Source organism: Semicossyphus pulcher, unplaced genomic scaffold (assembly GCF_022749685.1).
Source record: "Semicossyphus pulcher isolate SPU_LCO1_2020_fin unplaced genomic scaffold, fSemPul1.0.p SCAF_9, whole genome shotgun sequence".
NCBI lineage: Eukaryota > Metazoa > Chordata > Actinopteri > Labriformes > Labridae > Semicossyphus > Semicossyphus pulcher.
In genome coordinates this window covers 9,963,659-10,014,310 of record NW_027211770.1, presented here as the reverse complement: position 1 = coordinate 10,014,310, position 50,652 = coordinate 9,963,659, and the positions used below count along the sequence as shown (strand labels likewise).

Sequence of the window (50,652 nt, the reverse complement as noted above, 5' to 3'; positions counted from 1 at the left end):
TAAAGAAATACATTATCCGAGATGGATAACCAGAGACGGCATACATGAGTGGAATAACATTTTGTATTAGACTGTATATAGGAAGTTGACGTCTCTTGGTTTCAAACGTAAAGTCAATGTGGAATTGCCTTAAATCTGCATTATTTCAGAGAGCCAGCAGGGGGCGACTCCACTGGTCGCAAAAACACGTCCACTTGTGCAAATCTACCACTTGTAGCTACTAGACTACACTGATGAGTTTAAGTTTTCTTCAGCACAGCATCAGTAAATTACTGTCCCATTTGGAGTAAAATAGAAAGTAAAACAGGGTATGCTACGGGGAGTGGCTACCTTTGATTGACAAGTCCCTACCAATGACTGTATAGATGGACAATGTGTCTCCATCTGCTCTCATTGTACCAAGTTGATGCTAAAATAGCCCCGATGACAGGCGCTGCCTTCTTGTGATGGTGACGTCATTTAGACCAGAGTTGTGCAGTCGAGATCGGCAGGTGGAGCCACCGTAACCACTTCTGCTAACCAAAACACACACTTAACTTACTGAAAGAATAATGAGTGTAGTGATTGTTTTAGTTATGTCTCCTCTCACCGTTCCTCCTCTACTCTGCTAATCAGGAACAGATCGGCTGCAGGAGCCGGATTTGTCAACAGAGCTGTCAATCATCCTTTTTACAGCATCAAATAACTAATTAAAAATAAACTTGTTAGAAAAATGAACACTTGGACGTAAATCAGCATGATAAGAACTAACTATAATGACAGAAACCATCTTTGAGAAAAATGTATTTGACGTGTATTTTGATTTTATAGTTTGACTCATGTCCCATCAGTTAACATGGAGGAGGCCGGCTTTATGACCTATACTGCAGCCACTCAGAAGGAGGCAACAGGGAGGTTTTGGCTGTGGTCCCTACTATGGCGAGGAGTCAATCAGGATAGAGATGTAATGATGCGTATCCTCCTTGTCGACCAAATATGGTTAATTTTGGGTAAAAAAAACAAACAAGATGGCGATGGCCAAAAGCGGCAACTTCTGGCTCTAAAGCGGCAGTCCACAAACCAATGGGTGATGCCAGGGTGGCTCAGTACACATTTTTTATGCAGTCTATCGTTTGCCACAATTCAAAATACTACACATCCCTACTAAGACTGACTGATGATCATTTCAGTTATTTCATGTTTGATCTGAGAAGGTTTTAGCTAACGTACACATACAAATGAAAAACACATGTTCACTCAATACCCTCCAAATCAAGGGCCATCCCTCCAGATAGCAAGGTCTACCAACAATTCATGTTGTGTTGTTTAGTAGGCTATCTCTAAAATGGAAAAATGACATTAAAAATGCATGTGCATGAAGTCCATATGAGAAATTAACTGAACTGCGTTTCCTAATATTTGTATCTTAATGTCATGTGAATAAGCTCCTTAAGTTAATGCAAGTATACACTTTTAAGTTTATAACTATTAGCAAAGGTTAAACCAGTTACAGTATTCACTGTCCTGAAAACAGGAGGACATGAAGTCATATGAGACCACAGGGAGCACACAGGCGCTCATTCACTTCATGCTTCTTATTAATTATTTTAACTCATTTTATCTCATTTTATCACTACAAGTTAAAAGTTTGTTTTTTTTAATAGTTTTTTTTTCTTAAAGCCATTAAAACTTGCAATGATACATGTGTCACTTTAGTTTTATAAGCGTGACGCTAATATGGACTGCAAAGGTCTTTGGACAGACAAAACAGGTCAACAGACCAAAGTACATTAAAAAGTTTGGCACGATAAACTGTGATGCTGAAATTAAAGAAAATAGGCTCAACTGAACTATACACATTTAATTAGCCTACAGTTAGGTTATAATCATTAAATGAAACAAGAATTAGGCTAGCAGCTATTTTTCAGAGTTAGCATAAAACGAAATCATCTTGAAGTCGCCTTCCAGGAAAGAGACTCACCTGTCTTTCCTTGCGGCAGGTGGAGCCCGGCCTTCTTCTCCTATACTGATAAATATCACCTTTTTCAGTCCTCTTTGAAAAATAAAAACAACTAAAGAATTAAAGCCTCGGAGAAAGGCGAAAATACAGTTCAAAGCCACCACAGATAAATCCCAGTTTTCGGTAAATCCTTGTTCTGCTCTCTTCACAGGTTACTGACCCCACAGAAAGAAGAAAAAAACACGTAACAAAGTTTTCAGCGACAGTTACCATCAACCGAAACCACCAGCGCCAGCTTTTAATAAAAAAGGGGGAAACATTTGGAGGTTTGGACCAAATAAGACAAAGTTAGTCAAAGTTTATCCGCAGTTTGAGTCTGTCCGTGTGGTCGTCCTGTGAGCGGTCAGCTGCGCAGACGAGAGGGGCACGAGTGACGTCAGCTTACGTCTCTGAGTGGACAAACGGGGCACGAGAGCCCTCACAGAGCCTGCAGACCTGCTACAGGTGAACACACTGTCCCACAAGTGCAAATAACCATAAAATACCCAAGTTCATGGGGGTTTAACACAAACTGATATAAAGACAGCAGCTATTGTTTTAGTATAGGGGTCTATGTGATGTCTCATATTTGCTTAAACTGACCCTGCAAGCATCCAGTGTCCCCCAACCAGCACTTAGACACACTTATTTATGTCTAGTTCCTTTTGCTGGCATGAAACCACAGTCATCACCCCAGCTCCTTGATGTCAGAGGAAATAAAAGGGAAGTTGGAGAATCTGACCTACAAGACTTGTTCTCAAAGAAGGAAGCACGCACGTCACAGACTTAACAAAAAGAAGAGGAAAGTAGACTCAGATCACCTAGTCGCATAAAGGACTTGAGAAGGAGAGGAGGTGACAGAGGGAGGAAAGTCAGGAGACTTCAATAAATCAAGCTACAGCTACAGCAGGAGGAGAAGATGGTTGGAGGAGCTGCGAGGAGCTGCTGGCTGCTGCTCACACTCTTTATGAAAGGTAAGAGAGCACCAGCATTCATGGCGTCATCAACACTTTGCAAAGTGAAAGATGGGGTATGGATGGATCTCTGGATCATGTTTCTGATACTGAAAATAAGTATATAAATTTAATGTAATGTAAATCTACACAGTAAGTTATTTGAATTATTAGAATCAGGTTTATTGTAGGTTTCTACATAGAAGGGGAAATAGAATAAAATAAGATAAAATAAAATAAAATAGAATTTAAAACAATATTAAATAAAGTACAATGAGTTTAATAAAGAGCTGTAAACTTGCGCTGGAATGTTCAAGATGGTGGCAGAGTGCAAAAACATACAAATATAAATATATACGTATAAATGCATGTGTAATAATATCTGCTGTACATAAAACCTGTAAAAACAACTAATTGTTGAGGAAATGTTGCACAACTTGAATCTAACTATAATCTGATTATAATACATTGCTGCATTTGAACACGTATCCTTTGGCCTCCAGGTGTTCTTGCAGGTGATTGGTCGGTTGATCTCCCCTCCGGCCCTATCTACGCTGCGATTGGTTCCTCCGTGGTTCTCCCTTGTTCCTATGACTACCCCCGAAGTTCTAATGAAACCAACCTGTCTGCTCAGGTAATTCAACAAAGAAGGCATTGTTTGCCTTCTTAGTACTTCCTGTGTTGTGTCTTTAACCAGAAAACTTCCTCTGGCAGGGCTAAAAACCGGGTTGAATGAAAGTTATTTATTTAAAGTAACTATTTAAAGTAAGTATTTTAAACATATAGAGTCAAGTACTCAGCGTTTTATGTCTTTATCTCTGTGTTAGGATAAAGGAGAAGTTTTGTCTGAGATGTGGTGTCTGGAGGACAGCCGCTGCATAACACAGAGGTATAATTGAAGACACTCAGATCTAATAACACAGAATTAAGACAAACAAAATACCTAAGTAACAGTCTGTCCGTGTGCTTCTCAGATATGTCTACCACAGCGACGGTATCTTCCCTGATCCGTCCTACCAGAACAGGGTGGAGTACCTGGGACGACCAGGAACAAAGAACTGTTCTCTGAGGATTTCTGACCTGAGGCTGTCGGACAGCGGAGCGTACGTGTTTTACCTCATCACAAAACACCCTACACAGAAGATGCCGGAGCAGAGCGGTGTGCAGCTGCTGGTGTCAGGTGGGTATCTACATTATCAGCATGATCAGAAAAATCCTCATCCTCTTGTGCAAAACATTATCATCTTCATAATCGATCGGTAATTCAGAGTTTATGCACAAAATTGCCAATCATCACAAAACTCTGAAGAGGAATCTGTCGGTCTGAAGTCAGTTTGCTGCATGATGGTGGACAACATCTCTTTGTGTGTCCTTCCTCTGTGTTGTGTCTGTCTCTGTGTCTCGTTCACCATCACACCGTCTTACCACCAATCTAAACTTACAATATTTGTACTCTGCTGACTTGCGTGCAAAGCTTAATAGGTGATTGACTTTGAGAACCACTTCCTTCAGCCAACTGTCTGTGTGACACTTTGTGCTATTTATGAGAAGCAGAACTGAAGCTGTATAAACTCAGCATGACGTAAAAGTCAGTTCATATATGTTCATTTTTCTAAGTAAGTCCGACACTGATGTTCACAGAAAAATCAGTCACAGTTAAAAGTGTAGAGACAAACTCTAACTTAAATAAGTGGGATTTGGGATGATTTAAGGTATTTGAGTCTGTTGAGAATCATCTCATATTGGTTGGTGTTGGGTAGTGTTGTCATTACACCACAAACAATTCTTAAGTAGTTGTTGAGAAACGTCTGTGTGAAGCCAAACTCCTGTTGTTTTCTTGTTTTCTGTCTGTTGTCAGGCTGTGTCATCCTCTGTCATTCACTCTGTTAAGTCCTGCTAACTTTGATTAACAAAACAACTAAAAAACCTTTGAACAGAAATGACGTGACATCTGCACAGGAAAATTACAACATTTTCAACCCTGAAGAAAACAATTTTAAAACACCAAAATTCTGCATAAAATAGTCCCAGAGTAACACGTGGCCAAACTTAAACCAAGGACTTAGATGTTCTTGGTCCACGGTCTGGCTGTTCACAATCACCTTGTGATAGAAATACAGCCTGAGACACTTGTACAAGTAAAGTAAGTTCTAGTTCTCATCCTTTTTTCTGTCCACTACAGAACTTACCCTGTCAAAGTCTTCAGAAGGCAGATGGGTGGAAATCGGATTGCCCATCATAGTGACCATCGGTGTTCTGCTGGTTGCTGCTGTCATAGCCATAGTGGCCTTTCTCATTTGGAGGTGAGTACTTTGCATCTTACACAGGGGATTAGTATTATTATACGTTTTCATATCCTTTGAACAATCAGTATTTTAGCATCAAAGGGGTAGTAGGGGAGGTAGGTCAGGAAACAGGAAATTGAATACCTGTATGTATAATAGCACTCAGGGCAGGCATGTAGAAAATGGCTATGAAGGAAGCATTTGTCCAACACAAACCAACAAGATGTGGTTCTAAAGGCACCAGGTGCATAATTCACAGCGGTATGCATTCACAGGTTATTGCTTGAACTAGTAAGGGCTTGTAAGAATTAGTTCCATTCTGTGCATGTGAACAACACTGTTTTTCAGTCACATTATACAGATCCTTAATCAAGTCTGACTGACACTGCTACATTCACACTAAGTACGGTGGCCCATAGCAAACAAACAGGACGACATAATCGGTGTCACATGCAGGGTTACAAATTCTTTATCACAATTAAATCAAGGTAACATTGAATGTATAACTTCATAATGTAACGTCACTGTATCTGATAATCTGCCCTTTCAGGAGATGCAAATCATCAGGGAGCAACTCGTACGTCCTCACAGAGACAACTGCTATAGCACGTTAAGGACTCAGCAAGACCAGGACCTATTTCTTCTGTACTGTACAAACACCTCACAACAACAAAACATTATCTTTCCCTCAGACACTCGTGTGTGTTTACATTCAGACCTACTGTCGTGGACCAAACAGTCAAGGCAAAAAGGAACACAGGTTTAAAGCTCAAAAATCAGGGTTTTTATTCAAAAAGGGGTTTAACAAAAGCAAAATTGCTTAAATAAGCAAATTAAAAGAGGTCAACAGAACAAAACTCTACTGAATAATAACTAACTAGATGTGAACTCAACCAACAGACCTAATGAAATGAGAACTGAGGGGGACATTTATACAAGCTGACCAAACCAAGACTAAACGTGCAGGGGAGGACAACATACAACATAACTAAACCTGAATACAATGAAACCCTACCCCCCCATGCTGTCAGCGCACGTGGTATGGTCCTCCTCCATAAAGCCAGACTCCACCTACGGACACATCTTTTGGCCACACCAGGAAGGAGACCCAGCAGCCAGGTAACTCAAAGAAAGGAAAAATGAATTAGTATAAGTTAATCAAACCCACGACAAAGCTCTGTAAATTTAGTGTTTACTTAACACTCTGTTAGATCTCATCATCAAAGTCCTTCTTCTCTGTGACTTGGTGGGTTGACCTGGCGTTATAACAAAGACGTTGAGTGCTAAGTTGGAGTTGTTGTTGTTAAACGCACCACAGAGTGCATCAAGTCCTGTATGAGCACTGTTCCTGAAAACACTGAAGCAGCTGCTACTGATAGCCTGTTTGTGATGGTGATGACGAGCATGGAGATGATGATGGAAAATACAGTCATGATGATCCAATTAAAGGCCGTGAGCAGTGGGGACTGTGGGGTTTAGGGTAAACTGTTCAGTGTGATAAGACTCACACAGATACAGACCAGAGCCCGAGGAGACGCACAGGAGGAGGAACAACCAGCAGGACAGTGACTCTGACACCCGGACGTCCATTTAAAACATCAGCTCTTTATCTCTTCAGTCTATTTTTAGAGTCTGTCTGATGTAGCATATTCAGCTTGGTGCACATATGGTCTATTTTTAAATGCCATTTAAGTAAACAATATTGTTCTTTACACACCAGCTGTTTTGTTCAGTTGCATTAACTGTAAATGTTTAATGCTTAGTTAAAGCTCCTGTGAGGAGTTTTTATCTAGTTATGAAACAGACTGAAATTATTCTTTATGAGCTACAAAAGCAAACCACACCATCAGCAAAGACTCATTATTTTATTTTATTTTAACGCCTGAAACCGCTGGTGGGGGGTAGGTGTCAGACGAAGTGATTAACTGCACGCTGCCTTTGTTTACATTTTCCAGGGCATAAGTTTTAAGTGATTGATACAAAGGACTATTAAAGAAAGCAGGATGAGACTTTTCGTTAAAAACCAACACACTGATGTGCTCTTAAGCACCTCACACTGGCAATGATCAGGAATTAAAGAACTCATCCCAATTTAACCAGATGTAAGGCTCACTCCCTTTGTCATGGTTCTCTTGATTTTCCAAGCTTTAATTTGGAGAATGTTTGACTTGATCTGAGCTTTGAATTTGTTTCTTTTTCTTTGGATTTTCACTTATTTTTGAAGTTGTATCTGTAGTCATCGATCTTTTCTTTGTTTGTTCAGCCATAGTAGATAACTGTTTCCTCAAAATGCTTACAGAAAAGGGAAGTGCAGCCGCTTAGCTCCGCCTACCCTCTCTGGCAGACTAACCACTGCTGGGTGATGGAAAACGCGTCACTAACTGGGCGTCGCTTTTGATTTTTGTACAAAAAAGACACCCAGCCTGTGATAATACTATATACTGCAAATGCAAAAGCTTTCATCAGTGGGCCATAGGCTCAATCACCATTGTGTTAACTCATTCGGAGATAGATAGTGACTTAAAAACATTTATTTCAATTAAAAACATTGTTACTTTAAGCATGTACAGGACAAAATCAGCAAAGAGATGAGAGGTACAGCTTTGTCCACAGGGGGTGCCAAAACCACACAAACCGAAAGGTCCTCACAGGAGCTTTAATGTTTAAACAACAAATAGAGATGATTAGTTCTACTTTGCACTGTATGTTAACTGAGATGTGTTTTTAGTGAGTGTAACTTAGCACCTTGAAGAGTAACATTAACATTTAGATCTATTATGAAAAATATGTCACATCTTGGATTTAATGAAAAGCTTGTTTTTCATTTTAATTTCAAGAAGCTGAAGAAGAAATTTGCCTCAAAGACAAGACAAGAAGGTTTACTGCACATTCATACTTCTTAATAACACATTTGTTTAATCCTCTGATTATCTTTACAGTTATTACAGCAGCCAGCATTTTATTAAAGTTTGAAATACTTGAGACGTAATTTATTTACAGTACAAAATAAAAATGTCTGAAATGCATCCATCCAATCAAAGCTATGATGTTGTATTTTGTTTCGGCAGCAATTAAAGACACTGAATATTATAAAGTTAAACCTTAACCATAGGTGAGCGTTTTAAACTGAGGGGGCAACATATAACACTTCAACCACAGTGAGGTGCCTGGCCAACATCGGCTTACAAGACACTACAAACAAAACAAACAAGAGCAAAGATAGAGAACAAAATAACAGTTAGACCTCAAAATATGTCAAGCAATATCTGCTGCAGTTTTTTAACCCCCTCGTTTGTTACTCTGTTTTTGTCGAGCTCCTCAAAGCATACAAACCACAGTCAGTCATGTGCAAAGTCAAGTAGCTAGGAAGTCATGCCTCTCTGGTTTCTTTGAACAGACATTTCCAGCTGTTTAACCTCTTCTTTATGACCTGGCAGCACTGAAGTTTTCATAATCACGGTCGTTCTCCTGAAACAAAACATGGCACAATCAGACATTTAGTAAAAAAAATGCATTTATTAATTCATGTAAACAGAGCCGTGTTGTTCTCACCTCTTTGTCCACAGCAGATTTACTCTGCCTTCTTTTACTATGAAGCAAGAAAAGGTTGTACATAATGAAGTTCAGCACTTTTTGAATGAATGAATAATTGTGCATGTAAATATTATATGTAAATAACGTACCAACAACAGGTGACAATCAGTGGCAGCACCAGCAGAATCACAACTTTGAATCCAATTCCAGCGCGGAGGAGGGTTCGGTGGAAGGCGATAGTAGAAAAATCTGTGTGAAAAATTAAGATCTCTGATTTACCTCAAATAAAGAAGATAATTAAATAAACGAGATTGTTCAATGATGACACCTCAGTTCTCTAGAAGAAGCAACTTATTAGTGACAATAGAGTGGAACAAACCGTCTTTCATGCTCAGCAACACCCCGGTCGAGGTGTTTTCCCCCAGTGCGTTCCCGGCCTGGCAGAGGTAGAGTCCAGTGTGGGACGCCTCCTCAGAGGGGAGGGACAGCACCTGTCCTGAGCCCACCTGGAGCAGGAAGCTGGAGCTGGCAGATGGTGTCCTCTTGTACCAGGTGTAGTTTTCTGCTGCAGGGTTAGCAGAGCTGCTGCAGGTCAGATTCACAGCGCTGTTGGCTGTCAGGTGCTGCTGGGATAACTCACCTCCACAGACACGTTCAACGGAGGATCTGTATTCAAAACACAACCACTGTACCCATGTATACGCTCACTTATGGACTGTGTAACCTTTGACCTTTTATAACCCGTTCAGTCATATTTCTTATATTTCTTATCTAATTCTGGGTCATAATAATCACATCAGCTGTTGACTTTAGCTTAAAGTGCTTGCATCACACTGTAAATTACTAGTTTTCAATAATGCAATAATAAATATGCTTACACTGAACATTCAGAGCCACAGGATCTGATCGCAATGACTCCTGTCCTTCAAACGCACAAAAATAATTCCCAGCATCCTCTGCCTGAGCCTGGAACTCTGGTTTGGCGACCAGGCTGCTGTGCTGTGAAGTTGGCAGGATGTTCTACACCCAAGGGTCACGCTGTCTCCTGCTCACACAGTGTCAGGGTTCACCGTGGCGCTCAGCTCTTCAGTTAAACACACAGAAACCATCGTATGAACAAAAGCTGGAATATTAAAGTTAAATAATGACACTCTTTGTAGTAACCTACCTGTGACAGAGAGATACACTGATTTTCTACTATGCCGTCCATACGACTCTGTATCAAACCTGAAGTAGTAATATCCAGTGTCATTATGCTGCAGGTCATGAAGAGCCAGGCTGCAGTCCTGCTGCAGGTTGCCAACATATTCAGAGCGATTTTCATATGAAGGAAGGTCTGACAGCTTAACGTGTGTCCACAAGTTGCTTTTTAATTCCCCTTTGTACCAGGCAGTATTTCTAACACTTCCAAAGTCATAGGTGTATGAGCACCTGAACTTCAGCGATAGCCTCACCATATTGTTGCTGTCTTTATAAATATGACTTTTCTCTGCCTCCAGCTCATTCATGCCGTCCTTACATGCTACCCTCCACCTCCCCATCACCGCCCAGTCTTCATCATCAGCTCGTCTTCTAATCAGCCTCAGATGACATCATCAGCCAAAACCTCCACCACCTGTGTTCGGATATTGTATTTTTTTAACCACTTATGGTTTGGGCTTAAGTCTATGTTTTAGCCTACTAGCTGACTGCGATTGTGAACCTCTAATGTAATATTCTTGTTGCTTGAGACACTGACATTTGGACTTCAGGAGACCGATTACACAATCTACTGTCAAAACAGGAAAGTCACATTTTCGTGTCTTTTCTTTCAGAATCAGGCCTGAGCTTAGTTCAACATTTTCACTCCAGTTTAAATAGGAAAAGGGGGTTTAAAGGGGTGTCAGAATGAAAACTGAAGCACATCCCCTTCCTGAGTAGACTGAAGTGAACCGAGGTGGGGTGAGACCCGGATGAAGCAAAGAAAGCAGGAGAGGGAGGAGACTTCACACACACAGAGATGAAGTCACAGTAAAAGCTGTGAGTCACACCAGTAGTAGTTGTCAAAGCAGAGCAAGTTAAAATAAACATAATCATAGAGTGCAGTAAATATTACCTGTATTAGCAAACACCTTGTGTGACAGGAGTGCTACTTGTTGGTGTACCTCTCAGGATTAAAGTAAACAGTTTGTTTGTGAAACAGAAGATTTCCCACCCCTTGTAACTGCTTAAGTTAGAACATTTGTGCCACTCCTTAGCTTGACTGTTACTATAATTACAGACGCAGCCTGATTCAGTGCATCTGGGTGGACTCCCTTCAGTAGGGCAGCAGCTCTGTAAAACCAAAGGTCCCGCTCTGTTCAGACACAGACAGAAAGAAAACAAGGACAACAGCCAAAAAGACTTGTTGTTTGGAGGAGCAGAAGATTTGGAGAGGATGAACAGGTTCAACTAAAGACTACACTTCCTAGGAGACGACTGGCTTCATTGTACGAGCACTTAGCAATTTAAGGTAGGTACTTATAACATTATTTAGCGGGGATATTGGGAACAAACACAATTAATGTAAATTAATTGTCTGTACTAAAGTTGTAAGAAGTAGAAAAGGTAGAAATGGGCTTTAAACACACACATGACACAGAGTTTCCCTGCTCACACCGACAGCAGGTTTCCAGCAAGTGTAAACACAGCAAGTATCTTATCTTATCTTCTCCTATAAAACACCATCATGTAATGAGCAATAAACTCATTATGGGAGCCATAAAGCTGGATGTTATTTGGCCAACACTTCCATTTATACTGCATTAATGTTGATGCAAAGTAACAGGGCAGGTGTGGGTTCTTTGGTTGCCCTTTAAATGATGGGAGTGTGTTCACTGGTTGGATATATAACATAATGTGCTGCAATTAAGTTTAATTTGGTGTAAAGGTTGGCTGACATTTCTGGACCCAGTTATAAACAACACAATCACATCTCTATTTGTGCCAGGACTTCATACTATTGAACTAAAAGAGACAATCAAAGTTATGTTTTCAAGCTGAAAAATAAATCCAGAGAAGAGAGAGAAACAGAGCGAGCTTTAAACAAACCGGTTAATGTTTAACTTGTCAAGTGGACTGATGTCTGGTCCTAAATACAGAAAAACAGGCCTCATGAGCGGCACTTCAAACTGTGCATGTGCGTGTGGGGTGTGTGTGTGTGTGTGTGTGTGTGTGAAGGAGTAAGGAGGAGGGGTGGGGAGAAAGGGAGCAAGAACAACAGTGTACTTAACACGTGCACTCACCCATCTTCCCCTCTGTCACAACTTTCTCAGCATACATCTGTATTCAGTGGGAAGCAGAGGGCAACAATAGACAACGATCCGGCTCCTTCCTTCCTTTCCTCCTTATGTCCTTCTCTCCTTGACTCCTCAGGGCAGGTGGTCTAGGTGGTTAAGACCCTTACAGTCCTGTTTGCCTGTAGATATATTATTGAAGGTTATAATTGACAAGCAAACACCATGTTGTAGGTAATACTTACATTGTTAAAGAAATACATTATCCGAGATGGATAACCAGAGACGGCATACATGAGTGGAATAACATTTTGTATTAGACTGTATATAGGAAGTTGACGTCTCTTGGTTTCAAACGTAAAGTCAATGTGGAATTGCCTTAAATCTGCATTATTTCAGAGAGCCAGCAGGGGGCGACTCCACTGGTCGCAAAAACACGTCCACTTGTGCAAATCTACCACTTGTAGCTACTAGACTACACTGATGAGTTTAAGTTTTCTTCAGCACAGCATCAGTAAATTATTGTCCCATTTGGAGTAAAATAGAAAGTAAAACAGGGTATGCTACGGGGAGTGGCTACCTTTGATTGACAAGTCCCTACCAATGACTGTATAGATGGACAATGTGTCTCCATCTGCTCTCATTGTACCAAGTTGATGCTAAAATAGCCCCAATGACAGGCGCTGCCTTCTTGTGATGGTGACGTCATTTAGACCAGAGTTGTGCAGTCGAGATCGGCAGGTGGAGCCACCGTAACCACTTCTGCTAACCAAAACACACACTTAACTTACTGAAAGAATAATGAGTGTAGTGATTGTTTTAGTTACGTCTCCTCTCACCGTTCCTCCTCTACTCTGCTAATCCAGAACTGATCGGCTGCAGGAGCCGGATTTGTCAACAGAGCTGTCAATCATCCTTTTTACAGCATCAAATAACTAATTAAAAATAAACTTGTTAGAAAAATTAACACTTGGACGTAAATCAGCATGATAAGAACTAACTATAATGACAGAAACCATCTTTGAGAAAAATGTATTTGACGTGTATTTTGATTTTATAGTTTGACTCATGTCCCATCAGTTAACATGGAGGAGGCCGGCTTTATGACCTATACTGCAGCCACTCAGAAGGAGGCAACAGGGAGGTTTTGGCTGTGGTCCCTACTATGGCGAGGAGTCAATCAGGATAGAGATGTAATGATGCGTATCCTCCTTGTCGACCAAATATGGTTAATTTTGGGTAAAAAAACAAACAAGATGGCGATGGCCAAAAGCGGCAACTTCTGGCTCTAAAGCGGCAGTCCACAAACCAATGGGTGATGCCAGGGTGGCTCAGTACACATTTTTTATGCAGTCTATCGTTTGCCACAATTCAAAATACTACACATCCCTACTAAGACTGACTGATGATCATTTCAGTTATTTCATGTTTGATCTGAGAAGGTTTTAGCTAACGTACACATACAAATGAAAAACACATGTTCACTCAATACCCTCCAAATCAAGGGCCATCCCTCCAGATAGCAAGGTCTACCAACAATTCATGTTGTGTTGTTTAGTAGGCTATCTCTAAAATGGAAAAATGACATTAAAAATGCATGTGCATGAAGTCCATATGAGAAATTATCTGAACTGCGTTTCCTAATATTTGTATCTTAATGTCATGTGAATAAGCTCCTTAAGTTAATGCAAGTATAAACTTTTAAGTTTATAACTATTAGCAAAGGTTAAACCAGTTACAGTATTCACTGTCCTGCAAACAGGAGGACATGAAGTCATATGAGACCACAGGGAGCACACAGGCGCTCATTCACTTCATGCTTCTTATTAATTATTTTAACTCATTTTATCTCATTTTATCACTACAAGTTAAAAGTTTGTTTTTTTAATAGTTTTTTTTTCTTAAAGCCATTAAAACTTGCAATGATACATGTGTCACTTTAGTTTTATAAGCGTGACGCTAATATGGACTGCAAAGGTCTTTGGACAGACAAAACAGGTCAACAGACCAAAGTACATTAAAAAGTTTGGCACGATAAACTGTGATGCTGAAATTAAAGAAAATAGGCTCAACTGAACTATACACATTTAATTAGCCTACAGTTAGGTTATAATCATTAAATGAAACAAGAATTAGGCTAGCAGCTTTTTTTCAGAGTTAGCATAAAACGAAATCATCTTGAAGTCGCCTTCCAGGAAAGAGACTCACCTGTCTTTCCTTGCAGCAGGTGGAGCCCGGCCTTCTTCTCCTATACTGATAAATATCACCTTTTTCAGTCCTCTTTGAAAAATAAAAACAACTAAAGAATTAAAGCCTCGGAGAAAGGCGAAAATACAGTTCAAAGCCACCACAGATAAATCCCAGTTTTCGGTAAATCCTTGTTCTGCTCTCTTCACAGGTTACTGACCCCACAGAAAGAAGAAAAAAACACGTAACAAAGTTTTCAGCGACAGTTACCATCAACCGAAACCACCAGCGCCAGCTTTTAATAAAAAAGGGGGAAACATTTGGAGGTTTGGACCAAATAAGACAAAGTTAGTCAAAGTTTATCCGCAGTTTGAGTCTGTCCGTGTGGTCGTCCTGTGAGCGGTCAGCTGCGCAGACGAGAGGGGCACGAGTGACGTCAGCTTACGTCTCTGAGTGGACAAACGGGGCACGAGAGCCCTCACAGAGCCTGCAGACCTGCTACAGGTGAACACACTGTCCCACAAGTGCAAATAACCATAAAATACCCAAGTTCATGGGGGTTTAACACAAACTGATATAAAGACAGCAGCTATTGTTTTAGTATAGGGGTCTATGTGATGTCTCATATTTGCTTAAACTGACCCTGCAAGCATCCAGTGTCCCCCAACCAGCACTTAGACACACTTATTTATGTCTAGTTCCTTTTGCTGGCATGAAACCACAGTCATCACCCCAGCTCCTTGATGTCAGAGGAAATAAAAGGGAAGTTGGAGAATCTGACCTACAAGACTTGTTCTCAAAGAAGGAAGCACGCACGTCACAGACTTAACAAAAAGAAGAGGAAAGTAGACTCAGATCACCTAGTCGCATAAAGGACTTGAGAAGGAGAGGAGGTGACAGAGGGAGGAAAGTCAGGAGACTTCAATAAATCAAGCTACAGCTACAGCAGGAGGAGAAGATGGTTGGAGGAGCTGCGAGGAGCTGCTGGCTGCTGCTCACACTCTTTATGAAAGGTAAGAGAGCACCAGCATTCATGGCGTCATCAACACTTTGCAAAGTGAAAGATGGGGTATGGATGGATCTCTGGATCATGTTTCTGATACTGAAAATAAGTATATAAATTTAATGTAATGTAAATCTACACAGTAAGTTATTTGAATTATTAGAATCAGGTTTATTGTAGGTTTCTACATAGAAGGGGAAATAGAATAAAATAAGATAAAATAAAATAAAATAGAATTTAAGAAATAATTAAATAAAGTACAATGAGTTTAATAAAGAGCTGTAAACTTGCGCTGGAATGTTCAAGATGGTGGCAGAGTGCAAAAACATACAAATATAAATATATACGTATAAATGCATGTGTAATAATATCTGCTGTACATAAAACCTGTAAAAACAACTAATTGTTGAGGAAATGTTGCACAACTTGAATCTAACTATAATCTGATTATAATACATTGCTGCATTTGAACACGTATCCTTTGGCCTCCAGGTGTTCTTGCAGGTGATTGGTCGGTTGATCTCCCCTCCGGCCCTATCTACGCTGCGATTGGTTCCTCCGTGGTTCTCCCTTGTTCCTATGACTACCCCCGAAGTTCTAATGAAACCAACCTGTCTGCTCAGGTAATTCAACAAAGAAGGCATTGTTTGCCTTCTTAGTACTTCCTGTGTTGTGTCTTTAACCAGAAAACTTCCTCTGGCAGGGCTAAAAACCGGGTTGAATGAAAGTTATTTATTTAAAGTAACTATTTAAAGTAAGTATTTTAAACATATAGAGTCAAGTACTCAGCGTTTTATGTCTTTATCTCTGTGTTAGGATAAAGGAGAAGTTTTGTCTGAGATGTGGTGTCTGGAGGACAGCCGCTGCATAACACAGAGGTATAATTGAAGACACTCAGATCTAATAACACAGAATTAAGACACACAAAATACCTAAGTAACAGTCTGTCCGTGTGCTTCTCAGATATGTCTACCACAGCGACGGTATCTTCCCTGATCCGTCCTACCAGAACAGGGTGGAGTACCTGGGACGACCAGGAACAAAGAACTGTTCTCTGAGGATTTCTGACCTGAGGCTGTCGGACAGCGGAGCGTACGTGTTTTACCTCATCACAAAACACCCTACACAGAAGATGCCGGAGCAGAGCGGTGTGCAGCTGCTGGTGTCAGGTGGGTATCTACATTATCAGCATGATCAGAAAAATCCTCATCCTCTTGTGCAAAACATTATCATCTTCATAATCGATCGGTAATTCAGAGTTTATGCACAAAATTGCCAATCATCACAAAACTCTGAAGAGGAATCTGTCGGTCTGAAGTCAGTTTGCTGCATGATGGTGGACAACATCTCTTTGTGTGTCCTTCCTCTGTGTTGTGTCTGTCTCTGTGTCTCGTTCACCATCACACCGTCTTACCACCAATCTAAACTTACAATATTTGTACTCTGCTGACTTGCGTGCAAAGCTTAATAGGTGATTGACTTTGAGAACCACTTCCTTCAGCCAACTGTCTGTGTGACACTTTGTGCTATTTATGAGAAGCAGAACTGAAGCTGTATAAACTCAGCATGACGTAAAAGTCAGTTCATATATGTTCATTTTTCTAAGTAAGTCCGACACTGATGTTCACAGAAAAATCAGTCACAGTTAAAAGTGTAGAGACAAACTCTAACTTAAATAAGTGGGATTTGGGATGATTTAAGGTATTTGAGTCTGTTGAGAATCATCTCATATTGGTTGGTGTTGGGTAGTGTTGTCATTACACCACAAACAATTCTTAAGTAGTTGTTGAGAAACGTCTGTGTGAAGCCAAACTCCTGTTGTTTTCTTGTTTTCTGTCTGTTGTCAGGCTGTGTCATCCTCTGTCATTCACTCTGTTAAGTCCTGCTAACTTTGATTAACAAAACAACTAAAAAACCTTTGAACAGAAATGACGTGACATCTGCACAGGAAAATTACAACATTTTCAACCCTGAAGAAAACAATTTTAAAACACCAAAATTCTGCATAAAATAGTCCCAGAGTAACACGTGGCCAAACTTAAACCAAGGACTTAGATGTTCTTGGTCCACGGTCTGGCTGTTCACAATCACCTTGTGATAGAAATACAGCCTGAGACACTTGTACAAGTAAAGTAAGTTCTAGTTCTCATCCTTTTTTCTGTCCACTACAGAACTTACCCTGTCAAAGTCTTCAGAAGGCAGATGGGTGGAAATCGGATTGCCCATCATAGTGACCATCGGTGTTCTGCTGGTTGCTGCTGTCATAGCCATAGTGGCCTTTCTCATTTGGAGGTGAGTACTTTGCATCTTACACAGGGGATTAGTATTATTATACGTTTTCATATCCTTTGAACAATCAGTATTTTAGCATCAAAGGGGTAGTAGGGGAGGTAGGTCAGGAAACAGGAAATTGAATACCTGTATGTATAATAGCACTCAGGGCAGGCATGTAGAAAATGGCTATGAAGGAAGCATTTGTCCAACACAAACCAACAAGATGTGGTTCTAAAGGCACCAGGTGCATAATTCACAGCGGTATGCATTCACAGGTTATTGCTTGAACTAGTAAGGGCTTGTAAGAATTAGTTCCATTCTGTGCATGTGAACAACACTGTTTTTCAGTCACATTATACAGATCCTTAATCAAGTCTGACTGACACTGCTACATTCACACTAAGTACGGTGGCCCATAGCAAACAAACAGGACGACATAATCGGTGTCACATGCAGGGTTACAAATTCTTTATCACAATTAAATCAAGGTAACATTGAATGTATAACTTCATAATGTAACGTCACTGTATCTGATAATCTGCCCTTTCAGGAGATGCAAATCATCAGGGAGCAACTCGTACGTCCTCACAGAGACAACTGCTATAGCACGTTAAGGACTCAGCAAGACCAGGACCTATTTCTTCTGTACTGTACAAACACCTCACAACAACAAAACATTATCTTTCCCTCAGACACTCGTGTGTGTTTACATTCAGACCTACTGTCGTGGACCAAACAGTCAAGGCAAAAAGGAACACAGGTTTAAAGCTCAAAAATCAGGGTTTTTATTCAAAAAGGGGTTTAACAAAAGCAAAATTGCTTAAATAAGCAAATTAAAAGAGGTCAACAGAACAAAACTCTACTGAATAATAACTAACTAGATGTGAACTCAACCAACAGACCTAATGAAATGAGAACTGAGGGGGACATTTATACAAGCTGACCAAACCAAGACTAAACGTGCAGGGGAGGACAACATACAACATAACTAAACCTGAATACAATGAAACCCTACCCCCCCATGCTGTCAGCGCACGTGGTATGGTCCTCCTCCATAAAGCCAGACTCCACCTACGGACACATCTTTTGGCCACACCAGGAAGGAGACCCAGCAGCCAGGTAACTCAAAGAAAGGAAAAATGAATTAGTATAAGTTAATCAAACCCACGACAAAGCTCTGTAAATTTAGTGTTTACTTAACACTCTGTTAGATCTCATCATCAAAGTCCTTCTTCTCTGTGACTTGGTGGGTTGACCTGGCGTTATAACAAAGACGTTGAGTGCTAAGTTGGAGTTGTTGTTGTTAAACGCACCACAGAGTGCATCAAGTCCTGTATGAGCACTGTTCCTGAAAACACTGAAGCAGCTGCTACTGATAGCCTGTTTGTGATGGTGATGACGAGCATGGAGATGATGATGGAAAATACAGTCATGATGATCCAATTAAAGGCCGTGAGCAGTGGGGACTGTGGGGTTTAGGGTAAACTGTTCAGTGTGATAAGACTCACACAGATACAGACCAGAGCCCGAGGAGACGAACAGGAGGAGGAACAACCAGCAGGACAGTGACTCTGACACCCGGACGTCCATTTAAAACATCAGCTCTTTATCTCTTCAGTCTATTTTTAGAGTCTGTCTGATGTAGCATATTCAGCTTGGTGCACATATGGTCTATTTTTAAATGCCATTTAAGTAAACAATATTGTTCTTTACACACCAGCTGTTTTGTTCAGTTGCATTAACTGTAAATGTTTAATGCTTAGTTAAAGCTCCTGTGAGGAGTTTTTATCTAGTTATGAAACAGACTGAAATTATTCTTTATGAGCTACAAAAGCAAACCACACCATCAGCAAAGACTCATTATTTTATTTTATTTTAACGCCTGAAACCGCTGGTGGGGGGTAGGTGTCAGACGAAGTGATTAACTGCACGCTGCCTTTGTTTACATTTTCCAGGGCATAAGTTTTAAGTGATTGATACAAAGGACTATTAAAGAAAGCAGGATGAGACTTTTCGTTAAAAACCAACACACTGATGTGCTCTTAAGCACCTCACACTGGCAATGATCAGGAATTAAAGAACTCATCCCAATTTAACCAGATGTAAGGCTCACTCCCTTTGTCATGGTTCTCTTGATTTTCCAAGCTTTAATTTGTAGAATGTTTGACTTGATCTGAGCTTTGAATTTGTTTCTTTTTCTTTGGATTTTCACTTATTTTTGAAGTTGTATCTGTAGTCATCGATCTTTTCTTTGTTTGTTCAGCCATAGTAGATAACTGTTTCCTCAAAATGCTTACAGAAAAGGGAAGTGCAGCCGCTTAGCTCCGCCTACCCTCTCTGGCAGACTAACCACTGCTGGGTGATGGAAAACGCGTCACTAACTGGGCGTCGCTTTTGATTTTTGTACAAAAAAGACACCCAGCCTGTGATAATACTATATACTGCAAATGCAAAAGCTTTCATCAGTGGGCCGTAGGCTCAATCACCATTGTGTTAACTCATTCGGAGATAGATAGTGACTTAAAAACATTTATTTCAATTAAAAACATTGTTACTTTAAGCATGTACAGGACAAAATCAGCAAAGAGATGAGAGGTACAGCTTTGTCCACAGGGGGCGCCAAAACCACACAAACCGAAAGGTCCTCACAGGAGCTTTAATGTTTAAACAACAAATAGAGATGATTAGTTCTACTTTGCACTGTATGTTAACTGAGATGTGTTCTTAGTGAGTGTAATTTAGCACCTTGAAGAGTAACATTAACATTTAGATCTATTATAAAAAATATGTCACATCTTGGATTTAATGAAAAGCTTGTTTTTCATTTTAATTTCAAGAAGCTGAAGAAGAAATTTGCCTCAAAGACAAGACAAGAAGGTTTACTGCACATTCATACTTCTTAATAACACATTTGTTTAATCCTCTGATTATCTTTACAGTTATTACAGCAGCCAGCATTTTATTAAAGTTTGAAATACTTGACGTAATTTATTTACAGTACAAAATAAAAATGTCTGAAATGCATCCATCCAATCAAAGCTATGATGTTGTATTTTGTTTCGGCAGCAATTAAAGACACTGAATATTATAAAGTTAAACCTTAACCATAGGTGAGCGTTTTAAACTGAGGGGGCAACATATAACACTTCAACCACAGTGAGGTGCCTGGCCAACATCGGCTTACAAGACACTACAAACAAAACAAACAAGAGCAAAGATAGAGAACAAAATAACAGTTAGACCTCAAAATATGTCAAGCAATATCTGCTGCAGTTTTTTAACCCCCTCGTTTGTTACTCTGTTTTTGTCGAGCTCCTCAAAGCATACAAACCACAGTCAGTCATGTGCAAAGTCAAGTAGCTAGGAAGTCATGTCTCTCTGGTTTCTTTAAACAGACATTTCCAGCTGTTTAACCTCTTCTTTATGACCTGGCAGCACTGAAGTTTTCATAATCACGGTCGTTCTCCTGAAACAAAACATGGCACAATCAGACATTTAGTAAAAAAAATGCATTTATTAATTCATGTAAACAGAGCCGTGTTGTTCTCACCTCTTTGTCCACAGCAGATTTACTCTGCCTTCTTTTACTATGAAGCAAGAAAAGGTTGTACATAATGAAGTTCAGCACTTTTTGAATGAATGAATAATTGTGCATGTAAATATTATATGTAAATAACGTACCAACAACAGGTGACAATCAGTGGCAGCACCAGCAGAATCACAACTTTGAATCCAATTCCAGCGCGGAGGAGGGTTCGGTGGAAGGCGATAGTAGAAAAATCTGTGTGAAAAATTAAGATCTCTGATTTACCTCAAATAAAGAAGATAATTAAATAAACGAGATTGTTCAATGATGACACCTCAGTTCTCTAGAAGAAGCAACTTATTAGTGACAATAGAGTGGAACAAACCGTCTTTCATGCTCAGCAACACCCCGGTCGAGGTGTTTTCCCCCAGTGCGTTCCCGGCCTGGCAGAGGTAGAGTCCAGTGTGGGACGCCTCCTCAGAGGGGAGGGACAGCACCTGTCCTGAGCCCACCTGGAGCAGGAAGCTGGAGCTGGCAGATGGTGTCCTCTTGTACCAGGTGTAGTTTTCTGCTGCAGGGTTAGCAGAGCTGTTGGCTGTCAGGTGCTGCTGGGATAACTCACCTCCACAGACACGTTCAACGGAGGATCTGTATTCAAAACACAACCACTGTACCCATGTATACGCTCACTTATGGACTGTGTAACCTTTGACCTTTTATAACCCGTTCAGTCATATTTCTTATATTTCTTATCTAATTCTGGGTCATAATAATCACATCAGCTGTTGACTTTAGCTTAAAGTGCTTATATCACACTGTAAATTACTAGTTTTCAATAATGCAATAATAAATATGCTTACAGTGAACATTCAGAGCCACAGGATCTGATTGCAATGACTCCTGTCCTTCAAACGCACAAAAATAATTCCCAGCATCCTCTGCCTGAGCCTGGAACTCTGGTTTGGCGACCAGGCTGCTGTGCTGTGAAGTTGGCAGGATGTTCTACACCCAAGGGTCACGCTGTCTCCTGCTCGCACAGTGTCAGGGTTCACCGTGGCGCTCAGCTCTTCAGTTAAACACACAGAAACCATCGTATGAACAAAAGCTGGAATATTAAAGTTAAATAATGACACTCTTTGTAGTAACCTACCTGTGACAGAGAGATACACTGATTTTCTACTATGCCATCCATACGACTCTGTATCAAACCTGAAGTAGTAATATCCAGTGTCATTAGGCTGCAGGTCATGAAGAGCCAGGCTGCAGTCCTGCTGCAGGTTGCCAACATATTCAGAGCGATTTTCATATGAAGGAAGGTCTGACAGCTTAACGTGTGTCCACAAGTTGCTTTTTAATTCCCCTTTGTACCAGGCAGTATTTCTAACACTTCCAAAGTCATAGGTGTATGAGCACCTGAACTTCAGCGATAGCCTCACCATATTGTTGCTGTCTTTATAAATATGACTTTTCTCTGCCTCCAGCTCATTCATGCCGTCCTTACATGCTACCCTCCACCTCCCCATCACCGCCCAGTCTTCATCATCAGCTCGTCTTCTAATCAGCCTCAGATGACATCATCAGCCAAAACCTCCACCACCTGTGTTCGGATATTGTATTTTTTTAACCACTTATGGTTTGGGCTTAAGTCTATGTTTTAGCCTACTAGCTGACTGCGATTGTGAACCTCTAATGTAATATTCTTGTTGCTTGAGACACTGACATTTGGACTTCAGGAGACCGATTACACAATCTACTGTCAAAACAGGAAAGTCACATTTTCGTGTCTTTTCTTTCAGAATCAGGCCTGAGCTTAGTTCAACATTTTCACTCCAGTTTAAATAGGAAAAGGGGGTTTAAAGGGGTGTCAGAATGAAAACTGAAGCACATCCCCTTCCTGAGTAGACTGAAGTGAACCGAGGTGGGGTGAGACCCGGATGAAGCAAAGAAAGCAGGAGAGGGAGGAGACTTCACACACACAGAGATGAAGTCACAGTAAAAGCTGTGAGTCACACCAGTAGTAGTTGTCAAAGCAGAAAAGTTAAAATAAACATAATCATAGAGTGCAGTAAATATTAGCTGTATTGGCAAACACCTTGTGTGACAGGAGTGCTACTTGCTCCCACACGTGTATAAGCTTGTCAGGATCAAGGTAAAAACTTTGTTTGTGAAATAGAGGGTTTCCCATTTCTTGTAACTACGTAAGTCAGAGCATGTGTGCCACTCCTTTGCTTGACTGTTACTATAATTACAGACGCAGCCTGATTCAGTGCATCTGGGTGGACTCCCTTCAGTAGGGCAGCAGCTCTGTAAAACCAAAGGTCCCGCTCTGTTCAGACACAGACAGAAAGAAAACAAGGACAACAGCCAAAAAGACTTGTTGTTTGGAGGAGCAGAAGATTTGGAGAGGATGAACAGGTTCAACTAAAGACTACACTTCCTAGGAGACGACTGGCTTCATTGTACGAGCACTTAGCAATATAAGGTAGGTACTTATAACATTATTTAGCGGGGATATTGGGAACAAACACAATTAATGTAAATTAATTGTCTGTACTAAAGTTGTAAGAAGTAGAAAAGGTAGAAATGGGCTTTAAACACACACATGACACAGAGTTTCCCTGCTCACACCGACAGCAGGTTTCCAGCAAGTGTAAACACAGCAAGTATCTTATCTTATCTTCTCCTATAAAACACCATCATGTAATGAGCAATAAACTCATTATGGGAGCCATAAAGCTGGATGTTATTTGGCCAACACTTCCATTTATACTGCATTAATGTTGATGCAAAGTAACAGGGCAGGTGTGGGTTCTTTGGTTGCCCTTTAAATGATGGGCGTGTGTTCACTAAACAACACAATCACATCTCTATTTGTGCCAGGACTTCATACTATTGAACTAAAAGAGACAATCAAAGTTATGTTTTCAAGCTGAAAAATAAATCCAGAGAAGAGAGAGAAACAGAGCGAGCTTTAAACAAACCGGTTAATGTTTAACTTGTCAAGTGGACTGATGTCTGGTCCTAAATACAGAAAAACAGGCCTCATGAGCGGCACTTCAAACTGTGCATGTGCGTGTGGGGTGTGTGTGTGTGTGTGTGTGTGTGTGAAGGAGTAAGGAGGAGGGGTGGGGAGAAAGGGAGCAAGAACAACAGTGTACTTAACACGTGCACTCACCCATCTTCCCCTCTGTCACAACTTTCTCAGCATACATCTGTATTCAGTGGGAAGCAGAGGGCAACAATAGACAACGATCCGGCTCCTTCCTTCCTTTCCTCCTTATGTCCTTCTCTCCTTGACTCCTCAGGGCAGGTGGTCTAGGTGGTTAAGACCCTTACAGTCCTGTTTGCCTGTAGATATATTATTGAAGGTTATAATTGACAAGCAAACACCATGTTGTAGGTAATACTTACATTGTTAAAGAAATACATTATCCGAGATGGATAACCAGAGACGGCATACATGAGTGGAATAACATTTTGTATTAGACTGTATATAGGAAGTTGACGTCTCTTGGTTTCAAACGTAAAGTCAATGTGGAATTGCCTTAAATCTGCATTATTTCAGAGAGCCAGCAGGGGGCGACTCCACTGGTCGCAAAAACACGTCCACTTGGTCAAATCTACCACTTGTAGCTACTAGACTACACTGATGAGTTTAAGTTTTCTTCAGCACAGCATCAGTAAATTATTGTCCCATTTGGAGTAAAATAGAAAGGAAAACAGGGTATGCTACGGGGAGGGGCTACCTTTGATTGACAAGTCCCCACCAATGACTGTATAGATGGACTACACGTCTCCATCTGCTCTCATTGTACGAAGTTAATGCCAAAATAGCCCCCATGACAAGCGCTGCCATCTTGTGATGGTGATGTCATTTAGACCAGAGTTGTGCAGTCGAGATTACACAATTACATTACTGAAAAAAAAAAACAAGGACCCCGCAAGGCATCGTGTTTAACAGCAGAACAGCTTCTTTGTGTTGGTCTGAAGCAGACGTTCACAGATATGGAAACTTCAATGACTGTAGTGATTGTTTTAGTTACGTCTCCTCTCACCGTTCCTCCTCTACTCTGCTAATCAGGAACAGATCGGCTGCAGGAGCCGGATTTGTCAACAGAGCTGTCAATCATCCTTTTTACAGCATCAAATAACTAATTAAAAATAAACTTGTTAGAAAAATGAACACTTGGACGTAAATCAGCATGATAAGAACTAACTATAATGACAGAAACCATCTTTGAGAAAAATGTATTTGACGTGTATTTTGATTTTATAGTTTGACTCATGTCCCATCAGTTAACATGGAGGAGGCCGGCTTTATGACCTATACTGCAGCCACTCAGAAGGAGGCAACAGGGAGGTTTTGGCTGTGGTCCCTACTATGGCGAGGAGTCAATCAGGATAGAGATGTAATGATGCATATCCTCCTTGTCGACCAAATATGGTTAATTTTGGGTAAAAAAAACAAACAAGATGGCGATGGCCAAAAGCGGCAACTTCTGGCTCTAAAGCGGCAGTCCACAAACCAATGGGTGATGCCAGGGTGGCTCAGTACACATTTTTTATGCAGTCTATCGTTTGCCACAATTCAAAATACTACACATCCCTACTAAGACTGACTGATGATCATTTCAGTTATTTCATGTTTGATCTGAGAAGGTTTTAGCTAACGTACACATACAAATGAAAAACACATGTTCACTCAATACCCTGCAAATCAAGGGCCATCCCTCCAGATAGCAAGGTCTACCAACAATTCATGTTGTGTTGTTTAGTAGGCTATCTCTAAAATGGAAAAATGACATTAAAAATGCATGTACATGAAGTCCATATGAGAAATTATCTGAACTGCGTTTCCTAATATTTGTATCTTAATGTCATGTGAATAAGCTCCTTAAGTTAATGCAAGTATAAACTTTTAAGTTTATAACTATTAGCAAAGGTTAAACCAGTTACAGTATTCACTGTCCTGCAAACAGGAGGACATGAAGTCATATGAGACCACAGGGAGCACACAGGCGCTCATTCACTTCATGCTTCTTATTAATTATTTTAACTCATTTTATCTCATTTTATCACTACAAGTTAAAAGTTATTTTTTTTAATTGTTTTTTTTTCTTAAAGCCATTAAAACTTGCAATGATACATGTGTCACTTTAGTTTTATAAGCGTGACGCTAATATGGACTGCAAAGGTCTTTGGACAGACAAAACAGGTCAACAGACCAAAGTACATTAAAAAGTTTGGCACGATAAACTGTGATGCTGAAATTAAAGAAAATAGGCTCAACTGAACTATACACATTTAATTAGCCTACAGTTAGGTTATAATCATTAAATGAAACAAGAATTAGGCTAGCAGCTATTTTTCAGAGTTAGCATAAAACGAAATCATCTTGAAGTCGCCTTCCAGGAAAGAGACTCACCTGTCTTTCCTTGCAGCAGGTGGAGCCCGGCCTTCTTCTCCTATACTGATAAATATCACCTTTTTCAGTCCTCTTTGAAAAATAAAAACAACTAAAGAATTAAAGCCTCGAAGAAAGGCGAAAATACAGTTTAAAGCCACCACAGATAAATCCCAGTTTTCGGTAAATCCTTGTTCTGCTCTCTTCACAGGTTACTGACCCCACAGAAAGAAGAAAAAAACACGTAACAAAGTTTTCAGCGACAGTTACCATCAACCGAAACCACCAGCGCCAGCTTTTAATAAAAAAGGGGGAAACATTTGGAGGTTTGGACCAAATAAGACAAAGTTAGTCAAAGTTTATCCGCAGTTTGAGTCTGTCCGTGTGGTCGTCCTGTGAGCGGTCAGCTGCGCAGACGAGAGGGGCACGAGTGACGTCAGCTTACGTCTCTGAGTGGACAAACGGGGCACGAGAGCCCTCACAGAGCCTGCAGACCTGCTACAGGTGAACACACTGTCCCACAAGTGCAAATAACCATAAAATACCCAAGTTCATGGGGGTTTAACACAAACTGATATAAAGACAGCAGCTATTGTTTTAGTATAGGGGTCTATGTGATGTCTCATATTTGCTTAAACTGACCCTGCAAGCATCCAGTGTCCCCCAACCAGCACTTAGACACACTTATTTATGTCTAGTTCCTTTTGCGGGATGAAACCACAGTCATCACCCCAGCTCCTTGATGTCAGAGGAAATAAAAGGGAAGTTGGAGAATCTGACGTATAAGACTTGTTCTCAAAGAAGGAAGCACGCACGTCACAGACTTAACAAAAGAGAAGAGGAAGTAGACTCAGATCACCTAGTCGCATAAAGGACTTGAGAAGGAGAGGAGGTGACAGAGGGAGGAAAGTCAGGAGACTTCAATAAATCAAGCTACAGCTACAGCAGGAGGAGAAGATGGTTGGAGGAGCTGCGAGGAGCTGCTGGCTGCTGCTCACACTCTTTATGAAAGGTAAGAGAGCACCAGCATTCATGGCGTCATCAACACTTTGCAAAGTGAAAGATCAGCTGACCCAACATCTGTCTGTAGATTCAACACTGATACAAGTGGAGTGCAGTTGCCACAAGATACTGGCACTTTCACTGGCAACAGTTGACTATTTGCATATTATAAACCCTCTACTTGGCAGCAGGGAAACATTTCATTCATTTCATTCATTTCATCCTGTGACTTTTTAGATTGCTCCAAAAAGGCTCCTATCATTAACCATTAAGACAGTGCTTTGCAGAAGATGGACTCCTTATTAAATTAGCATTTTTTAACAAATAGTCCTTGTACTAACCCATAGTGTAAAGATAGTCTGATGTCAGAAATTGCAACAGTAGATGCAATATGAGTATGGATGGATCTCTGGATCATGTTTCTGATACTGAAAATAAGTATATAAATTTAATGTAATGAAAATCCACACAGCAAGTTATTTGAATTATAAGAATCAGGTTTAGGTTTCTACATAGAAGGGGAAATAGAATAAAATAAGATAAAATAAAATAGAATTTAAAACAATATTAAATAAAGTACAATGAGTTTAATAAAGAGCTGTAAACTTGCGCTGGAATGTTCAAGATGGTGGCAGAGTGCAAAAACATACAAATATTAATATATACGTATAAATGCATGTGTAATAATATCTGCTGTACATAAAACCTGTAAAAACAACTAATTGTTGAGGAAATGTTGCACAACTTGAATCTAACTATAATCTGATTATAATACATTGCTGCATTTGAACACGTATCCTTTGGCCTCCAGGTGTTCTTGCAGGTGATTGGTCGGTTGATCTCCCCTCCGGTCCTATCTGCGCTGCGATTGGTTCCTCCGTGGTTCTCCCTTGTTCCTATGACTACCCCCGAAGTTCTAATGAAACCAACCTGTCTGCTCAGGTAATTCAACAAAGAAGGCATTGTTTGCCTTCTTAGTACTTCCTGTGTTGTGTCTTTAACCAGAAAACTTCCTCTGGCAGGGCTAAAAACCGGGTTGAATGAAAGTTATTTATTTAAAGTAACTATTTAAAGTAAGTATTTTAAACATATAGAGTCAAGTACTCAGCGTTTTATGTCTTTATCTCTGTGTTAGGATAAAGGAGAAGTTTTGTCTGAGATGTGGTGTCTGGAGGACAGCCGCTGCATAACACAGAGGTATAATTGAAGACACACTCAGAACTAATAGCACAGAATTAAGACACACAAAATACCTAAGTAACAGTCTGTCCGTGTGCTTCTCAGATATGTCTACCACAGCGACGGTATCTTCCCTGATCCGTCCTACCAGAACAGGGTGGAGTACCTGGGACGACCAGGAACAAAGAACTGTTCTCTGAGGATTTCTGACCTGAGGCTGTCGGACAGCGGAGCGTACGTGTTTTACCTCATCACAAAACACCCTACACAGAAGATGCCGGAGCAGAGCGGTGTGCAGCTGCTGGTGTCAGGTGGGTATCTACATTATCAGCATGATCAGAAAAATCCTCATCCTCTTGTGCAAAACATTATCATCTTCATAATCGATCGGTAATTCAGAGTTTATGCACAAAACTGCCAATCATCACAAAACTCTGAAGAGGAATCTGTCGGTCTGAAGTCAGTTTGCTGCATGATGGTGGACAACATCTCTTTGTGTGTCCTTCCTCTGTGTTGTGTCTGTCTCTGTGTCTCGTTCACCATCACACCGTCTTACCACAAATCTAAACTTACAATATTTGTACTCTGCTGACTTGCGTGCAAAGCTTAATAGGTGACTGACTTTGAGAACCACTTCCTTCAGCCAACTGTCTGTTTGACACTTTGTGCAATTTATGAGAAGCAGAACTGAAGCTGTATAAACTCAGCATGACGTAAAAGTCAGTTCATATATGTTCATTGATTAACAAAACAACCAAAAAACCTTTGAACAGAAATGACGTGACAGCTGCACAAGAAAATTAAACATAACTTAACTTGAACCTTTTAATCTTAACTTGAAATGAATGGAGGCTTGTGAAAGTAAACCTGGGAGCATACATTTACTATTTTATGGTCTAAAAGCTCCAACAGAGGTCATGTACTCAATTTAAAAAGAAATTTTCTGTGAGACCTGAAGTTCAACTTCCTTTCTACTCCTATGATTATTCATGACACAGATTGAGGTTTTAAAAGGCGGAAATAATACAGTTAGTTTATAATTAATACTTCTTAGACTAAGTGTCCCTTAATCTAGTAATTTTAAAGCCAAAATATGATACAGAAATAAGAAAATACAGCAGTCTATGAATTCTTTCACAAGGAGTTTTTTTGTTGGATTGAGAGAAAAACACGGATTTAAGAGCAGCATATACAGCATGGAAAATCTCCATATCTTTTTAAAAATATATAACAGATTGGTTAAATTAATTAAACAGGAAGTGATATCCAAAATAGAAAATAATGTTTGAATTTATCAGGCCATTTCAAGCCTTACAATAGTTTTTTTAAGCCCACAACTATCTTCTGTAAACATCACTACCAGAAAGCATTGTATGTCGACATTTATGTGCAGTAAATAAGTTTAGTGTCCCTCTGTCCTCACCTTGTTTTCTGCAGACTCCTCCAGCGCAGTCACGGTTTTAGCAAGTCCCTCCAGTGAAATCACAGAGGGCGGGGCCTTGCGCCTGGCCTGCTGCAGCCCCGCAGCCTCACCGCAGGCTCGTTTCAGATGGTTCAAGAGCACAAACAGCAGCCTGAGACACAGCGGACAGGTGTGGAGCATCAGTGACGTCACACCTGATGCCTCAGGCAGCTACTTCTGTCAGATACAGAGCGGAGACAAAGTGCACAACTCAACAACGCTGCACATCGATGTCCAGTGTGAGTAAAGTTTAATGCTTTCACTGTCAGTCATTCCTTTATTACCTATCAGTTAACATGTAACTCAAAAGAGCAGGAGGAGAAAAGGAAGCACAGACAGACTGACATACAGACAGACAAAGAAGGAAACAAAGACAGGAAGTAAGACAGAGAAAGAAACAAAGAAAATTGTATTATTTAGGAACTGAAGCTTTGCTAAACAACAACATAAATTAAGCAATGGTTGCATTTCAACAGAGAAACTCCAAAGAAATTCATCCTGAGATGGAGAAACTTCCTCATACATTTTGATAACTGTGTTAAAAGTTCTGTTTGACATCCAGGACAAATTCTGGTATAATTCAAGTGCAACTGACCTCTGACCTCTGTCCTGTTTAGACTCTCCTCGAAACACCTTTGTCTCCGTCTCTCCTGCTGGAGATCTACAGGAAGAGCTTCCCAGGACTCTGACCTGCAGCAGTGATGCTAACCCACCTGTCCACACATACAGCTGGTACATGTGTTTCCCTACAGAAGACAAAAGCTCTCACCAAGTGAGACAAACACCAGCTTCACCCACAGGAAGGAGCCCGACGCTCAGCAGCTCCAACATCACTGTTGAGGAACTCGGGCTGCACTGCTGCGAGGCTCGAAACAGACATGGATCACAGACCTTCACTGCGATTCTCAAAAGCTCCAGTGGTGGGTGAATTAAGAATATGAATTGTGTAGTTTTCAGTGCAGAAAGTAGTCCCAGAGTAACAACTTTACAATCTCAATCCAAATGTTTTCAGGTATTTTACGTAGCATGATGTTCTTGGTTTCCAGGTCAATGTAATAGAAGTACAGCATGTTTAACAAACAGGAAGTTCTGACTCTCATCCTTTCTGTCCATTACAGAACTTAACATAGTAAAGTGTTACGGACCCTCAGTGCCGCTAATCATTTTGATCCCCGGTGTTCTGCTGGCTGTTTCTATTATAGTAGCAGTAGTGGTCCTTGTCATGATAAGGTGAGTTCTTTGCATCTTACACAGGGAATCAGTTGTGTTATATGTTTTCATTTCCTGTTATTATCCTTTGAACAATCAGTATTTTAGCAAATAGAGTCATAAGAGGCACTGCAGTTACTGCAGTGAAATGATATCACTTGAAAAAGTGGAATAGTTAAGAAGCCCTAAGCGGACATACATCCATACATTTTATTTACTCCGTTTTCCCATGATAACAAGTTATTTCTGGTCCTTTTCTCGAGATCTCGACTTACCTTTCTTGCTATCTCGGGATAACAAATCAGGTTTTCCCATTAGAACGGATTAATTTGGCCCATTTTCTCAAGGTAACAAAGCTCTTTTTTGAGTGATAACGGGATAATTTTCCAGCAGTCTAGAAAACAAAACAGGCTGGTCATTGATATTACAGACCACCACGTCATGCTGCACTGCACTTCGTTTTCTGCTTTTACAAACAGATAAGTTGAGATCTCGAGAAAACGACTAGAAGTAACTCGTTATCACAGGAAAACGGAGTAAATAAAATGGATGGATGTAAAGGCTTCCGTAAACAATCACTGCTTTAGACTCTAACAACATAATTCAATCAATCAATCAATCAATAAAACTCTATTCGTACTGAAGTGATCATTCATAGGCTGCGTAATTGAAAATGACATCAGGTCTGTTAAAAAGGGAAACAAACTAAAACAACAAAGTGATAATAGAAACAGAGAAATGTAATACCACAATTAGCTGAAAAAGGCCATTCAAATGTTTCAAACAGGATAAATAAAGTTATGTGAAAAAGAAAAACACTAAATACCTTGCGTATACTGTAGAACGTTTTTATTTGTTTATTCAGTTATTTATTAAACCTTTATTTAACCAGGAAAAAAACTCTTGAGATTAAAAATCTCTTTTTCAAGAGTGTCCCGGCCAAGACAAGCAGCAAGTTTCAGACAAACAGTGAGCAGCCATGGATAAAATTAAAAAACACGAATACGTGACTATAATACTATAATAATAAAAGACATGAAATAACAAGTGAAACCAGTCAAACTTTGTCTAAAACAACCACAATCATCGATATCTCAAGCAGAACGTCTACAGCCAGGTGTGTATGCCTCCAAGTTATTCAAGAGCACCTTAAAAGTATCCAGTGAGACCAGCTCCTTTAGTTCCAGGTCTTTTTGTAATTCGTTCCAAGTAAAAGGAGCAGCAAACTTAAACGCTTTTTTCCCCAGTTCAGTCCTGACCTTTGGGACAGACAGTAAGAAAAGGCCCTGGGACCAAAGATTGTAAGCTACTGCACTCTTCTAACTGCTGTAGTTTAGAAGGTGCGAGGGAAGCATACCTAAAATAGACTTATAAGAATACGCAGTGTTTTAGTCTACATGTGGACAAAGCAGACCATCCAACACGTGCAAACAGCAAACAGTGATGAGTGAGGGCTTTAAAATTTGCATGTACAAAACATCACCATAGTCCAGCGCAGACATAAAAGTGGTGGCAGTTTTTTAGATTGGAAATAAAAGCAGGGTTTGATTCTGAAGTAGAAACCCAGATTTAATGTTTTCACCAACTGCTGAATATGTGGTGTAAAAGAGAGAGATTCATTCAAGATATTTGTGTTGAGACACAGACTCAATCTGTAGAGATTAAAGGAGGGTTTAGTGGCCTTGATTTAGTATTTGAGAACAGCATGACTTTAGTTTTATCTGCATTTAAAACAAGTTTGAGATCATACAAATATTGTTGAACAGTGTTAAAAGCAAGTTGTAACTGGGAGAGAGCCTGGAGTGGATGCTGACCATTACATTACAGTGTCATCAGTGTTTGTGGCTAAAAAGATACTGTATGTACAACACAACCTGACAAGATGTGGTACTAAAGGCACCAGGTGCATCATTCACAGCGGTATGCATTCACAGGTTGTTGCTTGAACTTTCATCATTATAATAATTCAATCATATCAGCGATTAAATGATTTTAAAGTGTAACTAAAGTAAGGGGTTGTAAGGATTAGTTCCATTCTGTGAGTGCATGTGAACAACACTGTCGTTCAGTCACATCAGGCAGATCCTCATACAAGTCCAAACAACAGAAGACCTGGTGACACTGATACTGATACACTCACTCTAAGTATGGTGGCCCATGGCAAACAAACAGTTCTAAGAAAATTCGCCCTACTCATGCAGGGTTACAAATTCTTTAGCATAATTCAATTTCAATCAATCAAGGTAACATTGAATGTATAACTTCATAATGTAACGTCACTGTATCTGATAATCTGCCCTTTCAGGAGATGCAAATCACCCAGGAGCAACTCGTACGTCCTCACAGAGACAACTGCTACAGCACCTTAAGGACTCAGCGAGACCAGGACCTATTTCTTCTGTACTGTACAAACACCTCACAACAATGAAAACATATTATCATCCTTCCCTCAGACACTCGTGTGTGTTTACATTCAGACCTACTGCTGCTTAAAACTCAAAGACTTCAAACTAGTATTGTATTTCATGCTGTGGCACATTCCAGCCTGCTTGAGCCTCTTAATGAAATCATGTATGAAGAAGAAGAACAACTTCCAGGACTGTTATCAGTGCTGCCAACCCTGGAGATTATCCAACAGATATTTATGTACCCTTAAGCCGCCAGGACACGCCACTGAAACTCTTTATGCCTGGATTTGAATGCACTGAGCTGAACGAGGATGAATTTTGTTGAAGTGAAATTGTGCTGTGTGAGCAGCTAAATGCTACTGCAATGAGTTTAGTGAGCAATATGAGCAAAAATGAGTATTTATAACTGAGACAGTAGACTAAAAACCCTCTGTTAGATCTCATCATCAAAGTCCTTCTTCTCTGTGACTTGGTGGGTCGAACTGGCGTTATAACAAAGACGTTGAGTGCTAAGTTGGAGTTGTTGTTGTTAAACGCACCACAGAGTGCATCAAGTCCTGTATGAGCACTGTTCCTGAAAACACTGAAGCAGCTGCTACTGATAGCCTGTTTGTGATGGTGATGACGAGCATGAAGATGATGATGAAAAATACAGTCATGATGATCCAATTAAAGGCCGTGAGCAGTGGGGACTGTGGGGTTTAGGGTAAACTGTTCAGTGTGATAAGACTCACACAGATACAGACCAGAGCCCGAGGAGACGCACAGGAGGAGGAACAACCAGCAGGACAGTGACTCTGACACCCGGACGTCCATTTACAACATCAGCTCTTTATCTCTTCAGTCTATTTTTAGAGTCTGTCTGATGTAGCATATTCAGCTTGGTGCACATATGGTCTATTTTTAATGCTATTTAAGTAAATGTAGTAGATTGAAAAGGCTACATGTTTAGTTTTTATTTAAAACAGACATCCACCTATTTTTTGAAACAACTCTGACTTCATTTAGACAGTCTTTACAAGGCAATATGCTTTAAAGCCAGTAGAGGGCGCTCGGACGCCACTGTGGATCATTTAGAGAGCCATTAGCTGCAGTCTCAGCTCATGCGCAGTTCAGACAACAAACAGATTAAGCAGGTAAACTACTGTAAAACTTTCCTAATTTAACTGTAATCTGGTTCAAGATTTAAGATACATGCAGCTAAAGTCTATAGTAATGTTTGAGACGGTTTACGTGTCATGTTTTAAGTGTTGTAAACTTCATTTTGTCACGTTTTGTCATGACACGTGTCGTCATCGTTATGCCAACCTCGTGTCATGAACTTGAGTGAGAAAAGTAGTTTGGTCCGTTTAAAGAGCTATGGTAAACGTTCTGTGAAATAAGGACGTGTGTCCCAAATATTGTTTAAAGTATTAGCAAGTAAGCTGCGGGTGAGTGGTGATGAATGAATGATAACAGGCCAGCTGGGTTCACATTCATGGTTACCCGTGGTTTCATATCTTTTTGTTACATATCTGTATCTTGAGTTGAGTAAAAATAATTTAAGCCAATTAACTTTTGTTTGTTCATTTAATTTTTGTTTATATGTCATATTCTATTATTTTGAAGTCATGTGCACTTATTTTATTTTAGGATGTATGTTTTATATTATCTGTTGTCTATTTGATTGTGTTGTATATTTATTTCTGAAATGCTGGGATGTTGTAAATTGTTGTGTTCAGACAATAAACAGACTGTGCATGAGAAAGACGCTAACTTCTAGTCACCTATCATTCCACAAGAGTTTATTTTGGCTACACAGTGCTTTCCAGTCTGTGTAACCTTTGCTGCCGGTCCAGATTCCCCTCGGTCTGGTGCCGGTAACATAAACAATATTGTTCTTAACACACCAGCTGTTTTGTTCAGTTGCGTTAACTGTATATTTTAACGCTTACTTAAAGCTCCTGTGAGGAGTTTTTATCTAGTTATGAAACAGCTTGAAATTAATTGTGATGACTCTTTATGAGCTACAAAAGCAAACCACACCATCAGCAAAGACTGATTATTTCTGGTTATTTTTAACTCCTGAAACCGCTGGTGGGGGGTAGGTGTCAGACGAAGTGATTAACTGCACGCTGCCTTTGTTTACATTTTCCAGGGCATAAGTTTTAAGTGATTGATACAAAGGACTATTAAAGAAAGCAGGATGAGACTTTTCGTTAAAAACCAACACACTGATGTGCTCTTAAGCACCTCACACTGGCAATGATCAGGATTTAAAAGAGAACTCTTCCCAATTTAACCAGATGTAAGGCTCACTCCCTTTGTCATGGTTCTCTTGATTTTCCAAGCTTTAATTTGGAGAATGTTTGACTTGATCTGAGCTTTGAGTTTGTTTCTTTTTCTTTGGATTTTCACTTATTTTTGAAGTTGTATCTGTAGTCATCGATCTTTTCCTTGTTTGTTCAGCCATAGTAGATAACTGTTTCCTCACAATGCTTATAGAAAAGGGAAGTGCAGCCGCTTAGCTCCGCCTACCCTCTCTGGCAGACCAATCATTGCTGGGTGATGGTAAACGCGTTCCTAACTGGGCACTGCTTTTGATTTTTTTCCACAAATGTCGCCACAGACACCCAGCCTGTGATAATACTATATACTGCAAATGCAATGGCTTTCATCAGTGGGCCATAGGCTCAATCACCATTGTGTTGCATTGCATTGTGCTCATTCTGTGATAGATAGTGATTTAAAAGACATTTATTTCTTTTAAAAGAAGTCACACCACTAAAAAAATGTTCAGCAACAATATTTGCAGACCAGAAACACTGTTCAAAATGAATGTAACAAACTGGCATTAAACAAGAATAAATATACATGTGCACAGCAAAGTGTGGGTATTTAATTGATTTAATTAACACCAGTAAGGTTTCTTATCATCCATGATCTGATTGTTTCCAGAGTGTCCAGGGAATCATGAGACTCCTTCATGCTCCAACTGAATGAGAGCTGCTGCAGTTTTTTAACCCCCTCCTTTGTTACTCTGTTTTTGTCGAGCTCCTCAAAGCATACAAACCACAGTCAGTCATGTGCAAAGTCAAGTAGCTAGGAAGTCGTGCCTCTCTGGTTTCTTTGAACAGACATTTCCAGCTGTTTAACCTCTTCTTTATGACCTGGCAGCACTGAAGTTTTCAAAATCACGGTCGTTCTCCTGAAACAAAACATGGCAGCATCAGACATTTAGTAAAAAAAATGCATTTATTAATTCATGTAAACAGAGCCGTGTTGTTCTCACCTCTTTGTCCACAGCAGATTTACTCTGCCTCCTTTTACTATGAAGCAAGAAAAGGTTGTACATAATGAAGTTCAGCACTTTTTGAATGAATGAATAATTGTGCATGTAAATATTATATGTAAATAACTTACCAACAACAGATGACAATCAGTGGCAGCACCAGCAGAATCACAACTTTTAAACCGAATCCAGCGCGGAGGAGGGTTTGGTGCAAGGCAATGGTAGAAAAATCTGTGTGAAAAATTAAGATCTCTGATTTACCTCAAATAATAATAATAATAATAATAATACATTTTATTTAGAAGCGCCTTTCAGGACACTCAAGGTCGCTGTACAAACAAAAAACACAAACAAGAGTAAAAACACCAACAAGAGTAAACAAACCAGATAAAATACATTAAGAGTGGGTGAGGGACAGTGCTGAGAGTTAATGAAGAATATAATTAAATTAACTAGGTTGTTCAATGATGACACCTCAGTTCTCTAGAAGAATCAACTTAGTGACAATAGAGTGGAACAAACCGTCTTTCATGCTCAGCAACACCCCGGTCGAGGTGTTTTCCCCCAGTGCGTTCCCGGCCTGGCAGAGGTAGAGTCCAGTGTGGGACGCCTCCTCAGAGGGGAGGGACAGCACCTGTCCTGAGCCCACCTGGAGCAGGAAGCTGGAGCTGGGAGATGGTGTTCTCTTGTACCAGGTGTAGTTTTCTGCTGCAGGGTTAGCAGAGCTGCTGCAGGTCAGATTCACAGCGCTGTTGGCTGTCAGGATGCTGGGATAACTCACCTCCACAGACACGTTCAACGGAGGATCTGTATTCAAAACACAAACACTGTACCCATGTATACGCTCACTTATGGACTGTGTAACCTTTGACCTTTTACAATCCGTTCAGTCATATTTCCTTAAAAAAAAGACAAAGTTTAGTAAGGAAATATACTGTACGTCGTTTCTCTGAACGGTAACTACAAATCTACCACAGGAAGTCGGTTAGCTTAGCTTAGCATAGCACAAAGACTGGAAACTGTGGAGAAGAGCTAGCCTGACTCTTGTGTACAAGTTAAACAAATAAGAGGTTTAAGCTTCTGGATAGAGCCAGGTTAGCTGTTTACCCCTGTTCAAAGTCTTTATGCTAGGCTAAGCTAGCTAGCTGCTGGTGGTGGTAGCTTCTTATTTAATGGACAAAGATGAGAGTGATATCTCTTCTTATCTAATTCTGGGTCATAATAATCACTTCAGCTGTTGACTTTAGCTTAAAGTGCTTGCATCACACTGTAAATTACTAGTTTTCAATAATGCAATAATAAATATGCTTACACTGAACATTCAGAGCCACAGGATCTGATTGCAATGACTCCTGTCCTTTAAACGCACAAAAATAATTCCCAGCATCCTCTGCCTGAGCCTGGAACTCTGGTTTGGCGACCAGGCGTCCATCTTTGAACCAGACTGCTGTGCTGTGAAGTTGGCAGGATGTTCTACACCCAAGGGTCACGCTGTCTCCTACTCGCACAGTGTCAGGGTTCACCGTGGCACTTAGCTCTTCAGTTAAACACACAGAAACCATCGTATGAACAAAAGCTGGAATATTAAAGTTGAATAATGACACTCTTTGTAGTAACCTACCTGTGACAGAGAGATACACTGATTCTCTACTACGCCATCCATACGACTCTGTATCAAACCTGAAGTAGTAATATCCAGTGTCATTAGGCTGCAGGTCATGAAGAGCCAGGCTGCAGTCCTGCTGCAGGTCGCCAACATATTCAGAGCGATTTTCATATGAAGGAAGGTCTGACAGCTTAACGCGTGTCCATGTGCCGTTTCTTGTTTCCCCTTTGTACCAGGCAGTATTTATGGCACTTCCAAAGTCATAGGTGTATGAGCACCTGAACTTCACCGATGATCCCTCTACAGCACAGGGGTTTGGGTTTTCGAAAGTCACGTACCTATCAGCTGGCACAGCTCCTGCACAGAGATCATGATGTCATGTATTACACAGATAACATGGAAACATGCGGCTCTACAAGAATCTTTGATTAACTTTAGGATGTGACTCGAAATTAATTTAAGGCAGAAAAAAGTCAAGACTGTATTATTATTTTTTGATGAAAGGGGGTCACAATCAAACTATTGGTTCTTCAGAATAAAAGACAAATTAAAATATAGGTATTGAGTAGCATTTAGCTGATTTTTGGAGCTATCTTGCTTCCTGCTGTAGATTCCTAGTGTTGTTTACAACACAGGAGTGAGCAAAGAAAGCCCTGGGGAGTGCCATGTCTTAGATTTTTTTACATACAAATATTCATGTGAGCCTTTCTGTTGCCCTTACAGCCAAAAACAACTGTCTTAACCCCTATTTATTCTCAGCTCTGGGATCAACTTGTCATTTTACACAGCTCAAAATACTTTTTAGTCAGCATGCAGCCCCATCAAGCTTGTGACCTACTAACCAAGAGTAGGTGTCAAGTATGCAGCCTGGAAGTCAAAACTCTTGGCTGAAAAACCTGCCAAGCAGTCTGTCCTGCTCCTTGGTGAGAGCCCAGCCCGAATGAGCATGTCAGCAATCTTTTGTTTTATTTTTATTTTTTAAAGGTAAACAAACTAAAACTTTTTTTAAAAAGTTGCTGGAGGTTCAGGTGCTCAGGGGCCTTGAAACATAAGTTGAAAAGTTACTTTACTTCTTACCTGCTCTCAGGATCAGAAGCCCCAACACTGCAATCATCCTCTTCGAATTAATGCAAAAAACAAAATGCAGAGAAGGATTTGACGTTGTTTCCATTTGTCTTGACTTTTCATAAGTGGGCGTTACAGCAAGCACGGTCAGATGCAAAGCTGGTCATAGGCTGATCTGAATGTCAAAGTGCAATGCTCTATAAACTGAAGTATGTCACACCTTTCTGGAGTCATTTGAAATTGTTATATGTTTAGAGTCAGTTTCAAGAAACACCCACAATTACCAAAGAAACAGAAGTCAGCTTCTGTAAATGAGAAGTTGTGGTTAAGCAGTTCAGTTCCTCCGTCTTGCATCCAATTATCTACTGCACGTCTTCTGTTGCTATCAGGCATACATTTCTTCTTTGGCACCTCCAGACGTGCATTTCTGCAGCACGAGGCAGATGTTTTAAAGAGCAAAGAAAAGGAGACAGGAAACAGCTTGTGATCAATAGAGCCTTATTATATATTAGCTTCCTGTTTGTGTATTTTGGCGACACCAAGCAGTCAGTCTTTGGTCCAGACTGAAATATGTCAAAAACTTTGGATGGTGGATTTCCGGGAACTTTGCACAGACAAGTCATGGCCCCCAAAAGATGATCCACCGACTCTTCCTTTAGCACCACCAACTGGTTAATGTTTTCAGGTATTCAGTGAAACAGCTACATGGTGGATACTATAAGGGGGACACTAAAATGCATCTTAACAACAAATTTGCTACAGATGTTCACTGTTCCCAGGAGATACGTTTTAATGACTTTGGTGATTCCCTGGTATTTACATTTATACGTCATAATACCTGCAAAACATTAGCTCTTCTTGTTTTTTGTTAATTAGGCAAAGTTAGCATGCTAACAGGCTAAAGTAAGCTATTGCACCTGGTAAAGAAACGTGCTAAACATCTGCATGCAGGGTTTATATTCCACTTGCCATATTGTGATATGTATTTATTTGCATTTATGACTCCAGGGCGCATACTCTCAGTTGTAGTTGACTCAGTTAGAGACAAGCCTGAGGTGAGTTACAGAGCACAGGGCTGTTTGGAAATACTGTATATTAATCTCTGTATCTTTATATTATGGACTCGAAAGCATTGTGGTTTGTGGAATTAATATTAATGATAATAATAATAATAACTTTATTTATACAGCACTTTTCAAAAACAAATAAGAAAGTACTTTACAATTAAAACAAGGCAAATAGTCAAATCAAGCACAAACAAATATTTATAAAAACCCACACATCAATAAAAACAAGTTAAAAAGTAAAACAAAGCAAATGTTATGGAAAAAGCCAGATGATAAAAGTGAGTATTAAGAAGAGATTTAAAAGAAGATACTTAGTTTGCCTGCCTGAGATCTTTTTGTGACCAGTCAGATTTAGGAACCACTAGAAGGGCCCTGCCAGAAGATATCGGGCAGCGGTCAGGCTCATAAAGGGTTAGCAGCTCACGGATACAGGCTGGAGCTTGACCATTTAAACCTTTAAAAACAAGCAATAAAGTCTTAAAATCTATTCTAAAACTCACAGGGAGCCAGTGAAGGCCAGCAAGGACTGGTGTGATGTGGTCGCTTCTCTTGGTGTTGGTTAAATGCCTGGCTGCAGTGTTTTAAATTAATTGCAATCTTGGATGTTGCGCTTGCTGATACCGGAATAAAGTGCACTAAAATAGTCGAGTCAGGTGGAAATAAAAGCATGGATGACCTTTTCTAAATCAGAAGGGGAAAGGAATGACCGGATCTTGGCAAACTGTCTGAGTTGGGCAAATCAAGATTGCATACCTTTAGTCACCTGGGTGTCAAATGATAGCACTGACCCCTAAGTTGTGGGCGTCTTTGCATACATTGTCAGACAGGGCAGCCAGACTGGAGGACAAATTATTGATGTAGCCAGAACTGGGGCCAGAGGGGGAAATTATAAGAACTTCAGTTTTGGAGTCATTCAGCTGAAGAAAATTATCCGACATCCGATTTTATATCTCAGGCAGACAGGACATAATGTCAGTAATATCAGTGGAGCCAGGTTTTAACAGGGCATAAAGTTTAGTGTCATCTGCGTAACAGTGGAAACCTATGCCGTGATTACGCAGGATTTGCCCCAGGGGTAACATGTACACAGTGAAAAGGAGGGGACCCAAAGTAGACCCCTGTGGGACCCCACAAGAGAGAGGAACACAAGAGGAAGAGGCATCTCCAAGCATAACAGAAAAAGACCTGTTCAACAGATAGAAATCAATCAACCAGTCCAGTGCCACATCACAGACGCCAACACTGTACTTCAGACTGCTGATTAAGACATTGTGGTCCTCTGTATCAAAGGCTGAGCTGAGGTCAAGGAGAATTAAAACAGAGTACAGCCCAGAGTCAGCTGCACACAGTAGATCATTAGAGACCTTGACCAGAGCAGTCTCAGTGTAATGTTGGGACCGGAGCCCAGATTGAAATTCTTCTCAGATCTGATTGCCATTCATCAAAGAAATCAGCTGAGTGGACACATTTTTTCCTAAAATCTTAGATAAAAATGGCAGCTTGGAGATGGGTCTAAAATTATCTAAAACAGAGGAATCAAGAGAGGGTTTCTGTCATGTCTCGTTTCTTTCCTTTGGTTAAGTTACCATTTTTGTCTCGTTCTTTCATGTTTTTGTCATTTCTTGTTTTATTTTGAAAGTAACCTGTTCCCTCTTGTTTCAGATCACTTTACTTCCTGCCCCTGTGTTTCCCGCGTCTGGTGATTGTCTGGCCCCTCCCTAATCGGTTTCACCTGTCATTCCCTTCCTCATGTTTAATTGTGGCGTCTCCCTTTGTCCTGTGCCAGTTCGTACTTGTCTTCATGTCAGTCGTTCCAGCAAATTTCCTTGATCCTTGTTCCATGTTCCATGTTCCTGTTTTATGTTCCAATTTAGATCGGTGAGAGTTCTAGTTAGACTATTTTTGTTTCTGCATTTTTGCCAGTTTTGAGATTTTCTTTGTTTATTTATTAGGTCTATATTTCCTCTCTTAGAGTGATTTTCATTTCTTTATTAGAATAGGTGTTTTGTTTCTAGATTAGATTTTCCTCTTTTAAAGAGTGATTTTTCTTTCTTGTGAGAAATTTGGTTTCCATTAGTCAGGTTGTGATATCAGGGTGAGTTCAGGCTTTCTTGTTATTTCTTGTGCTTTGCTTATTTGAATTTATAGTAAATAAATATTTTCTATTTTTGATTCTTAGTCTGTTGTCGTGCTTTTGGGTTCACCTTTGTCTATGCAGATCGTTACAGTTTCTTTTAAAAGGGGATAAACTATGGCATGTTTAAAATAGGAGGGGGAAACCACAGATGACAAAGAGCGGTTAACAATAGTTAAATGTCTGAACACCGTCTGAAATACAGCTTTTAAAAACCAAGTAGGAATGCAATCTGAAAAGCAGGTGGATGACTTAGAAAGTGCAACAGTGCGTTCTAGGGTTGCCAGTCAGATTTTACTGGAATGGTTTAGCGATGCGGGAGGGCAAGAGTTGGAATTAAGCTCCCTGATTTCAGTGTTGAAATGTTTTCGAATCTGTTTTGTTGCTAAAATAATTGAGAAATTGTTCACACTTCTCTGGCGAGGATTTGACGGGCAGGCTAGGCGGGGGACCAGTCACTGACATTACTGTTTTAACGAGGATTCTTGGATTGTGACCTTGATTTGCTATGAGCTGAGAAATAGGTGTTCCTTGTTTCTTTGATTTTGCCCTGATATGAGAACATTAATCGTTTAAGAGCAGCAAGAGAAACAGTTTGTCCTTTTTCCACTTCCTCTCTGTCTTCCTGCACCGCCTCTTTAAAATGCTTATTTCCTCATTCAGCCGCGGCAGGGAGGAGGGTTTCATTGTTTTCATCATCCACACAGAAAACAGAAGAGATCACAAGATCAAGATTGTGCCCTTTGTCATGACTGGGATGTTTAACATGTTGGGTGAGGTTAAAAGAATCAAATAAAATCAGAAGCAAACACAGAGGATGAGGGGCAACAGACATGGATATTAAAATCTCCAAGAATAAGAACTGTCAGGATGACTGATAAAAGATCTGAAAATTCCTGCATAAAATCAGCAGGTCTTTAGGTTAAAACACATAAAAAGGGCAGATTATTCCGCAAAATAAAACCAAGACATTCAAATGTGGAAAAACAGCAAAGTGAGACTGGAGAACAGTGCGAGGCCACCTCGTCCTGCTCAATAAGGGAACACAATCATGGACAGCAGGGGCTGATGTGATGGTTTTATCTGTGATGAGGTTGAGAGTGAGAAGACCTTAAGATTGCACACTGCCTTTCAGAGATCCGAACAGAAATTGGCAAAAGAAAACCAGCAGCAGCAGGACCCGCATTGTCAAGAACATGGCAAAGTCAAATAGAGTCCAGATGCTGGGCAGGGTCTTGCTGAGGAAAACATCACTCAAGGTCAAAAGCAATAACATTTATAAAATAGTTTATTCCAGTTTATACTAGTTTTATTGGTTCCAGTCCTATTAACATGCAGTCCATCAGTCCAATTAACACCAGTAAGGTTTGCTATCATCCATAATCTTATTGTTTCCATGGAATCATGAGACTCCTCCAGGCTCAGGACTGAATGACAGCTGCTTGCAGTTTTTTAACCCCCTCGTCTGTCACTCTGTTTTTGTCGAGCTCCACACAGCATACAAACCACAGTCAGTCATGTGCAGAGGTGGCAAAAGTACACACACACATATATATATACTTAAGCAGAAGTACAGATATTCATGTAAAAAAAGACTTTCAGACAGAATAATGGAGACTGAACCGAACTGAGGTCCCAAATGAGCACCTGGATCATTTTTTACAGCTTTGAAATCAGTCTTGGTGTTGGGAAGGCAGCGTGCAGAGACCAAAATAAAAATCAGAGCTAATTCCCCTCACATGCATTCAAACTAAAGTAACAAGGCTGTTTTGAGAATGTCAGGAGTCGAAAGTACAGATTTTTGTGCTCAAATGTAGGGAGTAAAAGTAAAAAGTTGTCAGAAAAATAAAGTTAAAAATCTACTTAAGTATACAATAACGAAGTATTTGTACTCCGTTACTTCCCACCTCTGGTCATGTGCCAAGTCATGTATCTAGGAAGTCGTGCCTCTCTGGTTTCTTTAAACAGACATTTCCAGATGTGTAACAGCAGCCGCACTGACGTTTTCAGAATAACGGTCGTTCTCCTGAAACAAAACATGGCAGCATCAGACATTTAGTAAAAAATGAAAATACAGTTATTAATTCATGTAAACAGAGCCGTGTTGTTCTTACCTCTTTGTCCACAGCAGATTTACGTCTCTGCCTCCTTTTACTATGAAGTAAGAAAAGGTTGTACATAATACAGTTGAACACTTTTTGAATGAATGAATAATTGTGCATGTAAATATGTATTATATGTAAATAACGTACGAACAACAGATGACAATCAGTGGCAGCACCAGCAGAATCACAACTTTGAAACCAATTACACCAAGGAGGAGGGTTCGGCATAAAAAGGTGAAAGTATAAAAATCTGTGTGAAAAATGAAGCAAGATCTCAGATTTACCTCAAATGAAGAATATAATTAAATTAACTAGATTGTTCAATGATGACAACTCAGTTCTCTAGAAGAATCAACTTAGTGACAATAGAGCGGAACAAACCGTCTTTCATGCTCAGCAACACCCCGGTCGAGGTGTTTTCCCCCAGTGCGTTCCCGGCCTGGCAGAGGTAGAGTCCAGCGTGGGATGCCTCCTCAGAGGGGAGGGACAGCACCTGTCCTGAGCCCACCTGGAGCAGGAAGCTGGAGCTGGGAGATGGTGTTCTCTTGTACCAGGTGTAATTTTCTGCTGCAGGGTTAGCAGAGCTGCTGCAGGTCAGATTCACAGCGCTGTTGGCTGTCAGGATGCTGGGATAACTCACCTCCACAGACACGTTCAACGGAGGATCTGTATTCAAAACACAAACACTGTACCCATGTATACGCTCACTTATGGACTGTGTAACCTTTGACCTTTTACAACCCGTTCAGTCATATTTCCTTTAAAATAGTTTAGTAAGGAAATATACTGTACGTCTTTTCTCTGAACGGTAACTACAAATCTACCACAGGAAGTCTGTTAGCTTAGCTTAGCATAGCACAAAGACTGGAAACTGTGGAGAAGAGCTAGCCTGACTCTTGTGTACAAGTTAAACAAATAAGAGGTGTTTAGAGGTGTTCACAGACAGATTGTTTAAGCTTCTGGACAGAGCCAGGTTAGCTGTTTACCCCTGTTCAAAGTCTTTATGCTAGGCTAAGCTAGCTAGCTGCTGGTGGTGGTAGCTTCTTATTTAAGGGACAAAGATGAGAGTGATATCTTTTCTTATCTAATTCTGGGTCATAATAATCACATCAGCTGTTGACTTTAGCTTAAAGTGCTTGCATCACACTGTAAATTACTAGTTTTCAATAATGCAATAATAAATATGCTTACACTGAACATTCAGAGCCACAGGATCTGATCGCAATGACTCCTGTCCTTTAAACGCACAAAAATAATTCCCAGCATCCTCTGCCTGAGCCTGGAACTCTGGTTTGGCGACCAGGCGTCCATCTTTGAACCAGACTGTTGTGCTGTGAAGTTGGCAGGATGTTCTACACCCAAGGGTCACGCTGTCTCCTGCTCGCACAGTGTCAGGGTTCACCGTGGCACTCAGCTCTTCAGTTAAACACACAGAAACCATCGTATGAACAAAAGCTGGAATATTAAAGTTAAATAATGACACTCTTTGTAGTAACCTACCTGTGACAGAGAGATACACTGATTTTCTACTATGCCATCCATACGTTTCTGTATCAAACCTGAAGTAGTAATTTCCAGTGTCATTAGGCTGCAGGTCATGAAGAACCAGGCTGCAGTCACGCTGCAGGTCGCCAACATATTGAGAGCGATTTTCATATGAAGGAAGGTCTGACAGCTTAACGTGTGTCCACAAGTTGCTTTTTAATTCCCCTTTGTACCAGGCAGTATTTATGGCACTTCCAGAGTCATAGGTGTATGAGCACCTGAACTTCATCGATGATCCCTTTACAGCACAGTTGTTTGGGTTTTCGAAAGTCACGTACCTATCAGCTGGCACAGCTCCTGCACAGAGATCATGATGTCATGTATTACACAGATAACATGGAAACATGTGGATCTACAAGAATCTTTGATTAACTTTGTGACTCGAAAGGATTAAAGGGAGACAAAGTCAAGACTGTATTTTTATTTTTGTAATGGAGGGGGTCACAATTAAATGATGGGTTCTTCAAAATATAAAAAAATACTGGAAACATATTAAAATATGACAATTAAAAATCCAACGTAAACATAAATACAAAGTGCTAACAGCTAAACCTTTAATAAGCGATTCAAGTGCAGTGGAAAAGAAACGCTGACATTTTTTCACTTCTTAAAGGAACTTGTTTAGTGAACCCATCAAGCAGTTACAGATCAGGCAAAGTTAGCATTCTTCCCTCGTAGTGTTGTTTGGTGACACATGTGGAGGTATTGAATTGCATTTAGCTGATTTTTGGAGCTATCTAGCTACTTGCCGTGGAGGCCAGGGACTCCTTACAGGGGAGAACATTTTCCAAGGACCCCCTCATAATCGTAACACTGATTAAACATATGCTTACTACCATTTGCACCTTTAGATGGCATTGGAACTATTTGTACTGTAAAATTTATCAACCTAAACACTTCAGACATGTTTCATAGTGATAAACAGAAAAATATTTCAATTTGAATCATGTTAATACCACTTATATACTTTAAAACAGAGGCTCATTTTATTCAAACTGCTTGTGGACTCAACTTGACAGCATTTAGACTTTTCAAGTAAGTGATGTGTCACAATCATATCAGTTTCTGTTGGCATTGAAACCGATATGATAAGTTAAAGTAATGGACACAATATGTTTGTTTCATTGGTGCCAATGGTCCTCATCTGTAGACATGCAGTTTGTAATAATACAGCATAATTTTATAATTTATTATAAATTTATTCTAATTATTTCGCGGACCCCCAGGCTATGGTTCGCGGACCCCCAGGGGTCTTAGGACCCCACTTTGAGAACCACTGGTTTCCAACACAAGACTGAGCAAAGGAAGCTTGGGGGGAGTCATCACTTAGATACAATACTCATGTGACCTTTTAGGTGCCCTTATAGCCATGACAACTGTCTTAACCCCAATGTATTTATGGCTCTGGGATCAATTTGTCATTTTACACACGGCTCAAAAACCTTTTTTTTTTGGTCAGCATGTTTTGGTCAGCATGCAGCCCCATCAAGCTTGCGACCTACTGACCAACAGTAGGTGCAAGTATGCAGCCTAGAAGTTCTCGGGGCTGAAAAACCCTCCACGCAGTCTGTCCTGCTCCTTGGTGAGAGCCCAGCCTGTATGTGCATGTCAGCAAACTTTTTTTTTTCTTGTATAGGCTAGTTTCTAAAATGAAAGAACCGCGTCAAACTAAAAGTTTAAAAATAAGTAGCTCGGATTACGGTGGTCAGGTGTATTGAAAAGTAACATTACTGCTTACCTGCTCTCAGGATCAGAAGCACCAGCATTGAGATCATCCTCTTCAAATCAACACGAAAAACGAAATGCAGAGAAGGATTTGACATCTTTTGACTTGTTTCCATTTGTTTAGACTTAAGTGGGCGGGACAGCTAGCAGGATCAGATGGATGAGGGAAAAAAGACTAAAGAAAAGCTGCAGCTGTTGAAATGTCAAGAAAGTCTTAAACGGGTCACAGGTTGATCTACACAAGGTTCTGATGTGAAAGCGTAATGCTCTATAAACGGCAGTATGTCACACATTTATATGACGGAAGTGGTTTTCCGGAATCATTTGAATGGATATTTCAAGAGTGAGGGTCGAGAAGAAATAGTCACAGGGAAGTTGCTTTTATGCATACGTTTCTTCTCTGGCACCTCCTAATGGTTTTTTTTTTGTTTTTCTTCCAACACATGAGCTAAAAACACATTTCTGCAGATTTTTAAAGCGCAGAGAAAAGGATAGCTTGCGATCAAATAAGCCTCATTATATATTAGTTTCATGGCTTCCTGTTTGTGTATTTTGGCAAAGCCAAGCAGTCAGTCTTTGGTCCAGACTGAAATATATCAACGTTGGATGGTGGATTTCCAAAACTTTGCACAGACAGTCATCGTCCCCAGAAGATGATCCACTAACTTTCCCTGTAGCACCACAAACGGGTTAATGTTTTCAGGTATTCAGTGAAACATCTAGCTACATGGTGGATACTATGAGGGTGACACTAAAATGCATCTCAACCACAAGTTTGCTACAGATTTTCACCGTCCCCAGAAGATACATTTGAATGACTTTGGTGATTCCCTGGCATTTAAATTTATACTGCGAAATACCTGCAAAACATTAGCTCTTCTTGGTTTTTGTTAATGAGCCAAAGCTAGCATGCTAACAGGCTAAAGCAAGCTATTGCACCTGATAAAGAAACGTGCTAAACACCTGCATGCTAGTGTAACAGGATTTATATTGCATGTTTTTCCACTTGTGATATGTATGTATTTATTTGTATTTATGGCTCAAGGGCGCCCTCCCTCAGTTTAAGCTAATGCACTCACTTGGCAGCTGTAGTGCTGACAGTTAATGAGAGACATGCCCGAGGTGAGTTACAGAGCACAGCACTGTGTACAAATACCTTAATGTCTGTATCTACATATTACGGACTCAAAGGCATTGTGGTTTATGAAAATGTTTTTAAGAGTGGGTAACAGTAATTATTAAGTGCTAAAATGTCCAAATAACATCATTGTACACTTATTAGCCAGCCAGCTAGCTAGCTTGTTTGCTAAAGTCCCTTGCTGTCCTTTTGTAGTGTGCTTTGTGTGAGCTGCCGGTAAGGAGCAGACAGTATGACTGACCAGCATTTATTCTGTTCCTGTTCAGATAATAAATGGCGTCATAAACAGGCAAGCTTCCCGCTCATTATTCTACACACAACGCAGAGAGAAGGGGTTTCTTAAACCAGCCATGTACATCGAAGCACACTTCAGCGCGGTTACACAAACATGAACAGCGTGAGCATGTTAGCATTTAGCTTGTTAAACTCTTAGACTTGTGTTTTGCTTCATAATGAGCCTGATTCTCTCCTACTGTGCTGTGTTTCATGTTTTAATTTATTATCAGTGTTTTTATTTTTCCATTCCTGTTATTCGGCTGTGTTCGATGCACTTCGTAACTGTGTTTTAGGTGCTATATCAATAAAGCTTTACTTACTCGCCTTATGTGCTGGGGGAGGACGAAGCTGCGAATCCTTCAGACAGAAGTAACTAATTTGGAAGTAAAATTTTGTTTTGCAAGTATTTAAAGTTTTTTTCTTTAAGACTCAGAGACTGCAGGGAAAGTAAGGGAGGGAGGGATAACAGATTATCAGTGTTTGTGTTGTGTGACAGAGACAAAGTGAAAGTAAATGAGGCACCAGGAAAGCCTTGCATGATTACTGACGTTACTCCCAGCAGCTATTATTGGCTCGGGCCCAGCCTGCTTAACCTGTTTGTTTCTCATTCGCAGAAATCCAACATGTAAATCAGGAAGATAAAACGTCCACATTCCTTCAGGGTTGTTTGTAACATTGTACCTGGTCAGAGCGGGAGAATGGCGTGAGAGAGACGGAAGAAGAGAGATTTGGCATTGTGGGGAGACACAGACAGCCTCTGCACTGATTATTCATAGCAGATTAATATTAGAATAACAGGTGGGAGAAGGTGGCAAAACATTTGAGGATTAATTTAAACTGTTAATTTACTTTTAAAGGAAGCGTCATCACAATCTGCAAATAAGGAAGCTGCCTGCAGACCTGCTGAGGGATTTTTCGTGTTATAAATCCTCCAGGTTCTTTGTCTTTCTTCACATTTCAAGGTACTTAATCCAATTTTACTTTACATCTGATATTTATAAATCTCACCAAGAGTCAGGATTATGGGTGACAGGATGACAGCACTGATTTGAGGGATCACAT

The 50,652-nt window shown here is 40.3% G+C and overlaps 5 protein-coding genes and 1 pseudogene across 6 annotated transcripts; 3 read left to right on the top strand and 3 right to left on the bottom strand.

Moving 5' to 3' along the window:
* The first annotated feature begins 2,154 nt into the window (after positions 1-2,154).
* Positions 2,155-7,329, top strand: LOC138584567 (programmed cell death protein 1). Its single transcript, XM_069656832.1, has 6 exons — positions 2,155-2,952; positions 3,435-3,565; positions 3,759-3,820; positions 3,906-4,111; positions 5,114-5,234; positions 5,767-7,329. Exons 1-6 carry the CDS (start codon positions 2,898-2,900, stop codon positions 5,828-5,830), a joined length of 639 nt encoding a protein of 212 aa, XP_069512933.1. The 5' UTR covers positions 2,155-2,897; the 3' UTR covers positions 5,831-7,329.
* A 1,750-nt stretch (positions 7,330-9,079) lies between these two features.
* Positions 9,080-10,258, bottom strand: LOC138583709 (carcinoembryonic antigen-related cell adhesion molecule 6-like; annotated as a pseudogene).
* A 4,148-nt stretch (positions 10,259-14,406) lies between these two features.
* Positions 14,407-18,998, top strand: LOC138584647 (programmed cell death protein 1-like). The gene is made up of 6 exons (XM_069656931.1): positions 14,407-15,204; positions 15,687-15,817; positions 16,011-16,072; positions 16,158-16,363; positions 17,366-17,486; positions 18,019-18,998. The coding sequence occupies exons 1-6, from the start codon at positions 15,150-15,152 to the stop codon at positions 18,080-18,082; spliced, it is 639 nt and encodes a 212-aa protein (XP_069513032.1). The 5' UTR covers positions 14,407-15,149; the 3' UTR covers positions 18,083-18,998.
* Positions 18,999-27,137: 8,139 nt separating this feature from the next.
* Positions 27,138-35,399, top strand: LOC138584124 (cell adhesion molecule 4-like). The gene is made up of 8 exons (XM_069656283.1): positions 27,138-27,410; positions 28,212-28,342; positions 28,536-28,597; positions 28,685-28,890; positions 30,017-30,280; positions 30,659-30,961; positions 31,160-31,271; positions 33,556-35,399. Exons 1-8 carry the CDS (start codon positions 27,356-27,358, stop codon positions 33,617-33,619), a joined length of 1,197 nt encoding a protein of 398 aa, XP_069512384.1. The 5' UTR covers positions 27,138-27,355; the 3' UTR covers positions 33,620-35,399.
* Positions 35,400-36,418: 1,019 nt separating this feature from the next.
* LOC138584582 (B-cell receptor CD22-like) lies at positions 36,419-39,804 on the bottom strand. 2 transcript variants are annotated; one of them, XM_069656853.1, is made up of 7 exons: positions 39,613-39,804; positions 38,551-38,892; positions 38,242-38,466; positions 37,452-37,736; positions 37,061-37,160; positions 36,930-36,966; positions 36,419-36,845 (listed from the first exon to the last, which is right to left on the bottom strand). In XM_069656853.1, the coding sequence occupies exons 1-7, from the start codon at positions 39,704-39,706 to the stop codon at positions 36,801-36,803; spliced, it is 1,128 nt and encodes a 375-aa protein (XP_069512954.1). In that variant the 5' UTR covers positions 39,707-39,804; the 3' UTR covers positions 36,419-36,800. The 2 variants fall into 2 exon arrangements, with proteins under 2 accessions (XP_069512954.1, XP_069512953.1); XM_069656852.1 differs by having other exon boundaries at positions 38,242-38,892.
* A 4,295-nt stretch (positions 39,805-44,099) lies between these two features.
* LOC138584583 (B-cell receptor CD22-like) lies at positions 44,100-48,244 on the bottom strand. The gene is made up of 7 exons (XM_069656854.1): positions 48,190-48,244; positions 46,407-46,748; positions 46,098-46,322; positions 45,288-45,572; positions 45,054-45,156; positions 44,916-44,955; positions 44,100-44,827 (listed from the first exon to the last, which is right to left on the bottom strand). Exons 1-7 carry the CDS (start codon positions 48,224-48,226, stop codon positions 44,762-44,764), a joined length of 1,098 nt encoding a protein of 365 aa, XP_069512955.1. The 5' UTR covers positions 48,227-48,244; the 3' UTR covers positions 44,100-44,761.
* Between the last annotated feature and the right edge of the window lie 2,408 nt (positions 48,245-50,652).

What these genes read in the sequence shown, in the direction of transcription:
- LOC138584567 (XM_069656832.1), top strand. Translation starts at nt 2,898, where the DNA reads ATGGTTGGAGGAGCTGCGAGGAGCTGCTGGCTGCTGCTCACACTCTTT. An exon ending in GCTCACACTCTTTATGAAAG is followed by an intron (nt 2,953 to 3,434) that starts GTAAGAGAGCAC and finishes TTTGGCCTCCAG; the next exon opens with GTGTTCTTGCAGGTGATTGG. An exon ending in AAACCAACCTGTCTGCTCAG is followed by an intron (nt 3,566 to 3,758) that starts GTAATTCAACAA and finishes TCTCTGTGTTAG; the next exon opens with GATAAAGGAGAAGTTTTGTC.
- LOC138584647 (XM_069656931.1), top strand. Translation starts at nt 15,150, where the DNA reads ATGGTTGGAGGAGCTGCGAGGAGCTGCTGGCTGCTGCTCACACTCTTT. An exon ending in TGTGCAGCTGCTGGTGTCAG is followed by an intron (nt 16,364 to 17,365) that starts GTGGGTATCTAC and finishes TGTCCACTACAG; the next exon opens with AACTTACCCTGTCAAAGTCT. An exon ending in GTGGCCTTTCTCATTTGGAG is followed by an intron (nt 17,487 to 18,018) that starts GTGAGTACTTTG and finishes CTGCCCTTTCAG; the next exon opens with GAGATGCAAATCATCAGGGA.
- LOC138584124 (XM_069656283.1), top strand. Translation starts at nt 27,356, where the DNA reads ATGGTTGGAGGAGCTGCGAGGAGCTGCTGGCTGCTGCTCACACTCTTT. An exon ending in AGCCGCTGCATAACACAGAG is followed by an intron (nt 28,598 to 28,684) that starts GTATAATTGAAG and finishes TGTGCTTCTCAG; the next exon opens with ATATGTCTACCACAGCGACG. An exon ending in GCTGCACATCGATGTCCAGT is followed by an intron (nt 30,281 to 30,658) that starts GTGAGTAAAGTT and finishes TGTCCTGTTTAG; the next exon opens with ACTCTCCTCGAAACACCTTT.
- LOC138584582 (XM_069656852.1), bottom strand. Translation starts at nt 39,706, where the DNA reads ATGGAAACAACGTCAAATCCTTCTCTGCATTTTGTTTTTTGCATTAAT. An exon ending in GCTTCTGATCCTGAGAGCAG is followed by an intron (nt 38,893 to 39,612) that starts GTAAGAAGTAAA and finishes ATCTCTGTGCAG; the next exon opens with GAGCTGTGCCAGCTGATAGG. An exon ending in TGTGGCTCTGAATGTTCAGT is followed by an intron (nt 37,737 to 38,241) that starts GTAAGCATATTT and finishes TTTTGAATACAG; the next exon opens with ATCCTCCGTTGAACGTGTCT.
- LOC138584583 (XM_069656854.1), bottom strand. Translation starts at nt 48,226, where the DNA reads ATGATCTCAATGCTGGTGCTTCTGATCCTGAGAGCAG. An exon ending in AGTGTATCTCTCTGTCACAG is followed by an intron (nt 46,323 to 46,406) that starts GTAGGTTACTAC and finishes GTTTAACTGAAG; the next exon opens with AGCTGAGTGCCACGGTGAAC. An exon ending in GTTGCTGAGCATGAAAGACG is followed by an intron (nt 45,157 to 45,287) that starts GTTTGTTCCGCT and finishes TTTTTCACACAG; the next exon opens with ATTTTTATACTTTCACCTTT.